The sequence below is a fragment of the Zingiber officinale genome, chromosome 6A (assembly GCF_018446385.1).
Source record: "Zingiber officinale cultivar Zhangliang chromosome 6A, Zo_v1.1, whole genome shotgun sequence".
Taxonomy (NCBI): domain Eukaryota; kingdom Viridiplantae; phylum Streptophyta; class Magnoliopsida; order Zingiberales; family Zingiberaceae; genus Zingiber; species Zingiber officinale.
Genome location: NC_055997.1, coordinates 27,189,176 through 27,261,264, shown reverse-complemented (window position 1 = coordinate 27,261,264; position 72,089 = coordinate 27,189,176). Strand labels below are relative to the sequence as shown.

General features: G+C 38.3%; 1 protein-coding gene and 1 pseudogene across 1 annotated transcript; both read right to left on the bottom strand.

Moving 5' to 3' along the window:
• Nucleotides 1–33,589: 33,589 nt before the first annotated feature.
• On the bottom strand, nt 33,590–34,745 carry LOC121994702 (nucleobase-ascorbate transporter 12-like; the record flags this gene model as incomplete). The annotated part of the gene is made up of 3 exons (XM_042548648.1): nt 33,590–33,951; nt 34,193–34,479; nt 34,589–34,745. Coding segments are annotated over 3 exons (666 nt in total), but the record flags the coding sequence as incomplete, so codon positions are not given.
• Nucleotides 34,746–70,532: 35,787 nt separating this feature from the next.
• LOC121994701 lies at nt 70,533–71,055 on the bottom strand (annotated as a pseudogene).
• Nucleotides 71,056–72,089: the final 1,034 nt, after the last annotated feature.

The window sequence follows — 72,089 nt, the reverse complement described above, 5'->3', positions numbered from 1 at the left end:
CTTATTAGCAATATTGTACTTAAGTTGTAATCTATATTTTGAATTGCTAGTGAATTGCCCAACGAAAGTACTCACGCAGTACGGGCCTTCGAGTAGGAGTCGTCATAAGCTTCGAACGAAGTAAATCCACTGTGTTCAATTTTCTTATTCCGCTGCGTTTATACTCGTTGTTTTTTGAATCAATATTCACCCCCCCCCCTCTATCAACGTTTCACGATCCAACAAAATACCCATAAAAATCAGAAATTTACAGAAAAATACAGTAATGAATTTTTGTCAAAAAAAAAACAAAAATAAACTCGTACAAGCTTCGCACGTGGCTCTGATACCACTATTGGGTTTTTCGGGCCGCAAAAATCACTTTTACGTCGCGGAAACCCCAAAACCCCGCCACCGTATCCGTTCGAAGAAAAATAAAACAAAATACAAGTACGAGTTTCTAAAGTCTAGATCTACACTAGATAAGAGCGTTACCCTCGATGCGATGCCCTTCGCTATCCCGCTAGTCCAACGGTTTGCCGGATCTCAAGATTGTCAAAGTAGACAACCCTCTAGAAGTATCCACACGAACAAAATTAGGTGGAGGTGACCAAACAAAGGTGTGCTAGCACCTAGGGTGTTCGGCCAAGAGAGGAGAGGGAGAGCAAGAAGAGAGAGCTCTAGGAAGAAGAAGATGTGAATTAGCCTTGAATGAAAATGAAGTTCATTCACAATCAAAAGTGCCCGGCCACCTTCATGGAGTGTAACTCCTTTTTCCATTAAATGTGGAGGGCCACATTAAATTGCAAGGGAATTTGTAACCCCTATTAGGTGGCACACACATGTGCTAAACATGATGATGTGGCACATCATCATTGGCCACTTAATGTCAAGTCACAAATGATGTGACATAAAGTCAAGTCAAACTTGACTCTTCATCTTCCTCTCAAGTCAAGTCAAACCTGACTTAATCTCTCTCATGGTTGATCTAATCCAACCATTTAATTCAAGCCAATTTAATATAATGAATCTAATTCATTTAATTAAATTGATTCAATGAGTCATAATCTAAATTAGACTCATTGAACACATGAATCAACTTGAGTCTAACTCAATTAGCCTAATTAGGATTACTCTTAATCCAATTTGATTCATCACATGAATCTAATCCTCTTGGTTCATCATATGAACCTAATTTCCATCTAATTGTCCTTTGTGTGTGACCCTATAGGTTCTTGTAACGTTGGCAATGCCCTAAACCCATTTAGGAGCATAAGTAATGAGCGGTATCTAGCAACACATCATTACTACCCAAGTTACAAGAATGTTGAGATCCAACATCACCTTGTGACTACTAATTGTGACTCCTCACAAAATATGACAAGTGTCATTCTATCCAAGATATCTAGATTGATCAATGTGAGGCATAGACCGTGTCATCCTCTAATCAATCTAAATCTTGAACTCCAAGTAGACTCACTAAATCAAATGAGTTCAATATCTCATATTGACTCATTTGGGAATGGCCATGCACTTTGTGGTCTCACTCTATCAAGAATATCGATGTCACTCCCGTCATATAGGAGGGATAGATCCCATCTACATCACTCACATCCCTCTGCATAATTCGTTACACACCCAGTAATCGCCTTTTTAGTCCACCCAGTTACGGGTGACGTTTGACGAAACGAAAGTACATAACTCCTTATGTAAGGAACCATGGTGACTTCAGGTCTAAGGACTAGTAGTCATACTAACAGCCACATGAGAAAATATATGACACTCATATAATGATCCATGATACTTTCTCATGACGGGTCATTCAGTATACATTCTCCAATGCATACCCATGTGTCAACTTGATATCTCTATATCCATGACTTGTGAGATCAAGTCATCGAGTTGACCTGCATGCTAGTCTTATTGCATTAACATTGTCCCTGAATGTTAATACTCGACTAGGAATGATTAAGAGTAGTGTTCCCTATATCATCTCACTATCGGTTCAACTAACTAATTGATATAGGTGAGAACCTTCTACTCAAGGACGCTATTATACTTAGTTTATTTGACACCAATACAAGTAAGTATAATAACAAAAAACAAATGCTTTTATTTATATATAAGAATATGATACAACAAGTCCATAATACAATCATCAAATGATTGACTCTAGGGCTCTAATTAACAGTTAATAGTCATAACACATTCACAGTGCATGACCGCACACCACAGTACATTACATTCGTAGTGCGCACCTACGCACTATGATAAATTACATTTGCACCGCGCAACTACACATTGTAGTTAATATCATTCGCAACTCACGACCGTGTGCTACGGTTAATTGTATATGCAATTATATTATATATATATATATATATATATATATATATATATATATATATATATATATATATATATATATATATATATATATGTATATATATATATAATAATTATCAATATCGTATAATTATTACTTAAGAAATAATGGTGTTACAGGCATATAAAAATAAAAAAATAAATATCATATAATTTTTCTTTCCAATAAGAATAACTGTGTTATAGGTTGATAAGGTAAAAAAATTATGAGCAACAATTTTTGATTTTTGTAATAGTGCAAGTAATTTAAAGTCCATATTGATTTTTGATTGATGCATTGGTTCTTCTGACTCTCCTATATTAGAATACATAAAACAGTCACAATATTAATAGACCACTCAGTTCTCACAAGCTAACATTCATCAGACTAGTCCTATAAGAATCAAACGACATAAATTAATATTAGAAAACCAACCACTGATTCATGTGTCTTAAAAGAATCAAATGATAATTTTCTTATTTAAAACAATCGAAGTGACATGGAAGAACACTCACTAACTTTCTATCCCTTTACAATTAAAGTCTGGAAGGCTTGACGCCCGCCAACTGCAAAGAAACACAGGTATAATATTAACATGAGCAAGAAAAACACAAACATAAAAAAAAAATTAATTATCAAGAATTATAAATATATAGAGAACAAAAGTATAATGCAAAAAAAAAGGAACAAAATGCTATGGAAAGAGAATGAGGATTAGCAAATTTCTACACAACATCATCTAGATATCACTTTTCTTCCAGTAACAAACTATTAGAGACAAGATAACAACATTTGACGTAAAAGAGATAGCAGCTCCACGAAAAGTAACTCGGAAATTCAATTAGATTTTCAAAAATAGGGCAGGATAATTTCGCCACCAGCATTCCCCCTCTACTCAAGACATAATGGATGACTTGCACTTTCTGTCCAAAAAAAAAAAACTTGATCAGATCAAATATTATCGAGATGAAAAAGAAATTAATTGAAAAGATAACAACAAACCCTATGTGTTCCATTCGGTGAATTCTCAACACTTAATTGCTCTAATTGTTCCCTTACTGTTGCGATATACTGTCACATGTTATAAATGGATGACTTCGTCAATTGAAAAATAATAAGTTTGATGCAGCACAATAGCTCCAGGGGAAGCAAGAATAGTTACAGAAGAGAGAGGAGCTCTGGAAGAAACAAATTTCATAGCCAAAAGCATGAGCTGGCTGAGTACTCCAGAAACTTGAATATAGGTTAAAAAAAAAAAAAAATAGTCCGGTGCATGAAGCTCCCGTCATGTGGGATCCCGGGAAAGGATCCATTGTACGCAGTCTTATCCTATTTTTTGTAAGAGGCTGTTTTCAGGATTCGAACCCGTGACCTTTTGATCACATGGTAATAACTTTATTGTTGCGCCAAGAAACTTGAATATAGGTAAGCATATAAAATACATTTATTATCCTTATTTAAATTACTCATCATAATCATCACACCATGATCTCTATGCTTTGGTATTTAAATTACTAAATTAACTAAATTCAAACTCCATATTCTCCCAGATTGATGGACAGAGCTCAACTCTGCCATCAAACTAATGTAGGTATGAAGTGCATGGTAACTGTCAGATGGCTTGTGTAGTTGCCTTCCTGACTGAGTCCAGTATGAATTCTTTGAAAGAATTGTTTATAGTGCTCAGGAGGATTCAAGCAAGCCGCAAATACCAGGAAAAGGACTACTTGTTTCACATAGAAGGATTAAGAAGGATAAGAATACGGGCACCTACATTTTACACTTTGGTTTTCTAGTGGAAGTTATTATGTTTATTTTATCAGATTCATTTATCAAATTTAACTATTTGCATAAGGATACAAATTTCTCAATGACCTCAGCACCATTCTTATCTGTTTCAGAATTGTCAAAAGGGACTAGTAGGAGATAGGACACAAGGGCATGTAACATTCTTTTGATCATCAAGTGTAATACTGTTTCCTTTGTTGGACCATCCAACTAAAGGTCTAAATTTGTTCAACTTTTGATCATCAAGTGTAATACTGTTCCCTTTGTTGGACCATCCAACTAAAGGTCTAAATTTGTTCAACTTTTCTATTAGATTTTAAGAAGGGGAGCCTTGACACAATAAAAAAGTTGTTGCCGTGTGATCTAAAAATCACGGGTTCAAATCTCGAAAATAATTTCTTGCAAAGTAAAATAAGACTACGTACAATAGACCCTTCTCATGACCTGCATTGACGGGAGTTTTGTGCATCAGACCATCCTTTTCTACAAGATTTTAAATTGATCGGGCTGCAAATTATCCATTTGGATGCTGGGTGACTCATTGTGGGTGTTCAAATCAGTCCGTACAATAGTCTTAGAAGTTTCAGTATCCTCATGTTTCATTCAGCTGCTAAAAAAAATTTGGTTCCTGCATCTTGAGATTTCAAGAATGTGTCTAACTGCAATGATCCTTCAGAAAAGGCCTCAAGGTTACTTGGGTCTCCTGCATGGAAACTATAAACTGAATGGCTCTGTGCTCTGTTTCTATTTAGAGTTAAGTCCTTTCCATAAAATTTGGTTGCCAAAAAGGAATCTAGTTTACGTAAACTTCCTAAACAAGGTCCATAATGCAAGTATGTGCCCTGGGTAACCTATACTTGACGTTGAACACGATTCTCAAATGGTTGATTCGATTGTGAGTTTGCCTACGCTGGTCATAGTTATTAAGAATATTGAAAAAGAAAAAAATGAGATTGAGGAGACCTTTTTAATACAATAGATCAAATAATAATAAAAGTTTATAAAAGGCAAAATATATATATATATATATTCATTGCGTCCAAAATCATGTCCTGGAGCATTAGATAAAAAAAATGAAGATGAAGCCAGAAAAAAAGAATAAAAGTGTAAACAAAGAGTTAAGAGAAAGCATTACAAAACAGAAGAAGATCATTTCTAAATGGAATAGATTATCGATTTTTTCTTTTCAACACATCTACGATTTTTGTTTAATTTTACACGAACTGTAGCAAAAAATGAAATTTTGAAAAGAAAAAGAAAAACATCTTTACAAACTTTTGTATTATATGTAATAGGATTTTCTTACAAAAAACTTATTGTCATATGAACTAGATCTAGACCTAGTAAAACACTTTGCTCACTGAAAGGTCAACATGAGTAAATAAGCTGATCCAAATTCATTTTTGCAATTATTGAATAGTAATATTCAAAAATTAAAGCAGCTGACTACTATAGTGTGGTTAATAGAACTTATTCTACTTTGCTTAAGAATATGGCCAATTCATATGCTGGGACACTCTTTAGTTAGGTCAAATGAACAAGAAATAGTGATATGTTCTCACATTGACTGACCATATAAAAGTTCATAACTAGTTTTGCTATGACCTCCTGATAAAGATTTTAGAATCTAGATTCTACCAGCTATTCAAGCTCCTATTTTGCATAAGATTCTCAAAACCTTACATAATATTGAGATGTGACAACAACAAAATTTAACAAAACAGTGGATTAACACATAAGACTTAGTGATTGAACTTTAGAGACTCACTGAACTAAAACATGAAGTCTAGAATCTAGACTGTTTTAAAACCTTAAGTATAAATTGCCTCCTGAGGAAATTTGTATTAAAGCTATATATTACCTATGTGTTTCTTTCAACTAAAATAAAACTTAAAACGCTAAAGACAAACATATTTTCCAAAAATTGCTTGAAAGGGCAATCTAGCATGGCAAGAGAGACAATCAAAGAAAAGAAAGGAAAAATTGTCCCATTAGTTATTCAAAAAGCAATGACAATATCCGACTATCTTTTGGTAAGACCAATAAATCAAAAGACTCGCAAAGTGAAAGAACTTTGACAAGTTTATCTATCAGCAGATATGCTTTGTGTCATGGTTCAAAAATCATTCGATGCTAGGCTGTAAATGAACCGAACATTCGTAAACGAGCTCAATGTTCGGCTTGATTAAAGTTTGTTTATAAACGTTCAATGCACACAAGATCAATTAAATGAACAAGCTTCACCAACTCGTTAAACTAAACAAATAAATTTATACGCATATGTGTTCAGCTAGTTAATTCGTGAACAACGTTCATGGAGGATGTTCGTGAACAACGTTTGTAAACAATATTTATGCACCATTTTCATCAATAACACTTTATCAACATGCTAAATAAATAAAGAAAGTGTCAAAATGAACAAACAAGTTTGTATTATTAAACTCAATAACCAACCGACCAAACTTAAAATGTAAAAGTTTCAAACAATCAAATAAGCTTCAATTGAGAGCATGATAACATCTAAACGAATCAAGCTCAAGTCAAGCTTAAACCAAGCTAAAAAATAAATTAAACTAAGCTTGAACAATCATTTCAATAGCTTAGTTCATTTTAGTCTAGGCTCGGCTTGGTTATCTTATCAAATAAATCTGAACATCGCAAAACTTTGTTTGACTTATTTACAGCCCTAGCAAGAGCTTTGGCAACATTTGCAACCAACATTTGGTAATTCCATGAACTACAATGAGTTCTGCAAGAGAAGGAAGCAAATTTTGGCAGAGTTCAGATCCTCTGTTCCCAAATTTTCCTGTTCCCGTGTCCCCTTGCCGATCGGACGGACCAGATTACATCTCAAGGATGCCTTACACATTACGAGGATACTGCACACATCTTAAGGATGCGATGATGCCTTGAGATGTAATCTGATCCGTCCGATCGGTAGAGGACACAGAGACAGAGAAATTTGGGGACAGAGGATCCGAACTAATTTTGGCATCCATGATTGACGTCCACCAGTTCCACAAATGACTTCTATGACATCTGCAATCAACGTCTATTAATCTTGCAAGTTACAACGACTTCCACAAGCAATCGCGGCAACAGCTAGAGTTTCTACAATGCAAGTCAATTTGTTCATCCTTGTTTCTTCTTCTTCCCCAATTCCTTTTCCTCGATGCCTCCGGCACCCCATGTCGGCATGCTCAACACAACATGGCATTCCTTGGTCTATATAACATCAATAACTTGAATTCCATGGATCCTTTGTCTCAATAAGAAGAGAGGACGCTAAATGTGTAAGTAATTCACAATCATGCTTTTATATTATATAAAAATATAACAGATTTTCACTACAATACCAATTTTGTATTCCTAGACGAGTTTATTCATAACTTCACACATGGGAACAGAATTCAGTAAATAAAAAGCAGATCAATAAGTGAGGATTTCACTTTAGATGTATAATCTAAGAATTCTGCATCTTGTAGAAAAATTACCTGGGATGCTGGACTGATTTTTTGGCTTTTCCTTCTGCTTTGGACACTGTAAGTATTTGAGGTCATTGTTAAAACTTGCATAGCACTTATAGCAGCACATGAATTATCCTGCTGCAAGTACAATTGAGCTGCTTGTCAGCAGAAGAAGGCAGCTTTGTTAACCAAGTGTACCAAATAATCTTGCTATTTCGGCATACAAAATTAAGCGATCATTTGCATCAATTAGAGATTTTGCACCATCAGCAGCACCCATTAACAACTCTACAACCTCCTTAGCAAGTTCATGCATAACAACATATTAACATCAATAGAAGCAATATAAGTATTTTAACTCCCAACTGGTTAGTGGGATCTCCAGAAACAATTAAAATCAGATAAGTACAAACTACAGGAAAGAAAATAATTCTCTCTTTAAAAAAAAATGAGAATATTTTTCATAATTAGTAGAACTCATGTTCATAGGAAAAGCGAAAAAACTGCAAGTAAAACAAACATTGACAAAAAAAAAAAGTGACAAGTGAAATGGTTTTCAACTTCCCATGATATTTTAGTTGCACAAATAATTTGATAGACGAGACAACTTGACAACAAGTTGTAGAAAGCTTATGAGTTAGGCAATATCAATGCACAGAAAACCCCAGTGACAAGCTCAGATATCATTTAGGATCCAAACTCTTAATCAGCCAAGTTTCATATTCAAAAAATATCATTTAGGGTCTTTCCGGAGGCTCCAAATATTTTTTTTACTATTTTTGATAATTTGGAGATTTTTTTATTTAAGTTAGTTTCATCTTTTACAAGTTGTTTTAGGGTTGAAGATTCTATTTAAACGTTTGTTTAGTTGTTTTAGACATTATCTATGTTATTGAATCAAATTCTTTTTTCGATAAAACCTAGAGATGACAGTTTTTCTTCTTTGTTGATTTCTCGTGTCTTATTTTCCTTATCAATTCCTATCTAACTTCCGCCTCTAGATAATCGTTATTCAGCACGGCGTCAACAATCTTCTCTATCTATAGCTTTGAAATTAATGATCTCATCATCTTCCCAATTATACTGTTGCAATCTAGTTAGCTGATATGAAGATAATTCATTGATTACATAGGTCTGTTAAAATGAAATGTTCCATATCCTAATGAAGTGATTAGGTACCTGATCATTTAGCTTCGTGATTGTTAGATGTGCTCTTTCAATGTCATCCTTGTGAGATATTTCCATTTCAGGAGAGTGGAGCTGACTGCAGCAAGTAATTGAAGGGATTAGATAATCAACAAATTTCATAAACTTACAAAAACATAATGGGTCTAAATTTGTTTCCAACTACAAGCAAGAAGTCCACAAAGTAGACAGGTTAATAGTTGTATGCTCCTTGAACTATACCCTAATATCAAAAATTCTACATATCTTTAAGGACAATCAAATCTATAATTTTCTGCATCTATTGTCCAAGCCAATTAAATTTTTTCACATAGTTAATCAGTTTTCTATAATTTCACCAAGTCACAAATAGCAATAATGATAATGCATGTATGTATATATTCACATGCGAACATATTAATTTAACAAAAGTATAACCAACGACATAAACATTCGATACAAAGAGGAAAGTTAAACTATAAGCAGTGGAAAGTAAGGAAACAAGTTATATAGAAATCCAAACTCGAAAATCTGAACTTAAATGGGACTAGCAGCCAAGACCTCTGAGCATCACACATCCTCTATCTACTAACTTGGAGGATTAAAGAAAAACAACCAGTAATGAGTATAAAAAAATACTCAGTGGATAGAAGAAAATAGTACATAGATAATATATTGACAGGAGATCAAAGGATGCAGTCTCAGGTAAAATACTTACTCATCAACGTAGGTGTCAAAATATAATCATCAAATAACCAAAAGTACAATCAATAGCATAGCACTTTACTAACCTACTCAACCGAGTATAACCAACAAATCGGGAGTACATACAGTACATCCAAACCTGTACGAACAAATACATTACCGACATATAGCAAGTATATAACAAACACTGACTGTAAGAGAATGCTCTACCACAGATGATTCTGTGGGAAGTCAAGGTAAATGACTAATCACTATCCGCAGGAGAACGCTCTACCACAGATGGTCCCGTAGGTGGACAGGGTAAATAACTAGTCACTGTTTATGAGAGAACGCTCTACCACGGATGGTCCCGTGGGCAGACAGGGTGTACTAACGGTCACTAACAACTCTCTCTCACCCATGCATGGGGGACAAGGTATACTGACGGTCGTTGACGACTCTCTCAACCACGAATGGGAGACAATGGTCGACAGAATATACCAACTGTTGCTGACGACTCTCTAAACCACAAATGAGAGATAATAGTCAACAGGATAAACTAATGGTAGCTGATGACTCTCTCAACCATGAAGAGGAGACAATGGTCGACAGGATAAACTAACGATCACTGACGACTCTCTCAACCACGAATGAGAGACAATGGTCGCGAGGATATACTAACCAAGGGTCTAATAGGATACTCGAAATACTACACTGTGGCATTATCTTACTATTGTATAAGCATGAGCCTATATAACAAGAAAGGGTCTACTAGGATACTCGGTAGACTACGATATAATTGTTAGGATGTATACTAAAAGCCTAGCTTTTGGTATAAACATTTATCTAGAAATAAGAATCACATTGGTCAAATGTCTACATTTATGATAAATGTAATTGTTCAATTAATTTATATTGTAGATAACATGGTGTGTGGTGTCACACACAGAGGATCATGTTATCAGTACCTTATAAATTATAAGCAGTAGCTCACGACCAAGATAGAAAGGAACAAACCATTGGAAGGTCGTAGTGTAATTAGGTATTAGTTTATCTTAACTATATAATTACACTAGTACACTTAGAGTGTATTGAGTATGACCATTAGAGGTCGTTTCTTTTATACTGACTTTATAAAAGAATAAAGACCTTAGTTATTATGGAAGTGTGTGCTCTTAATCCTAATATAATAACAAGCACATATATTTGATATTTATTTCTTTAATTTATCAATGGGTGAGATTTAGTTCGATAAATCAATAAGCCTGATAAGTTGGGAAATGATATCACTTATAGTGTGTGTTGTTGATTATAGAAGGAAATTGTGTCCTAGTAATCTAGGTTGAGAATATCCCCAAGAGGAGCTCATAAGGATTGTCATGTTAAACCCTGCAAGTGGACTTAGTCCGACATGACGATAAGGTTAAGTGGTACTACTCTTGGACTAAGATATTAATTAAATGAGTTGTCAGTAACTCACTTAATTAGTGGATATTCGACATCTTAAACACATGGAGACTAATACACTCATAATAAGAAGGATCCCAAAAATATAATTTGGGATTGGTGTGGTAGTTCAATAATAGTTCTCTAGTGGAATGAATTATTATTGATAAAATTAAGTTGTGTGTTCGGGGCGAACACAGGATGCTTAATTTTATCGGGAGACCAAAACCAATTCCTCCTCTCGGTCCCTATCGTAGCCTCTTAATTATAGAGTACTATACCCACCTATACCCACCTTTTTACCCATCCTATAGGGGCCTACCAAGCTAGCTTGGAGACCAAGCTAGGGTCGGCCATGGGTAGGTTCATGGGTGAACTCATGTGGCCAGCCCTAGCTTGAACTCAAGCTTAGGTGGCCAGCCCTATTAAAATAAAAAGAAATTTTAATTTAAAATTTTTTTCTTATGTGGATATCATGGTTTTAAAAGAGAGTTTAAAAAATTAAAAATTTCCTTTTATAGCTTTCTACAAAAGATTAAGAGAAGAGCTAAATCTCTTTCCTTATTTGTAGATTAAAAGGTTGATTTTAATTTTGGTAAAAACTTTCCTTTTAATCATGTTCATGATTTAAAAAAAAGTTTAAAAATTAAAAATTCTCTTTTATTAGTTTCTACAAAAGATTAAGAAAAGATTTAATATCTTTCCTTATTTGTAGATTGAAAGGAGATTTTAATTTTTAGAGATAACTTTCCTTTTTGGAAATTATCCACATGTTTAAAAGAAAGATTTTAATTTATAAAATTTATTTTTATTAACCAATCATGAAGAGATAAAAATTATTCGAGAATTTTTTTATAAATTTCTGGAAACAAATTAGGAAGTTTTAATTTTTGTTTTAATTAAAACTCTTCTTGTTTTGGGGAAAGAGGTGGCCGGCCATTGTAATTGAAAAAAGACAATTGTTTTAATTAAAATAATTTTTCTTTTTCATGACAAAGGAATTAAGGAAATTTTTTATTTAAATTTCCTTATTTGCCAAGACCAAGGATTATAAAAGAGGGGGTAGAGATGCCTTCATGGTGAACGACTCTATTCTTTTTCTTCTTCTCTTTTCTTCCTAGGTGTGGCCGGCCCCTAAAGTTTCCTCTTCCCCTTCTCTCTTCTCCTTCTTATGGCCGAGACTTCATCATCTCTTGGAGGCATAGAAGTGGCTGGATCTAGCTTGGAAAAAAGGAGAGAAAGGAGGCTTGTTTCTTGCATCCCTTGGAGCTTGGTTGGTGGAAAAAGTTCTTCATCCTTTGGAAGTTTTTGCTTGGCCGAAACTTGAAGGAAGGAAGAAGAAGGTGCCTTGGTGGTTCTCATCTCGGAAGATCATTGCCCACACAATGTTCGAGGTTAGAAGAGAAATACGGTAGAAGATCAAGAGGTCATTGAAAGTTCACAAAGAAAGGTATAACTAGTAATTATTTTCCGCATCATACTAGTTTTATTTCTTTGTAAAAATACCAAATACAAGAGGCATGCGATTCTAGTTTTTCGAATTAGTTTTCGAAGTTGTGTTCTTTTGTTTCTTTTTTTTCCTTTTGATTTGATTGTTCTTAGCGGTTAACCTAGTGTTACTATGGGAAGGTTAAATATTTAATTTCCTTATAAGGCTTTGTCTAGGCGGTGGTAGTTGCTCCCATATCCAAGAAGGTCATGTGCCTCGCCATGCAGTCCTGGAAGCCGATTTTGGAAATAGATATTTAATTGTCTCGTGACCTAGGTGATTTGGATCGAACGTGTTAAGTTTCGCAGGAGATCCAAGTCTAAACCTAAAAGAACAAATAAATTAAACTTAGGATCAAACGTGTTAAGTTCCGCAGGCGATCCAAGTTTAATTTAAAAGAACACATGGTAGCTAGGAAAAGGTTCAGACCTTTGTACAAAATTTTTGTACAGTGGAACCATTAGGTTTTCCGAGTAGCAACCAACAATAATCCTACTAACATATAGGCAGAAAAATAGGCAATCAGACCCCCAAGTTACTAGTCACCTAGGATTAATATCCCAATTAATTCTACAGTATCATCACACATATAATAAACAACGGGGTTAAGATCAAGTAATCTTAAAGAGCAGATCGGAAGGGAAAAGCCTAATGGAATACGCTACCCTTCTGCTAGGGAGTGATTTCCTTCAAGTATAGGTCAGTATAATCTCACTAACATATATTTCCTTGCATATAACTATACTACCTCTAAGATCAATGACCTATAGGCACGAATCTAAGTATATAACCATACATAAATTCACGATCATAAGTAATAGGACCGACTAACAACAAGGGTTTATTAGGATACTCCATATCCTACACTACGGTATGAAATAACAAATATAGGTTTAGAAGATGCTCGATATGCTATACTAAGGTATGATCATCCTAACCATAAATGCAAACTCAAATCATCTACCAAGGGATATAGCAGAATATCCAACATCCTACACTATGATATGGTAATATCATGCATATCTATAAACAGGATCATAAATATCAAACATAACTATATAGCTATTAACAATAAGTTAACATATAAGGACAACCAATAAAGTATCACCTTAGGAGTGATATAGGATAGACTTAAGGTACGTAAGTAACTACGATCTCATCAAAACATGACAGTAAATAATCATGCACTATAATCAAAGCTATCAAGAAGATAAGCAAGATTTACCCACCTCGATGTAGCGTGTCTGAATCATCTTCAAGGCCGTGAAATCACATCGAGCCCAAATCTTACAAATATATGATATAGGGAATCTAAGAGTCTATTAATCAATATAATAATTTAATTACTCTGTCAATGAATTAATAACCTAATTAATTCATCAACTTATTTAATTGTAATAGGTTCAATTAAACTTGCTGTTTGTACTCTAATGACGATTAAACGACAAGTAATAAACCTTAGTTAATAATTTGTATAATCTATTTAACACTATCATTAATAGTTTGATTTACCTTGTTAAACACAACTAATAAAATTTAATAATGTATTAATGAATCTAGTCTAATAATTAATCACATGAATTTTTTATTAACCAAGTAAAATTTAATCACTTAATCTTGTTACCTGTTATGACCTTAACAGCGGCTGGCCAGGGAGGCGTGTGAGGCATCTTCGGCGTTGGAACTCCCAATGGTATCCGGAGGTGGCCAGTGCCATTGGTCGATCCGCTGTTCATGGCCGATGGTGAGGGCAGCATCCATGCAAGCACGCGAGGGAGATCGGGTGGCGAGGAGCCAGACCCGCGACGTCACACACGCGCTGCTGGGAGGAAGGCGATGGAAGAGAGGAGAAAGGTGTTTGTCAGGGCCGGGGTAGGCTAGCAATGGGTTGCAACAGCCGCGATACACACAACTCCGGCAGCAGCGGTGGCGGACTCATGACAGTAGCATGCGCGCAACTGCTCGTTGAGCAGGGGAGGAGGCAGGGCGACGACCGGCGATGCAGCAGCAAACATGATAATGATTTTGTGTCCGCCACAGTTGTTCGCTGGCTTGCCGAAGGAGGGAGGCTATGGAGGTCGTGGAGCCAGTGGTCGGATGCGTTGTGCCGGCAGCGCGATGCTTTCCGCGGTGGAAACCATGGCTATCGACGCGTGGGGAGGAACGCGCGAGTGAGGAGGCGCGGGAGAGAACACTTACGGTAAGGAGGAACTCGGCCGGGCGTAGGCGGCGGTAGTCCTGGGCCTTCGTCAACGTGCAATGGCGACTCCGAGCAAGCGTCGCACGGGTGAGGAGGAAGTGCGACAAGTTAATTAAAACTTAGGTTTTGATAACTAAAACTTTTGCTTATCCATCCAATCAACCCCCACTTTAATTGGGTATTGTAAACAAACTTTTTATCTTACCCGTTTACCCTATAAAAATCTAAAATTAATTTCTTTAAAATCCAATTTTTTTTAATTAATTTCATAAATTCATATTAACTTATTTCTGGATAAATAACGCTAACTATATTTATTTTCATTAATAATTTAATTATCACACATTTGAACTATATTTAAATCTTTATTCTATTTTTGGTATATTACAATCTGTACTCCACACAAATTATCGAGTCACGCGGAATTAGCTAGGTTTCAGCCTGATGTTAGGTTCTCCAGACTCGTCAATGTTGGTGCGGGAAACATCAGACGATCGAACCTAGATTTTGATAATGACAAAAGGTTCAAAGTTAAGATTATTGTTGTCTGACAAGTTTGAATGAAATTGCAGGAAAGTCCTAAGTGTTCTTAGTCAAAAGTTCTAGCTGCGGTTAGGCAGGTTGAAAACCCTAGGGGTGGTAATCCTAGATCCTAGGGGGTGGTAATCCTACGCAGAAAGTCTTAGCGGGTCAAACGCTTCGAGCAAAATCCTAGAGTCAAGGACTCTAGGTTGAAATCCTGGTGTCGCGAACCGGGTGGAAGTCTGGACGGACCGTGGAGCGAACGTCTAGCATGAAGACAGGAAGCGTCGGGCACTGAACAAAAGTCCAGTTAGTCTGGAGGACCGGTCGAGCAATAAGTAAATTCTCTTGAGAGAAGCAGGTGAGGATACGTTCACCGGTGAGAGAACAGTAGGTGTCAATTCTATAGGAGGATCGGTGGCAGGCTTGAAGGGGGGTTAGATAGCTAGGCCACCCCCCAATTCTATTTCTTCTGTACAAGAAGGTTAGTACGCAGCGGAATACACTAAACAAAACAATCAAAGCAATCAAGGAATAATGCAAACGCTAACAAGCTCGATGTAACATGGTTCGGAGATTGCTTGCTCCTACTCCACGACGTGTCCTTGAGGTGGACGAGCCCTTGATCCTTCGGTGGATTAGTCCCCGACAATCTCTGGCTAGAGTTTCTCCTTCTCGGTGGAGCAAACCTCTCACAAAGAACCTCTTCCTCTTACAAGATGGAATTTAGATTTGGGAGGAAGAGAATAATCTTGGAAGCTTTGAGCAAATACTAAGAGTTATCAATGAACATTAGTTGCCTCCTTCATGCCCAAAAGCTCCCCTTAAATAAGAGGAGAGAGTTGATCATCATATCAACTCAACCCCGACACAAGTCGACTAGTCGACTGGTGTGTCATTAGACCCAGCCAACGTCTCTCTGCAGAAACTCAATTTCTGCCAACGGCTATGTACCAGTCGACTGGTCCCCGTACCCGACAAGCACAGAAGCATTCTGTGCGTTTTGTGACATTGGATCAGTCGACTGGTCCCATGACCAATCGACTAGTCCTAGTACATTCTCACACACTCATCCTTTCCGGAGTCGCCTTTGAAACCCTCTTCCTCGGCCTTCATCCCTCAGATGCACCCGAGCCCGCGGCTCTTCTCTGTGCCATCCTTCACGTTGCCTTGAAGTCCGCTTCCCTCGGCTCCACTCCATTGCTCCTCATCCGACAGTCTCTCGGATGTCTTCCACACTATCCTTCACCGACTCAAGGATCCGAGCCCTAGGATGAGCTTTCCAATCTTGGTCGCACCAAGTTCCTCATGTGTTTCACCAAGTCTTGCAAGACTCAAACACATATCAAATACATATGAAAGCCTAACTTAAACGCTTTGACACACACATCAAAACCATGATCAAACTGATCAAACTTGGGTCGATTGCACTAACAATCTCTCTTTTTTTGATGTGTGACAAATATGTTTAAGTTAGGCACAAATAATAACTTTGAAAATTACAAGCAATATGTAACCATGAAGCATCAACCCTAGCTCCCCTCAACATATGCTTTAAACTTTAATTTTCAAGTTTTGTACATGAATAACAAGTATGGAAATAAAGGTTTCTAACTTAAACCTATCCATTTCTCCCCCTTTGACAACATTAAAAAAATTGTACCAAACAATCATTCTAAGGCATGAAGTATGACCAAATTTTGACCAAAAATTTGATCTCAGAAAGCAATATAATGCTGGAAGGCTGGTACCAGTCGACTGGTATCTGACACAGTCGACTGGTACACTCCGAAACTGAATTTCAGCCTTCTTTGGGCAACTTCAGAAATTTATAAAAAATTCTAAAAAATTCAAAAAATCATGAAATTTTGAACACTTATTTCTTATAAGGTCCTCTAACTAGGAAAAATAAGTGTCCATGAAAATTCATCATATTTTTGAAAATTTGACAAAATCTCAAAAAACCTTGAGAACATAAAAGTTTGTATCAATTTTAAATCTTGTTTTGAATTCATATATTTCAAAATAACTATACTACATTAGATAAAACATAGAATTGTTTTCAAAATATTTAAAATATCCAACTATGATCTATGAGCAAGATATCCATTAATTAAACATTTGCTTTCCCTATAGTTGACCTATGATCACTAAAAATTTGATACATTTCATAACTCATCAAAATGTCATAAGCATAAGTGAATTGTTTGTATCATCCTAGCATCTCACCTTTATGGTTAGAAAATAATGCAAGTCATTGTGAGATGCAATAAGGTAACCTTTACTTAGCCTTCTTTATCATGAATTTATGTCAAGGCTAAGTGCTCCTCCTTAAGGTCTTAAATCAATCATTTTTCAAAGATTTGAATTATGATTTCAATGGTTGACTAACCCAACATTCTCTAACCCTTGAGGATTGACTTTAGCACCCAATAGAAATTTTTCCTAATTGGGTTAACCAAATATTTCTTGGGGATCCATTTTCTATCTATAGTTTTGATTTTTGATTGCCCCTAGCAAGTAGACAATGATATGTCTTTTCATTATTGGGTTCATTATATCCTAACACATTTTTCTTAAAACTTGCCTTTGGCTCCCAATAATCATATTTTAGGGTTTTAGAGCCAATTTCAAATTTTCTAAGGGCATTGGTAAGGTATTCTACCTTTTCCCTTAAGGCCTTATTTTCTTCTAATAAACATAAATCATTTGAATTTAAAGAAGCATGCATATCATTGTTCTTAGAACACATGGATTCTAATTTTTCTTCAAGCATGCGAATATCATGTTTCAAAGATTTGTTCTTTCTTTTTGCCTTAAACAAATCATCATTTGTACTTGAAATGATTTTAACTAAAACATGAGGAGGAAGATTGTATACCTCACTTACCGAGACATCCAAAATCGATGTTTGACCTCCCCCTTTACTTGAGCTCCCTTCTTCATCTTCACTTGAGCTCCTTCCTTCTTGTTCGGATGAGGTGGAGGCTATATCATCAATTCCCATTAGTGCAAAATGGGACACATAGTGTTCTTCTTCCTCCGATGAAAATGGGTCATCCCATGTTGCTTTTAGATTATGAGCCTTCTTCCCCTTTTCTTTTGTCTTCTTCTCCTTTTCCTTCTTCTTTCCTTCCTTCTTCTTTAAGAGAGGACAATCATCTCTCATGTGTCCTTCTCTTTGACAATTGTAGCATTTGATCTTTCTTCTTCTACTCTTGCCTCTTGAACTTCTCCTAGCATGTGATTTCTTAGAGGAAAAAGTTTTAAATGCTTTTCTCATTTTCTTACCATATACGCCTCTTGATCACTATCCATTGAGACGCTTGATTCTTCGGAGTCAGAAGATGGTGGGGATGAGTCTTTCTTCTTCTTCCCTTTTCCCTTGTTTGTCACAAGGGCTACTCCTCTTGATCTTTCTCCATCTAGTCCTTCAATCCGAGTCTCATGGAGCTCTATTGTTGAGAAGAATTCATCTAGAGAAGATTTCTCTAGATCCTTTGAAATGTAGAATGAATCTACAATTGAGCTCCATGTTGAGGTTCTTGGCTTTCATTATGATGTCTCGGCTTGTAAGTGTCTCACCTACATTTGTTAGTCCATTTAAAATTTCTTTAATTCTAGAATGTAAAATTGATACCTTTTCTCATTTTTCAAGCTTAATATTGGTGAGTTGAGTTCAAAGGAGGTCTCTTCTTGCCAACTTCGCTTCCGATGTCCCTTCATGAAGCTCCACTAGCTTTTCCCATAACTTCTTGGCACTTAAGTAGGTTCCAACCCATGTTACTTCCTGTTGGGGAAGGACATTTAGTAGATGATGTATGACTTTAGAATTCGCTAAATGTTCTTCCCTTTGCTTCTTGCTCCACCTTGTTTTCTCAAGTATCTTATTGTCTTGATCCCTAGGCACTTCGAAACCATTTTCCATGATTAGCATAATGTCAAAATCGGTTTCGAAAAATACCTCCATTCTCTTCTTCCACCAAGAGAAATCCCCTTCGAATTTGGGTGGATGAATATTTGAGCCGGCCATTTTGATGAAGTGCTCTTCAAGGCGATTAGTCCGTTGAAGGGCGTCCTCGCTTTGATACCACTTGTAGGAGGATTGGTGGCCGGCTTGAAGGGGGGTTGGATAGCTAGGCCACCCCCAATTCTATTTCTTCTCTACAATAAGGTTAGTACGCAGTAGAATACACTAAACAAAATAATCAAAGCAATCAAGGAAGAATACAAACGCTAACAAGCTCGATGTAACATGGTTCGGAGATTGCTTGCTCCTACTCCACAACGTGTCCTTGAGGTGGACAAGCCCTTGATCCTTCGGTGGATCAGTCCTCGGCAATCTCCGGCTAGAGTTTCTCCTACTCGGTGGAGCAAACCTCTCACAAAGAACCTCTTCCTCTAACAAGATGGAATTTAGATTTGGGAGGAAGAGAATAATCTTGGAAGCTTTGAGAAAATACTAGGAGTTATCAATGAACATCAGTTGACTCCTTCATGCCCAAAAGCTCCTCTTAAATAAGAGGAGAGAGTTGATCATCATATCAACTCAACCCCGACACCAGTCGACTGGTCCAAGCACCAGTCGACTGGTGTGCCGTTAGACCTAGCCAACGACTCTCTGCAGAAACCCAATTTCTGCCAACGGCTATGTACCAGTCGACTGGTCTCAGGACCAGTCGACTGGTCCCCGTACCCGACGAGCACAGAAGCATTCTGTGTGTTCTGTGACATTGGATCAGTCGACTGGTCCCATGACTAATCGACTGGTCCTAGTACATTCTCACACACTCATCCTTTCCGGAGTCACCTCGGAAGCCCTCTTCCTCGGCCCTCATCCCTCAGATGCACCCGAGCCCGCGGCTCCTCTCCGTGCCATCCTTCACGTTGCCTTGAAGTCCGTTTCCCTCGGCTCCACTCCATTGCTCCTCGTCCGACGGTCCCTCGGATGTCTTCCACACCATCCTTCACCGACTCAAGGATCCGAGCCCTAGGATGAGCTTTCCAATCTTGGTCCCACCAAGTTCCTCATGTGTTTCACCAAGTCCTACAATACTCAAACACATATCAAACACATATGAAAGCCTAACTTAAACGTTTTGACACACACATCAAAATCATGATCAAACCGATCAAACTTGGGTCGATTGCACCAAAAAGTTCGACCTAGGGTTTCTTAGAAACTCGAAGTCAGAACTGTTAGGACCTTCGGATGGCTAGAGAGGGGGGGTGTGAATAGCCTCCTCTAAAAACTCAATTAATCTCCTCACAAAAGTTTGTTAGCACAGTGGAAATAAGCAAAAGGAAAACTGATGCAAGGAAAAGAAACAACCCACCACTAACACAACAAGGATGTACGAGGTTCGGGGATAACTTGCCCCTACTCCTCGGCGTGTCCGTAAGGTGGACGATCCCTTGATCTTTCGGTAGATCACACCCCGGACAGATTCTGGCTAAGTATTTCTCCTTCTCGGTGGAGTAACCTCTCCATAAAGTCTCAGAAAAGATTTGAAATGAAGCACAAGACTTACAGAGTTTAGTGACTAAAAGGAATGAACAATAAACTTACAGCCACGATGAAAGCAAAGCGCAAAGACAGAAGAAGTTCCTCAGCCAAGAGCTCAAAAATACAGCACTCTTGCTTGATCGACAGAGAGTTTTTGAAAAATTACTCTACCAAACCTCTCTTCTTCCTTCTTCTTATTCCTCTGCTTTCTCACTGTCTTCAGCTAGAGCCGAATCACTGCGACCAACTCAGGCGTCGCCAATCACTCTTCCTCCTCATCTGGTTCTCTGAACTCACACCAATACCATCCATGGTCTTCACTGGTGTCTCTGAGCTCGAACCAATAAGCACGAGTCAAGCTGTTGCCAACTGATCGCAGCCAGTGAACGTTGACGCTCCAATTGCACCATTTGCAGCGAAACACAGCAGAAAGAGCACTTGGTCTTATTCTTCTGATGGAGCTTAATTTGAATTTAAGCATTGGCACGACACCTGCAACCTGTAACTCAAAAAGCTTGCAGCAGATGGTTAGATCAGATGAATCAGAAATCGCAGAGAAACAGCAGAAGACAAACGACATCGTTGTGGATCGGTCAACAGACCGATCCATAGCCCTCTGGACCGATCAGGACACATCCTGATCGGTCTGGGATGATGCTGATCGGTCTGTGGACCGATCAACCTATAGGTGGATCGGTCCACAGACCGATCCCTCTATAGGTCTGAATCACATCGTACTTGTTACTGATCGGTCACGAGACCGATCATATAACCCACAGAGAGCTACTATGTCATTACTGATCGGTCACGAGATCGATCAGATAACTAAGGTATCACTGGATCGGTCGACAGACCGATCCAGACAGCCAAAGTATCACTGGATTGGTCAACAGACCGATCCAATGCCTCTGTTGGTTTTAGAGCTTCCCAACCCTAAACCCTAACGTCTTCCTGGTCCAGAGAACGAGCTACCGAGCCCTCTCTGACCTAGTCCGGAGAACGAGCTACCGAGCCCTCTCCGACTTCCACGTCCGGGTCACAGAATGAGCTACCGAGCCCTCTCTGATCTAGTCTGGAGAACGAGCTACCGAGCCCTCTCCGACTTCGTCCGGTCCAGAGAACGAGCTACCGAGCCCTCTCTGACCTAGTCTGGAGAACGAGCTGCCGAGCCCTCTCCGACTTCGTCCGGTCCAGAGAACGAGCTACCGAGCCCTCTCTGACCTAGTCCGGAGAACGAGCTACCGAGCCCTCTCCGACTTCGCGTGCCAAGTATCCGTACTTGGACTTTTCCTCTCCACATGATCAACCTTGATCATTAATCAATCTGAGTTTAATTAATATCTGATACAAACTTAAATCAGTGTCAACATCAAAACAACAGCCAGGTCAGACTGTATTAACAATCTCCCCCTTTTTGTTGTTTGACAACACGATTTAAGTTTAGATCAGAAATGTTCATATTTCCCTAATTTTAGGGGAATCAAGATCCTCCCCCTAAGACAGATACAACACCATGTAAGGATAGGGGAATCAAGATCCTCCCCCTAAAGCCAAACTTTCATTTATCTCTAAACTTAGTTATCGTCTCCCCCTTTGTCAAACACCGAAAAGGTGCTAATTAGGTAAGAAAATGTTAAAAGACTCCCCCTTTAACCCATACTATCTTTTTCTTAATCCACCTAGAATGCCCTCTAAGTGTATTATAAGACAGTGATAAAGAAATAAGAGACATACAAGACATGACATATGAACAGCATATTAATAGCCAATAGGAAGTGAAACATAAAAAAAAACAAGAAAATGAGCAGCATAAATATATGAAATCAGCAAGTATCCAGGTCAGACATAAGTATCCAACAAACAACATCCAAAACATAGGTAATCAAAATGACAGCATAGAACAATGTGTATCAATCAACCTCCTCATCATGAGGAGCATCAACATCATCAGCTGGAGGAGTGGGTCCCTGAGGTGGCATGCCGCTGCTCGAGGATGGATAGCCCGGGAAATACTGCGGAGGTGGGTATCTGGCCATCCATCCCATAATCGCCTGATGTGTCGCCAACTGCTGACTGCGTAGATCATCATAGCGCTGGTCAATCCGAACGCGCAGCCCGTGGAGCTCAGCAACCAGCAGCTCATCATGCTGATCAATGCGGCTCTCCAGCTCGGTGATCTGCCAGCGCAGATCAGGATCTGCCTCTCCATCGTCAGCAGCAGCAGCAGGAGGAGCAGCCGCAACCTGTCGTGGAGGTGCCCGTGGTAACTCACCTAGTGCTCTCCCATCCTTCCACCGAACCTCCCCATTCTGTCCTATGATGCCAGACTTGGAAAATGTCCGTTTCCCAAGTCTGCAGTCCTGCCTGACCATTTTGACTATTCTACCCTTGGAGACATCAATCTAAAGGGTCTCGAGACAATCTGTAATTATATGCCCATAAGGCATATAAACAGTGAAACTGTTTGGCTCACTATAGGAGATGATCGAAGAATAGATGCTAGACATGATGTCAAAGTCGAGACATCGACACAATCCATAAAGCATCAGGCAATGATATGGTCGGATCTCAGACAAGGGTTTAGATGTGATTGGCAAAAGGCAGTTTGTGACAATCTTAAAGAGAATGTAATCTGGGGCAGATAATCTCAAGGCTGCAAAAGTAGGAAAATCAACATCTAATTCATCTAGCCCACCCGGTCTAGGATGTTCGAAGAAATACTCATAAATGGAGTCAGATGAGACATCAAAAGGAGAAGGTAAGGGGTCTGGTAAGTCAGGATATATGGAAAAGACATTTCCTGAACACCTACGACAAGCTAGATAATCAAAGAAGGCTGAGAAACTGAAATCAAGAGTCTACTTAGCAACTTTTGTTTTATAACTTACATCATTAGTTTGATGAAGATTGTTATAAAACTCAGATACTAAGTCATAATTGATATCTCGTTCTAAATAGACAAGTGAATCAAGTTTATAATAGGCAATGATTTCTGACACAGATGGACAAAATTCGTCCATGAATTTTCGATCCACAGACCTACAAGGAAGCAGTTTAAAGGTTCTTTGTTTAAAGGCTTGTTCAAAATGGTGGTTTGGGAATCTCCCGGAGACAGATGGTTGAGGTCGGGAGGGAGCCTTAGTCTTAGATTTCTCAGGTGACTTAGAGGTTCCTTCACCCACTTGTTTCTTCCTAAGGTTTAACAATGTGATACAATGGGGCAAATAAGTGAGCACCGGAGCCACCAACAACCGAAAGCCAAAACAAAATGCACAGATACGGTGAGAAATGAAACTGAAATGCCAAGGTGAGTAGTTCTAGGAAAATATGGAGTTACCTTGGTGCCATTGAAGTATCTTTTGGCTAGGGCTTTGGCTAGGGCTTCGGCGTGCAAAGAGAAGAGAAGAGTTGAGGTATAGGAAAGTGTCGGCTAGGGCTTCAGCGTGAAAGGAGAAGAGAAAGGATCGGGAAGATTTAAGAGAGATCGGCTAGGGTCCAAGTGTTGAAATGATCGGACGGCTGTCCGTTCAGGAGATATCAGAAACTTCCTGATCAGTCACCAGTCCGATCAGGAAACCTCCTGATCGGTCTCTGGACCGATCAGGGAACCTCCTGATCGGTCTATAGACCGATCAGAAAATGATCAGTAGCCCTCTCTGCGTACTAGACTGACCTGATCGGCCCCCGGACTGATCAGGGAACTCCTGATCGGTCTGTAGACCGATCAGTAGGCTTCCTGGCGTACAAAACGAACCTGATCGGTCCCTGGACCGATCAGATTACAAACATGAGGGTCTGGAGAGTTTTCCTGATCGGTCGACAGACCGATCCACCTTCTCCTGATCGGGCTGTAGACCGATCAGTGTCTGATACTGAAGTTTCTCCCGTAATTTCAGTAACTGAAATTCGTAGAGGTGTTCGATAATTCGTAGAAGTTTCTCCAGTAAAACTTCCAAATTCAGTACCTAGAACAGAAGAATCTACAAGCATAACTATTTCCTAAAGATTATGGTATGAAATTGTTTATACCCCGAAAGTTTCAGACATTTAGAAAAACAGACAACTCAAGGCTTGAAAACTGAAATTTTCGACCTTGTTATGTCCAGTTTCAAGTTTGTCAAAATATAACCAAATTTCTATCATTATTTCAAGGACTTGTCCTAGTTGCAATCAAAAACATGAAAGGTATCGATCAAAGATATCAACCAACACATTAACCAAAGTTAGATAAATTCTAGGTAAAAGTCCAACCAAGTTTCCTTGGTTGGAATATATGAGTAAGATCTAGGAACCAAATACACATGAATTATGTAATGGTCTTCCCCATACTCAATTTATGTCTCTTCAACCTAATTATTCAAGGGATGCATGATACATTTTGAATAATTCGGCTGATCCTAGCATCTCACCCCATTTCTAGCAAACAAAGATAATTTGTTAAACCTTATAGTTTGTGTGAGATGTCCCCAAGTTGCCCAAGTTAATTTCCCAATTCCTCTTGTCGTTTTAATGTCCTTATCGATCATGATGAAGTCCTAATGGCCTATTGAGCCAAACATATTCCCAATTCTCTCCTTAAATGACTAAATTCATTTTTCGGAAGAGGTTTGGTAAAAATATCAGCTAGGTTTGATTTTGACTCAACATATGTGAGCGCAATGTCTCCCCTAGCTACGTGATCTCTAAAGAAGTGATGACGCACTTCAATGTGTTTGGTCCTTGAATGATGGACTGGATTTTTCGTTAGGTTTATTGTGCTGATGTTGTCACACAGCACTTGCACTCCCTTATACGAAAGCCCATAATCTTCTAGGGTGTGGATCATCCACAATAATTGTGATACACTCTCTCCCATGACAATGTATTCAGCCTCGGTTGTGGAGAGAGCAACGCAATGTTACTTCCGACTTGACCAACTAACCAATGATGAACCTAAAAATTGGCAACCCCCACTAGTGCTTTTCCAATCCAATTTGCACCCAGCATAATCGGAGTCGGTATAACCTATCAAATCAAAAGACTCAGTACGAGGGTACCAGAGACCTACTCTAATTGTGCTCTTAAGGTATCTCAGAATTCTCTTAATTGCAATTAAATGAGATTCCTTGGCACATACTTGATATCTAGCGCACATGCCCACAACAAAAAGTATGTCCGGTCGACTAGCTGTGAGATATAGAAGACTACCGATCATGCTTCTATATTGCGTTAGATCAACTGGTTTTCCATTCTCATCATTGTCAAGGCGAGTGTTCGTCGCCATTGGAGTGGATACTTCCTTAGAGTCACTCATTTTGAATTTCTTGAGCATCTCTTGAGTGTATTTCGTCTGATGGACATAGATGCCATCTCGAGTTTGTTTGATTTCAAGTCTAAGGAAGAATGTCAATTCTCCCACCAGACTCATCTCAAACTCACTTTCCATGTGAGTGATAAATTCATTCAAATAGCCCTTGTTATTTGAGCCACAAATTATGTCATCGACATACACCTGGGCTACAAATATGTTTTCACCATCTCTACGCAGAAATAGTGTTGGATCTATTTGACCTATTACAAAACCCTTTTCTAGTAAGTAAGTTGACAACCTTTCGTACCATGCTCGAGGTGTTTGTTTAAGCCCATAAAGAGCTTTCTTGAGCCTGTACACGTGGTTTGGAGCTTCGGTATTCACAAACCCCGGTGGTTGTTCAACATAGACCTCTTCTTTAATGAAACCATTTAAGAAAGCCGATTTAACATCCATTTGATAGAGTTTGAAACCTCTATGTGCAGCAAAAGCTAGCATTAAACAAATGGACTCTAATTGAGCCACGGGAGCATAAGTCTCATCATAATCGAGGCCTTCGACTTGACTATAGCCCTTGGCTACAAGTCTTGCCTTATTTCTTACGACTTCTCCCTTTTGGTTTAACTTATTTTTGAAGACCCATTTGGTTCCAATAATGGTGGTCTTCTTAGGTCTAGGAACTAAGTCCCACATGTAACACCCATGAAAATTTAAAATAGGTATATGAATATTATTTTCCTTAGAGCATAAAGAAATGAAAAGAATAAGATAAAAAGGAAAATAAAAACAAAAGAAAATATAGAATAAGAAGAGGTGAGGTCAAGGATTGAACCTTGAACCTCCCACAGTTAATGGAGATAAATTGATGAATGATAACCATTAGGATAAGGAGAAATAATTGGATAGAAAGGAATGAAAAATTTAGTTAAAGGAGAAAAGAAAACTAAGCAAAAAGAACAAGAGAAAACCAAGTTGCTTACCTTCTTTTCCCTCTTGGTTAAGAAAAGGGAGGAAGCAAAAGAGGGATTTTTCTACTCCCCTCCCTCTCTCTATTTTCATGGGAATTAATGGAGTGGGGGAAAAGAGGAGTTGGGGGAAAGAATGGGGACATGTCTCATTGGCAAAGGGATAAATAGGATTAGAGAAGAAAAACAAAGGGATTTAATTCATTTTCTTCTTCCTCCTTCTCCCTTCTCCATTCTCACCGAACCAAGAAACCCCTTTCCTCTCCTCATACCAATTTCTAAGTTAAGTTCTTCTCCAAGAAAGCTAATTTCCGAGAAGGAAACTTCAAGTTCTAGCCCTTACAAGCAAAGGAAACAAGAGGAGGTACAAGAAGAAGAAGCTTCCACCTTCCTTATCACTAGAGCACTTTTCTCTCTAAGGAAAACCACAAGCGAAAGGATGTAAGTTCCCCTCACCTGTGGTACAATAGCTCTTATTTTTCTATGTAGAATTCGGTCACATAAAAAGCTAAGAAAACATCATGAAGAAATTCTAACCAAGATAAGACCAAAGGAAGGACATAGAGAAAGAAAGGATCTAAAAATTTATATGCTTGATATTTCTCTTGTAGCATGTATTTTATGGTAAGGAGTTATCTATGTTGAAATGTTTGGTAGAACTTAGATTTATAAGTATTCGGCCATGGTAGAACTAAGGGCCTAGGAGAGCTTTAATTTTGAACTAAGTATGCCAAGATCTCCTTAAGATAAGATATGAAACTATTACGATATGCCCATGGTTATATGTTAAGTTGAACTCTATTTTATGTCCATGAAGGTTCAGCTATGTTTGGATGTTTTGTTCTTAAAAAGCCTAGGAGAATTTAAAGCAAATCTAAGATGCTCATGATCTCCTTGATGAAATGATTGTGTAGTTAATCTAATGTGCTTATGTTAATTGTTGTATGGAAATTAAATTCATGCTATATAACCTTCGGCCACTTCATGATTTAGGACTTAGGAAACTTAGAACCCAACTCAATCATGCTCATGTTATTCTTTGAAATGTTTGTTAAGAAAATTGTTAAGGTTCTCATGTTTTTAGGGCACTTGAACCCTAATATGAAGCCCTACAAGTTTCGGCCACTTCAAGATTTAGGGCTTAGGAAACTTAGAACCTAACTCAACTATACTCATGTTATTCCTTGATATATTTGCTATGAAGGTTGTTTAAGGTTCTCATGTTTTTAGGGCACTTGAACTCTAATATGAAGCCCTACATGTTTCGGCCACTTCAAGATTTAGGGCTTAGGAAACTTAGAACCTAACTCAACTATGCTCATGTTATCCCTTGATATATTTGCTATGAAGGTCGTTTAAGGTTCTCATGTTTTTAGGGCACTTGAACCCTAATATGAAGCCCTACATGTTTCAGCCACTTCAAGATTTAGGGCTTAGGAAACTTAGAACCTAACTCAACTATGCTCATATTATTCCTTGATATTTTGCTATGAAAGTTGTTTAAGGTTCTCATGCTTTTAGAACACTTGAACCTAAATTTTAAGTCCTATAATATTCGGTCAATACATGATGAAGGACTTAGGAAACTTAGAACCTAACTCAACCATGCTCATACTATTCCTTGAAATGTTTGCTATGAAAGCTGTTTAGGGTTCACAAGCTTGAATGATAGTCTTTAACCCAATGTATGCTTGATAAGGTTCGGCCATGATAAGTTGTAAGTTTAAGTAACCTAGAACTCTACCTAAACTTGCTCATGATAGTTCTTATGGTATAAGAAGTGATGCTTACTTAGGGTTCACATGTTGGGATGAAGTTTTACCAAAAACCCAACCTATATGGTTCGGCCACTAAGAGACATTAGGGTTAGAGATCGAATTATGTTTTCCATGTATCTTATATGCCATGATTTTGAGGTTTCTATGCTTCTATGTTTAATTATGCACACTTATGATCTATACATGATGGAAACCCTTATGCTATGGTGTGTATTATTTATGATGAAGCTATGTGTAAATTTATGCATGAAATATATGATGTGCTGTGTGCCAGTTTATGCATAAAATATATGATGTGCTGTGTGCCCAATTTATGCATAAAATATATGATGTGTTGTGTGCCAAATCTTTACATACCATTATGATGAGTTGTGTGCCCAAAAGTCTATATGGTATGATATGATAAGTGACACGATGTACAAGAAAAGATAAGAACCATGATATGTATAAACATGCTATTTTACTTTATGTATGGCTTGTACCAAGGGTGGGCTCCATAAGCGCCCCGGGGTCGATGGACTAAGAAACGAGCCTCGTTAGGGATGGGCTCCTAAGTGTCCCTAGGTCGATGGACTAAGAAACGGGCCTAGTATGTATGCCTTGTAGGGTTCAAGACTTGCTACCTTGGACCTACATAGGACGCGCGCATTTATGTATGTGGTACAAGCCGGGGCCCTAATCATGTTAAGATTATGTTTAAGTATGTATATTATAAGTTTTCAAAGGACATATTGCATATGTTTTTATGATACATGTTTATGAATTCACCTTGCATATACCTTATGATTATGCCATGATATTTATGATGATGTTATGATATGTCAGGGTGCAGTTGATGATTATGTTATGTTATGCCATGATACCTTATGCTTACATTATGATATGCCATGATATGCTGCATGATATAATGAATTTCCTCCATGTGTTATGTCTTGTGATTTTAATATGTTATACGGTTTTGTGAGTAGAAAAGGAACTTACTGAGCCATGAGTGCTCACAACTTACTTTCTTGTACCACAGATAAAGGCAAGGAATGGATGAACTAGGGGAGCAGTAGGAGGGGCTAGAAGGATGTGTGTGGTAGTGCCTTGGCTAAAGGAGAAAGACCTGCTTTTTGTTTAATAAGAACTATGCCTAGTTATGTTACTACTTTATGACTCCATGACATTTAATTTTGTGTTTGGGCATTATAACTTACAAATCATGTTAAGTATGCTATGTGGTTTTATATGTCCAGGTGATTAGTCATGTTGATTTTAAAGAAAAGAAAAGTTTTTAATTTTTATAAATAAGACTTCCGCTGTAATAAGTAGGTATGTATGAGTAAGTAACCCCTGCCGCCTTAGTAGGAGGGGCGGGGCGTTACACCACACTTGGCTCCTTTCAAATTGACCTAACTCATCTTGCATAGCTATGACCCAATCAGGATCGTGCAATGCCTCATCAACTAATTTTGGTTCGATTTCTGAGATCAAGGCGACCTCATTAGACTCATTTCTAAAGAATGATCTAGTCCTAACCCCTTGTTGAATGTCTCCCACAATCTGGTCTTGGGGATGACTAGAGGCTATCCTAGATTGCCTTGGTGTTGGCGGTGCCTCATGAGTGGTCTCACTAGACACAGGCAAGGGCTCAGTATCAGGCAAAGGATCAGACTGAGCCCTCTCTTGCCTTTGCTCATCATCATCGGAGTCAATTTCAACTCTTTCTATGTTTTGATCATTTAAACTTAAATTTCTAAGTTCAAATTGAATTTCTCCTACATCCCTTGATTGATCATTTGATTTAGGAATTTCTTCAAATGCTACATCCGAGGACTCTTCAATCAATTTAGTCCTATTGTTGTAGACTCGATAGGCTTTGCTGATGAGAGAGTACCCGACTAGTATCCCTTCGTCAGCCTTAGCCGTGAATTTTCCAAGATGATCCTTGGTGTTCAAGATGAACACCTTACAACCAAACACCCTAAGATGTTTAATTGTAGGGGGTTTTCCAAACCAAAGTTCATGGGGGGTCTTTCCTAAAAACCTATGTATCAAGACTCGGTTTTGCACATAGCAAGCTGTATTTACAACTTCAGCCCATAAGTAACTCGGTAGTGAGTACTCATTGAGCATGCTTCGTGCAGCTTCTTGCAAGACTCGATTCTTTCTCTCCACAACCCCATTTTGCTGTGGGGTCCTTGGAGTAGAGAACTCATGCCTATATCCTTTTTCTTGACAAAATTCTAAAAATCTATGATTTTGAAATTCTCCACCATGATCACTTCTAATTGTTTTAATTGTTGTTGATTTTTCATTTTCAGTTCTTCTACAAAAGGAAACAAAAATATCTATGGTTTGATCCTTATTTTTCAAAAAGAAAGTCCATGTATATCTAGTAAAGTCATCAATGATCACTAAGCAATATCTACTTCCATTCAATGAAATGACATTACTACAATCAAATAGGTCCATATGCAATAAATCTAAAGCAGTAGAGGTACTTACAGCGCTTTTACCTTTATGAGACGCTTTTGTTTACTTACCCTTTTGACATGCACCACATAATTTTGTCTTTTGGTACTTGATGCTTGGTAGGCCTCACACTAATCCTTTGTTGGCTAGCTTTCGAATATTCTTCATGTTCATATGGGCCAACCTCCTATGCCACAGCCATGATTCTTCTTCTTTTGACATGAAACACTTAGCAGAGACATTAGTAGCACTTTTAAAAAATACTTGAAAATGTTATCTACCCTTGTGCCTACTAGTACCGTGTCAAGTGTGTCAATGTGTTTGACCAGACATTGACTTGAATGAAACTCAATTGTGTAACCCGTATCACACAATTGGCTGACACTTAGGAGATTAAAGGTCATCTCCTTGACTAGAAGGACATTTTTGATTTGGAGACATTCGGATATATGAATATCTCCAACTCCTATAACCTTAAGGCTACCATTATTACCAAAGGACACATTACCTCTATTTTTGTTTTGAAGGATAGTAAAGAGTGACTTGTCCCCGGTCATGTGCTTAGAGCATCCACTATCAACAAACCAAGTTGATAGATGCTCCCCCTTGACAAATGCCTACAAGACACGAAAGATAGATGTTTTAGGTACCCAAATCTTGGGACCTAATGCATCTACAATGAAAGACCTAGGAACCCATGCCTTGGTCACACCCTTCCTAGTCTCATGAACCCTAGAAGCATGTGATCTATGAAATTGGGTTCTAGACACTAGGGAAATGAAACTAGACTCCTTAGGTTGATATCCTAACCCAACCTTGTTGTAGACCGCCCTTTGGGCATTTAGAATCATATCTAAGGTCTTAGAGCTAGTTGAGAATTTCTCAAGCATTTTCTTGAGTTTCTCAACTTCACTCTTTAAGGCTTTGTTTTCATCCTCAAGAAGCTCTTGATGTAGGTCATCAACCTCATCTTCCCTAAGAGTCTTCAAGTGTTCTACTTCATCTTTTAATGATTTGATTTCAGTTTTTGATTTCTTAAGCAAAGTAGATAAATGTGCAATAGTTTTATAGCATTTTTCTAAGTGAGGAGAAGTTACCTCTTCATCATCCGAAGATGATGAAGCCGCGGCTGATGTATCACTTCCGGAATCCGATTCCTCCCTTGCCATGAGCGCTAATTGACGAGTGCTTTTCTCCTTCTTCTCTTCCTTCGATGAGCTTGAGGAGGATTCATCCCAAGTAGCTTTGAGAGCTTTCTTCTTCTTGGCCCTTTCCTCCTTCTTCTTGAGTTTTGGACACTCGCTCCGATAGTGTCCTTTCTTGCTACACTCATAACACGTAACATTAGTCTTATCAACATTTTGATCAATAGACTTACCTTTCCCTTTGTATCTCCGGCTCCTTCTCATGATTCTCCTTACGAAGTTAGCCATCTTGCTTGATGATGATCCACCTTCATCATCGGACTCGGAGGAGGATGAGGATGTAGGAATCTCTTTCTCCTTCTTCTTTTCTTTCTTCCTTCTTCCATCCTTGCTCTTTTCTCCTGCAACTAAGGCAATACCTTTATCTTTTTGACCCTTGTTAGCAAGTTCATGAAGTTCCATTTCACAAAAGAATTCATCTAATTTAACAATTGAAAGGTCCTTGGAGACCTTGTAGGCATCTACCATAGATGACCACAAGGCATTTCTCAGAAAGGCTTTGAGAGCATACCTTACAAGATCGCGATTCTCTACGCGTTCATCTACGGAATGAAGACCATTGATGATCTCTTTGAACCTCCCATGTAGTTCACTTACCGTTTCGTTCTCCTTCATGGTGAGATTTTGTAGTTGGTTTAGGAACAAGTCTCTCTTGGCGATCCGAGAGTCTCGGGTTCCTTCTTGGAGCTCAATGAGCTTGTTCCACAAATCTTTTGCACTCACAAATGGACCTACCACTACAAGAAAAAAGCTAAACAACAACGCTTTTTTGGCGTTGTCGTATGTACTTAAAAAGTGATGTTGTAGATGGTGTTGTAGAAAGTCATATCAAAGACAACGCTTTAAAAGCGTTGTGGTTGGTCAAAAAGACAACGCTTTTTAAGCGTTGTCTTTTCGTTCTTAAAAAGCGTTGTTATAGATGCTGTTGTAAAAATGCACATATCAAAGACAACGCTTTAAAAGCGTTGTGGTTGGTCTCAAAGACATTATTTTTTAAGCGTTGTCTTTTATTACTTAAAAACGTTGTCTTTTTAAATTTATAAAAAAATAGTGTTTTTCTTAATTAAATAGCAAAATTATAAAAATACTCAAAATTTACATATAATTGAATATCCACAACCACAATCATTTTTATAATAAGACTATTTAACAAATAAATAAAACTTTATATTATACAAACAAAATGTATACATATTGATCCACAAATTAAATTTGTATCATACAAGTTATCCTTAACTTCATGACAATAATTTTTCAAACACACAAGTTTTACAAAACCTCATCATTGACTAACCGCTGTTTTAAAATTCACTCGTGAAATCGCTAAACCTAGAACAAGATCCAATAGTAGACTAGTAGTGGCAGAAGGAAGAATGAAGTTAAAACTGTCAATTTGGTAATGGATCTTTTCCGTCCGCAATGTGCTATAAGCCAACCCATTTCACCCATGTGAACATACGTCCGATTCTGAAAGGCAAGCCGTAGTCTTTGGTAATGGCTGGTTCCCTTTTTGCTGCCTCTGGTTCAGACCAAACATATACTCCACGTTCTTGACGGCTCCCAGGAACAGTGTTGTCAAGAATAAATGCAACAATAAATGCAATCACCATGTGAAATGAAAACAAAGTATTCAGAACATAGTTCACCTGAAATTGTCACACATATCAGTAATCAGATCTATTCTAACTTCAAACTCCAGAAAGATCCTATGAACTAGATTATCTATCACTGATTTGTCAAAGGGAATATATTCAAGAGTATAATTATGTGGGCATCATACCCCACGTAACTTCTAAGTGCTAACTTGATATTTCAAGTCTAAACACTAATATAAGGTCACATGGGTAATAATCAGCACAAACATTGTAGGAGAAGAAGAAGACATACCCCTCGAGAACTTGTATGAATAGGTCCATGAGATGCAACAGCATATGGTTGGAAGTAACTTGGAACGGATGAATTTGAAGATGGAATAAGTCCATATTGCTGGAAGTAGGCAGGTACTGATAATGAGAGAAACAATGAGAGGCCAATTATGATATTATTCCTGGAGCTTCCAGTCTCGCTGTATCGCAGGTTTGACAAGCCCAGAGCAGCAATCATGGCCCACATACAGCAAAGAAGACCAGCCACCATGACATCTGGGATAGAAGCTATAAATCCTCCTATTTTCCCTGATCAAAAATTGGGATGGCAACAATTGCTAGATAACAGGAAGAAAAAAAAAGTAACAAGAATTCTTTCTTTTGATGTATAGCGAGGAGAAATAGCATTGGTGCTTACCAACAAAAGATAACAGAATGAGAATGACAGCACCGAGCTCAATAGCTCTCCGACTACCCATTTTAGTTGTAGCAATAGTGTGAATATTCTCAGTGAGAGTGGTTGAAGCGACTCCTGTGCCCCAAAGTGCAGCCAAGACACTAGAGATGAACCAATATTAAATGACATACATTCATCATCCGAAGAGTCATTCATGAATCCTCCAATATTCATGCTCCAGATGACCATACATTAGATTATAAGTCCAATTAATTTGATTGCAAGGTTGTAAACAGTCCTTGAGGGCTATTGATAGTGATTCCAGTACGTACTGGAAAATAATGGAACAAACCTATGAAACAGCTATCAAGGGATTCACTTCAACTTCCCTAAACCAAAGAAGAAACAGATGGATTACAAAAGAAAACAATTTGCACCATCAAACTGAAACTTATAATAAGCCTTAATAAATTAATGAAAAAAGAATTGTTTAGAAGTTCACTGAGAAACATATGAAAATACAACAAATGCAACTGCAAAAAAAAAAATAAAAAACTAGTATCCAATTAACTTTTTTTTATACTTTCAGATCAAAAGGTCAAATTTATATACTTTGGTTCATGTTCAAGCAAGAGGATAACAATCTTATCGACAGTTAGTATTTCCTTTTAATATAGAACACTAAAAAGAAGGAATATCAATGATGAAACAAACCTGAAAATGTGAGCTAATCTGGCGTGAGCAATCTGCTTGAACAAGGTAATCATGCAGCGTTGGAACTCTGTCGTGAGCATCAAAGACCAAATATTACCAAATATTAAGATCACTGACAAACCAAATAATACCTTATTTTTAACAGCTATCTAGAGGATCTGGCTTTTTGACTTGAAGCTGGTTCAAAGAAGACAAATCAAATATACAAATACTAAGATGAAAGCATAATGAAGTAGTTAACTTTTTCTACTTTACCTGATTATAAGATCTACAGCTTCTTGCTCAATATTTTGCTGCACGAGTAATTATTAGAAAAACAAACCCAATAGTGGAACAAAAGCTAGATAAAGAAACTAGATAATTTACATTGACAGAACTTTACAGAATAACATATAATACAGTGCTTTGTACTTGCATATTAATCCAGAAAACATCCTTTCACCTAAGTGATAATTTTTCCAAAACATCATCATTCACAAAACATCATCATTCACTAAAAATTTTCACAAGTTTTTAAACTTCAGTGACAACTTTTCTTTGGGGTCAACTGCTCAAGGTCGATCTGGTAACTATGCACTGCATCAAAAATTGGCATTAACTATGATTCCACAAAAAAACCACCATTCCATGAACTTAAATCTAAATAGAATTATGGCAACTATCATTCCATACCTATTCATAAATATGATCTTGTATGCACTCCGCCAACTCGGACCGAACCTCATCAATTTGTTCACGAGAGTACCCTATTTTTGTGAACTGTGAGCATACACAATTTATGTTAATGGAAAAAATAATCAACACTAATCACTTTGCAATTTTAAATAGTTTATGTCAAATAATTTGAGATAAGCTAAATAATGTTACTATTGATTGCAGCGAATCTCTCTCAATAGTCTCAACTTCTTCAATAATTTCTCTCATAAATCGCATCACAAAAAAACCACATTGTTTCGCATCCGGTTGTTGAGGAGCCTATATATAGTAATTAGAGTCAAATTGTTAATGAAAATTATACACATTACAATATATGTTAAACAAAAGTACACATACCTTAACTACTTCCCACTTAACATTTTTCCTACCTTTCCTTCCCTTGGTTGAATTAAACAATTTTAAGGCCCTTCATACGTTAAGAATATTTGTTAAATAAGATTTTTATTATAATAAATATTTACTAAAAGAAATCTGAACTCACATTTCCATTACGTATTTTGAATCATCATCGCGAATGCGGCAACTTAGGGAATCCAGCAAGTAAATAGCATCCTTGTAAGGTTCAATAACACTAAGATTCCAATGGAAACTAGGCAAATACATAGGATTAGATCATAAAATTGAATAAATTATCGAAAGGAAGCAATTGAAAGTGATGTTTTACTTCTTGCTTACCCGACATTACATGGCACTAACACTAGTTGATCTGTTGATGCACTTGTCAGCTTATCTGCTAAAAGAGTTGCCCTTTGATTCAGGGTTTCAAGCTTAACCGATTTGTCTTGTGCCGTTTTTGCGAGATATGGGAGTTTGTGAGGATTCATAAATCTGAATTTCTTTGTCTTGGTATCTTTCACCATCTTTTTATACAGACACCTATCATTGCAAAGAAAAAAATATTTAGATACTAAATAATAAAATTTAGATACAAAACACTCATAATAAGTTGGAAAAATAATGATCACTCATAACACTAAGTTATGGTTGATGATAGTAACATCCATACATGAGAACTTACTATGAACAGTCTTGCATATTAAACATACTAGAAATGTATACATGCAAATTCTTTTATTTCTTGAGGACAAGCACATTTAAGATACTTAAAAATATACAAGAAAAAAGATATGAGCAAAGTACTTCCTGTCTAGAAGAACAAATGGCAGAAGGCAAACATTAAGGGTCGGTTGAAAATGAATGAGCTATATTTATGTAAAGTGTACCACATCAATTGATATTAGTAAACCTCTCAATAGAAATGATGAACTATTAACTTAATGAGAATAACATGGTATGAGAAAATTACTAGAAGTTGAATTTTTCAAGAGTAAACTTGTTCACACAACAATATTAGTAAACTTCTTGCAGTTCAAATCAGGGATTTTCTGTCTTGCTAGATATTAGAATTTCCCAACAAACATAAAGCAATGCAGTAATTTCCCAGCATAAGTAAAGCAATGCAGTTGCAACTGAGAAAATAATATTTAGATACTAAATAATAAAATTTAGATACAAAACAATCATGTGGATTAAAAAATAATGATCACTCATAATAAGTTGGTGAAATTGTAACAATAAACCATAATAAGTTGCTAAAATTGGGAAGCAAACATGTGATGAAAAAGTTGCTGAAATTGCTTAAATAAACTTACTTTATGTAGGCAACGATCAAATTTCCTGAAATTGACTCCAAATGATACAAAGAATTGATGTCCTCAAGGTCAAGAAAAAGTTCACAATCTTCATCAAACACTTCATTATCTAAGCACATTGATATACATTTTCCTCCATCTAGAGCATGCTTACTGTAACAATATAACATATGTAATGCTCTTGGGACACTTGTTGACAAAGTAGGTTTTGATTTTTTTCGTTCAAACTTCTTCCTTCTAGGCTTCTAATAATTTCAAATATAAACAAGTTAGATAGCTAGGTTGAATAATAATAAAGTGGCAATATAATTAGAAATATAATAATAAAGTGACAATATAATTAGAAATATAATATCTCATATACCTCATCTTGCTTCACAATCTGCTGTTCAGGCCAAGCCACAACAGTTCCTATGGCATCACCAATTACTTCACATTCACTTGGAATTGGATATGGCAAAGGAGTGGATTTGTCCACTGCTTGATCAATGGAGACTCGAATGCAATTCTTGGGAAATGGAATACCATGAAGCATTTTTTCCATGCCATTGAAACAAACAATTGTACCATATGCAACAATATTTGAGCAAGATTCCAATGTCAATGCAACTGATTGACCCTAAAATATTAAAAAAAACATGTTGATTATATTTAGTTTATAATGCTATAATAATAATGAATATCACTATAAGACAAGGTAAGCCACCAAGGAACTTCCTAATTCAATAAAACATCAGGAATTAATTATAACGATCCTTTTGCTATATAAAATGTTTGGAAGAGTAAGCTCCTGAATGCATTGCCAAAACCTGAACAATGGTCAATTCATTCGATAGAGGTGTACCCAGTTACCCTCACTATGTACCTCTTTTCAGAAGTTTAACGCCCCTACTCCCAATCCATCCCAAACCAATTCCATGATTGCCTTCATCATAGGAATTCAATTTGTAACCAACATAAAAAAGGACAACTTTAACTAAATCAAACAATAACTTTCTCCGGATTCACAGACCTATAGTGCAGGAACTTCCCCTTGTGGAGGGGGAAAAAACAAGGAGCTTAGGACAAGAGAGGTTACACGATTTTCGCCACTAGGGTAAAGCAAAGCGCAGGAAGACCACATAAGACATCAAATAAATGAATAAGAACAGTACAGGGCGAAAAGAAGGATGACGACTTACAGAAACCAGTGTGGATCATGAATACCTCCATGGACGCTCCGATCAGTGCCGATACCGCGCCAATCTTCAAGTACCAATCCAGAAACTTCATTGCCTAAAAGATTCGAAGACAAAAACAGAAATGACAAAATCGAAGCCTCAGCGTGGATCCGCAAGTCAACCAGCCGCAACGGCGACGCGAAACAAAGCAAGAAACGAGGGACCAAGAATCAAAGAGAACACTACAGGCCGCCGCTGAGAACAGGAAGTCCGTGAAGCGCCGTTGTGGCTCCGGCGGCGGATGCTCCGTCAACGCGTCAGCGTGCAGAGGGAAAAGGGGGCAGCTCTGGCGGCGGATGCGGTGGCTTCGCCCAGAGGTAGCGGCTAGATCTGCCGTCAGAGATGGCGTCGGCCGGCGTCAGAGATGGTGGCGGATTAGGAAGGGTAAGCTGACTTTGATTGAGGAGATGGGGAAATGCGAGATTAGGGATCTCGACTTGGAGGAGTTGGGCCGGCGTGAGGAGTTTTGCGTGAGGAGTTTGGGTCGAGATTAGGGTTCAGAGGAGATCACGCGGCAAGGAGAGGAGAAGGCGCTCGTGGAGAGGAGAAGGCGCTCGTGGAGAGGAGTGGAGAGGAGAAGGCGCTCGTGGAGAGGAGAAGGAGAGGAGAAGGCACTCGTGGAGAGGAGTGGAGAGGAGAACTCGTGGAGAGGAGTGGTGAGGAGAAGGCGCGCGCGCATTGAGGGTTTAGAGTTTAGCAAAGCGAGGGCTGCGAATTTATTTTAAGTGAGTTTAGGGGAAACATACACAACACTTTAAAAAACATTTTTTAAAAAAATGTTGTCTTTGACCATAAACAACAACACTAAAGACAACACTTCATTAAAAACCGTTGTCTTTAGTAAAAAGTAAATACCATAGACAACGCTTTTCACTAAAAGCGTTGTAAAACAAAGAACGACAACGTTTTTATTAAAAAGCGTTGTCTATTGGGTGTTGTTGAATGCAAAAATTCTTGTAGTGTACCTTGACAAGTTGATCTTTGGCTATCCCACATTGTAGAGTGACCACCGCCTTGGCATCGGCTTGTCCTTTGCGAGTTTGCTCGGCGGACCACCTTGACGACTCTAGTTCCTTACCTTCTTCGTCCTTCAGAGGTGTGAACCCTTCCTTGACCGAGAACCACATGGAGATGTCGGTCTTGAGATAATACTCCATACGGCTCTTCCAATATTGGAAGTCCGCTCCGTCGAAGTAGGGTGGACGATTGGTGCTAAAACCTTCCTTCATAGCCATCTTCTTGCTCTTTAGGGTGTTAATCCGGATGAAGAGTGTCTTGCTTTGATACCACTTGTTAGGACCTTCGGATGGCTAGAGAGGGGGGTGTGAATAGCCTCCTCTAAAAACTCAATTAATCTCCTCACAAAAGTTTGTTAGCACAGCGGAAATAAGCAAAAGGAAAACTGATGCAAGGAAAAGAAACAACCCACCACTAACACAACAAGGATGTATGAGGTTCGGGGATAACTTGCCCCTACTCCTCGGCGTGTCCGTAAGGTGGACGATCCCTTGATCTTTCGGTAGATCACACCCCGGACAGATTTCGGCTAAGTATTTCTCCTTCTCGGTGGAGTAATCTTTCCACAAAGTCTCAGAAAAGATTTGAAATGAAGCACAAGACTTACAGAGTTTAGTGGCTAAAAGGAATGAACAATAAACTTACAGCCACGATGAAAGCAAAGCGCAAAGACAGAAGAAGTTCCTCAGCCAAGAGCTCAAAAACACAGCACTCTTGCTTGATCGACAGAGAGTTTTTGAAAAATTACTCTACCAAACCTCTCTTCTTCCTTCTTCTTATTCCTCTGCTTTCTCATTGTCTTCAGCCAGAGTCGAATCACTGTCACTTGTATCGAATCACTGCGACCAACTCAGGCGTCGCCAATCACTCTTCCTCCTCATCTGGTTCTCTGAACTCACACCAATATCATCCATGGTCTTCACTGGTGTCTCTGAGCTCGAACCAATAAGCACGAGTCAAGCTGTTGCCAACTGATCGTAGCCAGTGAGCGTTGACGCTCCAATTGCACCATTTGCAGCGAAACACAGCAGAAAGAGCACTTGGTCTTATTCTTCTGATGGAGCTTAATTTGAATTTAAGCATTGGCACGACACCTGCAACCTGTAACTCAAAAAGCTTACAGCAGATGGTTAGATCAGATGAATCAGAAATCGTAGAGAAACAGTAGAAGACAGACGACATCGTTGTGGATCGGTCAACAGACTGATCCATAGCCCTCTAGACCGATCAGGACACATCCTGATCGGTCTGGGATGATGCTGATCGGTCTGTGGACCGATCAGCCTATAGGTTGATCGGTCCACAGACCGATCCCCCTATAGGTCTGAATCACATCGCGCTTGTTACTGATCGGTCACCAGGCCGATCAGATAACCCACAGAGAGCTACTGTGTGGTTACTGATCGGCCACGAGACCGATCAGATAACTAAGGTATCACTGGATCGGTCGACAGACCGATCTAGACAACCAAAGTATCACTGGATCGGTCAACAGACCGATCCAATGCCTCTGTTGGTTTTAGAGCTTCCCAGCCCTAAACCCTAACGTCTTCCTGGTCCAGAGAACGAGCTACCGAGCCCTCTCTGACCTAGTCCGGAGAACGAGCTACCGAGCCCTCTCCGACTTCCACGTCCGGGTCAGAGAACGAGCTACCGAGCCCTCTCTGACCTAGTCTAGAGAACGAGCTGCCGAGCCCTCTCCGACTTCGTCCGGTCCAGAGAACGAGCTACCGAGCCCTCTCTGACCTAGTCTGGAGAACGAGCTGTCGAACCCTCTCCGACTTCGTCCGGTCCAGAGAACGAGCTACCGAGCCCTCTCTGACCTAGTCTGGAGAACGAGCTACCGAGCCCTCTCCGACTTCACGTGCCAAGTATCCGTACTTGGACTTTTCCTCTCCACATGACCAACCTTGATCATTAATCAATCTGAGTTTAATTAATATCTGATACAAACTTAAATCAGTGTCAACATCAAAACAACAGCCAGGTCAGACTGTATTAACAAGAACTGGGTAGTCCAATAACTGTCAAATACTTATATTTATCCTATATTATTGTGCTAACTTGATTTTGCAGGGTATACTTCATTTGTAGACTAATATGCCTTGCAGGAATGAAGTTGCACAAGGGAATGCTCGGATAAACAGTGTCCAAGGCATCTCCGGGATGTTAGAGGCACCTCGGGTGCCTTGGTCGAAAGCCTCGTGCAGCAAGGCGTGAAAGCGCCTTCCAAGGAGATGGAAGGTGCCTTGAACACTGGATGGAGTGCGCCCTCCATGGAGCTTGGAGGCACCTTCGGGTGGATAAGCAGCGGACACCGCGGAGGTTATCGATGCTGCGATTTCGGGATAAGTATCCCTGCTAAAGGCGCCTCCTATGAATGCTGGAGGCACCCTCAATGGGCTATTTAAAGCAATCTCGAGCAGAGGCTGTAACACTGTAATGCCCGAAAATTCTCAAACCAATTTTAGAAATATTCTATGATTTTTTCTGGAATTTAGGATATTTTACAGAAGTTTTAGGGTAGCGGAAGTAGCAAAAACAAATAGAAACATAAATAGCTTAAGCGGGAATTGAACCCGAGACCTAGCGAACTCTATGCCTTATAGGGTGACTCTAACCACTAAGTGAACCCAGCAGGGCCGTGCTAAAAGAAAAGGGAATCAATTATATTTATGTTAGAGTTGGGTCGAATAAACCACTTAATATAAATTGGAAATTATTAAGTGGAGAATTGTTTAACGACAATTCTTTTCCCCTCAAACCCTTACACGCCGCCTCTTCCTTCTCTCCTCCTCTCGGCGCACCAAGCCCCAAGGGCTAGGGTTTCATTCCAAGGGCTTCAAGAGCACCTTCCGGCAACGACTCCAGCACGAGAACATTCCTCTCCACGAGAAGGGCACGTAGACGCGAGGAGATTGTCGAAGAGGTCTCTTCTCCGGGAAACCTAGCGTTTAGATCTGTAAGAAACTTCGAGCAGGAGGTAAGAAACCCCTCACTTGCAGTATAAGTAGCTTTTTGTACATTTTATGCATTAGTCTAGTCATAGGCAGAATTTTCAGTATATAGGGTGTGAATTAGTGCACACCAAGTGTTTGCTTTAATGCTTAGCTCAGTAAAATGCCCTATAGGCATTTCAATAGCTTAGATAAATGCAGTGGAAGCATTTCATAGCACAGTTAGTCTTGCTACAGCTTTTAGAGGACTACGGTCCAATGGGTGGACTCCAACAGTCGCCTCTAGGTTCAGATAACCTGGTTCTAGGTTCAGATAACCTAGTAAGAGCAAGATAAGGTATATTAGTTACAAATTAGTATTTTACTTTTCAGTGGCACTATACTGGACTTCAGTTGTCCTTGGGCTGGGCTCCCATAGTCGTCCCTAGGTTTAGATAACCTAGTAACTCTACTAAATTCGGGACTTGCAACCCCGGGTCTAGTTAGGGATGCGCGCATAGCACGTACAGTTGTCGGGCCTATCAGCAGTATGATTATGTATTTTATCCTATTTATGATAAATAGCTTTCAAAACTTCACAATATAGTTTAAGTGAATACAGAGCAGCTTAGCATCAGTTAGCAGTAGCATAGCTTAGTTCTTATTTCCGTTTAGCTCTTATGGATCCACATGATGATTTATGCTTAGCTATGATTGCCATGTATCGTATGTGATTATGTCATGTTTTAGAATCCATGTTTATCAATGTTCAGCATATATTTCAAATAGCATGCTTTAAAGCATAAATTGCATCGTATGCATGTTTTGTGAGGTAGATGATTTCTTACTAAGCTCCCAAGCTTACAGATACTTCTTTTCCTTATACTGCAGATAAAGGTAAAGGAAAGATGGACTAGCGGAGGCTGGAGGTCAATGCTACGAAGATGTGTGTGGGCAGGAACTTGGAATGAAGACCCTTGGGAACTAGCAAATTTAAAGAATTAGAACCTTTGTTCTTTTTAATGTTTATGCACCTTTGGAATGTTTAAGAATTCTAATTTGTGAAACCATGCTTATGCCATGCCTAGGACACTAGTTAGCTTATTGATGAGTAGTAAATCATGCATAAGGTTAGTGAAGACCTATTACAATGTTCTCTTGGCATTTTAGGTTTATTATAGTGAGTTGTGTATGATCGAGCTCTGAAATCAGGGTTCTGCAGCGAAATCAGAAACTCCAATCGATCGATCGATCGATTGGAGGGACCTCAATCGATCGGTTGATCGATTGAGAGCTGATTTCTGCGAACAGTAAGCTCTGGGATCGATCACTGGATCGATCGAGGAATTAGCCTCGCGAACAGAGAGCTTCTGAATCGATCACTTGATCGATTGGTATAGCTGGATCGATCATCCGATCGATCCATAACTTCTCCCGTGCATAGTGGCACGCTGAATCGATCACTGGATCGATTAGTTATAGCTGGATCGATCAGTCGATCGATCCATAAATTCTTCCATGCACAGTAGCACGATGAATCGATCAGGGAATCGATCAGATGACTCCAATCGATCAGCCGATCGATTGGAGGGTATGATTTCAGCTGGAAGGGTCTCATTTCAGTCTTTTGAGCAAATAGAAAGTTTGGGTTCCTTCCCTAGTGCATGTATGCCAGAGGAAAGGTCTTTGAACCTAATCTTACAGGCTGTAATAGTCATTAGCAGAGTAAGATTTTAAATAGCGCAGATTTCTGCACCTTGTAGTTAGCACAGCATAATGTGACGGTCCGGCCTCGCAGCCTAGTTAGTAGGAGGTGGGTCGTTATAGAGTGGTATCAGAGCAAAAGTTCCATACTTCCTACACACACATCAACATTGAACCTGCAGCTTCCAAGTAAGAACATCTCTCACTTCACTTATGTTCTTGTTTCATATTTAGAGATAACTAAAGCATGTTTGTTTATGATAGTATTTAACATGATAACAGTAATTATGCAATTATGATTGTATTAGTTATGTATGTCCTCTATGTCTCTAGAAATGGAACAAGGATGCCCAGCTAGAAGGGCACCAGCCACTAAGCCCCAGCACGAGGCAGGCAGTTCAGTGCCTCCTCCAGACCTTACAGCAGTAGTGGCTCAGTTACAACAGCAATTGGTTGAACAGCAACAGGAAATAGCCACTTTAAGGGCTAATCAGCAGAACACTCCCACTGTCACTCCAGAGCCTAACTTGGCAACTCCAGTAGTGATAGAGGTTCCACCAGTCCAACCTGCAGCACCAGTGGCCCCAGCAGCAGGGACACAGAGAGAAGCCTATCTGATCCAGTGGCAGAAAGTCAAGCCGGAGAATTTCTCAGGCACCAGTGAACCATGGGATGCTCAAGCCCGGTTCAAAATACTGGAGAGTACGATGGAGCTTCTGGACTGGCCAGAGCATGAGAAGGTGAAGTGCGCCTCTTTCTGTCTGACAGGAGACGCACGTATGTGGTGGGAGAAAGTTAAAGCGAAGCGCCCAATGAATCAGATGACATGGGCTGACTTCGAAAAGGAATTCTTCGAGGAGTTCTTTCACATGCGGGTCACAAACCGCCACTACGACGAGTTGACTGAGTTTCGCCAGGGCAACCTTTCAGTTGAGGAGGCTGTGAGGAAATTCAACAGACGGGCTCGTCTATGCCCAGAACTAGTTAGCACTGAGAGGGAACGAGTCCGGTTGATGCTCAAGATGTTAAGGACGAAAATAGCAATGAATGAGGCCAACGGTGTCTGTAGGCCGCAAACCACAGAAGAACTAGTGAGCAGTGCTTTAACCACCGAGCATTACCAGAACAGTATCAAGCAGCAGAAGCAAGTCCTCTCAGAGTCGAAAGGCCAAGGAGGCTCAGGTACTCAGAAACACCAGGGCCATAGCTCCCACGGCTCTAACTGGAAAGGGAACTCCAGCAACAAACGCAAACCAGGGAGTTACCCAAAAAGAGGACTAGCTAGTAAACAACCCAGCTATCCCAAGTGTTCCACTTGTGGAAAATTTCACCCAGGAGTTTGTCGCAAGGGAACTCGAGGATGTTTCAAATGTGGCCAGGAAGGGCATATGGCTAAACAATGCCCAAACAAGACCAGCTTGCCTCTAGCACAGCCGATGCAGTACGAAGTCAAGCCAGCACAGTTGCATCAGATGCAGGCTGCCTTAAACGGTCCACACATCAGCCAGGGCAGACTAGAAGCCCCCTCAGCCATGACAAATGCAAGGATCTACTCACTGACCAGAGAAGACGTAGCGAATGCCTTAACAGTTGTTACAGGTCAGATTAGTATTTTACAGCAAAGTGCAACTGTCTTATTCGATACTGGGGCAACCCACTCTTATATATCCAGGGCATTCGTCGAAAAGATAGCAATACCCCCAGAGGTATTCAGGGGTCAGTTTTTGATGACGCTACCTTCGGGAGAAATTATGGCATCTACGCACTGGCTTAGAGCAGTGCCAGTCATTATAGCAGACAGAGAGCTGTTTGGCGATCTAATAGTGCTAGATATGGCTTATTACAATGTCATCATGGGAATGGACTTTCTGATCAAGTACGGTGTTTCCATAGAGTGCCGTAAACAGAAAGTTATATTCCAACTCGAAGCAGGAGTGCAGTTTGAGTACAGCGGTGAACCAAAGAGGAAGGCCAAGAAATTTCTCTCAGCTCTGAAAGCACAGAAATTACTGGATTCATGATGTACGGGATTCTTAGCACACGTAGCCAGTACCAGCCAGGACAAGGACCGAAAGCTAGAGGAGGTCCGAGTTGTATGTGACTACCCAGCAGTCTTTCCTGATGAGCTACCAGGCCTAGCACCAGACAGGGAGATAGAATTTGAGATAGAGCTCATACCTGGTACGAATCCCATCTCCAAAGCACCCTATCGCATGGCTTCGGCCGAACTGAAAGAACTTCATGAGCAATTGCAAGAGCTGCTCGACAAGGGCTTCATACGCTCTAATCACTCACCATGGGGAGCGCCTGTATTGTTCGTGAAGAAGAAGGACGGGAGCATGCGCCTATGTATAGATTACAGAGCACTAAACCAAGTCACGATTAAGAACAGGTATCCTCTTCCCAGAATAGATGACCTGTTTGATCAGTTAAAGGGAGCAGCAGTGTTCTCTAAAATAGACCTCAGATCGGGATATCACCAGGTGAAAGTTAAAGAATGTGATATACCCAAGACGACTTTCAGGACCAGATACAGACATTATGAGTTCGTAGTCATGCCCTTTGGCGTGACGAATGCTCCAGCTACTTTCATGGACCTCATGAACAGAGTATTCAGGGAATACTTAGATAAGTTTGTTATCATGTTCATCGACGACATTCTTATCTATTCCAGAACTCAGGAAGAACATGCAGCACACCTGAAAATAGTATTGTAGACCCTTCAGCAGAACCAGCTGTACGCCAAGTTCATGAAATGTGAATTCTGGCTTGATCAGGTAGCCTTTCTGGGTCACATCATCTCCAAAGATAGTATCATGGTAGACCCCAGTAAGATAGAAGCTATGAGTAACTGGAAAAGACCCAAGAACGCCAGTGAAATCAGAAGCTTTTTGGGACTAGCAGGTTATTACAGAAAGTTCGTAGAGGATTTCTCCAGAATAGCCTCCCCACTGACAGCTCTTACCAGAAAGAACAGAAAATTTCAGTGGACAGAGGACTGTGAGAACAGCTTCAGCGAGCTAAAGAGAAGATTGACCAGTGCTCCCATTCTGACTCTACTAGAAAACACAGACAGCTTTGATATTTACAACGATGCCTCTAAATTGGGACTAGGAGCAGTACTGATGCAAAATGGCAAGGTGATCGCCTACGCCTCCAGACAACTCAAAGACTATGAGAGGAACTATCCTACTCATGATCTTGAGCTTGCAGCAGTTGTGTTCACCCTCAAAATTTGGAGACATTACTTGTATGGAGCTCAGTGTAGAGTGTATACAGATCATCAGAGTTTGAAGTACTTCTTCACTCAGAAGGATCTAAATATGCGACAGCGCAGATGGCTCGAACTGGTCAAGGACTATGATACAGATATCCTCTACCATCCAGGAAAAGCCAATAAGGTGGTAGATGCACTTAGCAGGAAGTCCAGTGCTACCTTACTATCCCTAGTAGCCATGTCACCGCCCCTACAAAAGGAGATCACAGATTTCAGTCTTGAACTTATAGTGGGACAGCTCTCTACCATGACGTTAGAATCCACATTGCTTGATGATATCCAGACAGCTCAGGGACAGGATCCTGAAATTCAGAAAATCAAGCATGGGTTAGCAGAATCAGAAAGTGGAGAGTTCAGAGTGTCCGAAAGTGGAGTACTACATTTTGGTGACAGACTTTGTGTTCCAGATCAGGAGGAACTACGGAGGAAGATCCTAGACAAGGCTCACAGGACTCCTTATGCGATGCATCCTGGCTTCACCAAGATGTACCAAGACCTAAAGAAACATTTTTGGTGGTCGGGGATGAAAAGAGACATCGCTAGATATGTCAGTACCTGTCTGACCTGCCAGAGGGTCAAGGCAGAACATCAGAGACCAGGAGGAGTTCTGCAGCCCATTCAGATTTCAGAATGGAAGTGGGAGGATATTTCTATGGATTTCATAGTGGGACTACCCAGAACCACGAATGGTTTTGATTCCATCTGGGTAATAGTCGATAGGTTGACTAAATCAGCCCACTTCTTAGCTATCAGGATATCCTACTCCATGGAGCAGCTAGCTCAGTTGTATCTCAAGGAGATTCTCAGACTACATGGAGTCCCACGAACCATTATTTCAGACAGAGACAGTCGATTCACATCACACTTCTGGGAGTGTGTGCAGTCAGCATTGGGCACCAAGTTAAAATTTAGCACAACTTTCCATCCCCAGACAGATGGTCAGACGGAGCGGGTGAATCAGATACTCGAAGATATGCTCCGAGCATGTGCCCTAGACTTTAAAGGAAGTTGGTGTAAATATCTGAGTTTGGCAGAATTTGCATACAACAACAGCTATCAGGCCACTATCGGTATGTCACCTTACGAAGCTCTCTATGGGCGGAGGTGTAGATCTCCAATCTGCTGGTATGAGAGTGGTGAACAAAAAGAACTAGAACTTCAGACAGATCTAGTAGCAGATACCACAGCAGCTATACAGCAGATCCGCCAGAGGATAGAGACAGCTTAGAGCCACCAGAAAAGCTATGCTGATACACGGCGCAGACCCTTAGAGTTTTCAGTTGGGGATTCAGTGTTCCTCAGAGTGGCTCCCATGAAGGGAGTAATGCGCTTTGGGAAGAAGGGCAAATTAAGTCCCAGATATGTGGGACCATACCTTATCACTAGAAGAGTTGGCAAGGTAGCATATGAGCTAGAGCTACCCCATGAAATGTCAGCTGTCCACAATGTATTTCATGTCTCTATGCTGAAGAAGCATACCCCAGATGCCATCCAGGTGATTGAGCCCCAGTCAGTACAAGTCCGCGAAGACCTCAGCTATGACAGTTGGCCTATTCAGATAATAGACCGAGCAGTTAAGAAATTGCGGAACAAGGAAGTACCATTAGTAAAAGTTATTTGACAAAATCACACAGCAGAAGAGGCAACTTGGGAGACAGAAGCCAGTATGAGACAGAAGTACCCAGAGTTATTCTAAGTTCGAGGATGAACTTTTTATAAGGTATGGGGGATTGTAACGCCTAAAAATTCTCAAACCAATTTTAGAAATATTCTACATTTTTTTATGGAATTTAGGATATTTTACAGAATTTTTAGGGTAGCGGAAGTAGCAAAAACAAATAGAAACATAAATAGCTTAAGCGAGAATTGAACCCGAGACCTAGCGAACTCTATGCCTTATAGGGTGACTCTAGTAACCAAGTGAACCCAGCAGGGCCGTGCTGAAAGAAAAGGGAATCAATTATATTTATGTTAGAGTTGGGCCGAATAAACCACTTAATATAAATAGGAAATTATTAAGTGGAGAATTGTTTAACGACAATTCTTTTCCCCTCAAACCCTTACACGCCGCCTCTTCCTTCTCTCATCCTCTCGGTGCACCAAGCCCCAAGGGCTAGGGTTTCATTCCAAGGGCTTCAAGAGCACCTTCCGGCGATGACTCCAGCATGAGAACGTTCCTCTCCGCGAGAAGGGCACGTAGAAGCGAGGAGATTGTCAAAGAGGTCTCTTCTCCGGGAAACCTAGCGTTTAGATCTGTAAGAAACTTCGAGCAGGAGGCAAGAAACCCCTCACCTGCAGTATAAGTAGCTTTTTGTACGTTTTATGCATTAGTCTAGTCATAGGCAGAATTTTCAGTATATAGGGTGTGAATTAGCGCACACCAAGTGTTTGCTTTAATGCTTAGCTCAGTAAAATGCCCTATAGGCATTTCAATAGCTTAGATAAATGCAGTGGAAGCATTTCATAGCACAGTTAGTCTTGCTACAGCTTTTAGAGGACTACGGTCCAATGGGTGGGCTCCCACAGTCGCCTCTAGGTTCAGATAACCTAGTTCTAGGTTCAGATAACCTAGTAAGAGCAAGATAAGGTATATTAGTTACAAATTAGTATTTTACTTTTCAGTGGCACTGTACTGGACTTCAGTTGTCCTTGGGCTAGACTCTCATAGTCGTCCTTAGGTTTAGATAACCTAGTAACTCTACTAAATTCGGGACTTGCAACCCCGGGTCTAGTTAGGGATGCGCGCATAGCACGTACAGTTGCCGGGCCCATCAGCGGTATGATTATGTATTTTCAACTATTTATAATAAATAGCTTTCAAAACTTCACAATATAGTTTAAGTGAATACAGAGCAGCTTAGCATCAGTTAGCAGTAGCATAGCTTAGTTTAGTTCTTATTTCCGTTTAGCTCTTATGGATCCACATGATGATTTATGCTTAGCTATGATTGCCATGTATCGTATGTGATTATGCCATATTTTAGAATCCATGTTTAGCAATGTTCAGCATATATTTCAAATAGCATGTTTTAAAAGCATAAATTGCATCGTATGCATGTTTTGTGAGGTAGATGGTTTCTTACTAAGCTCCCAAGCTTACAGATACTTCTTTTCCTTATGCTGCAGATAAAGGTAAAGGAAAGATGGACTAGCGGAGGCTGGAGGTCAATGCTACGAAGATGTGTGTGGGCAGGAACTTGGAATGAAGACCCTTGGGAACTAGCAAATTTAAAGAATTAGAACTTTTGTTCTTTTTAATGTTTATGCACCTTTGGAATGTTTAAGAATTCTAATTTGTGAAACCATGCTTATGCCATGCCTAGGACACTAGTTAGCTTATTGATGAGTAGTAAATCATGCATAAGGTTAGTGAAGACCTATTACAATGTTCTCTAGGCATTTTAGGTTTATTATAGTGAGTTGTGTATGATCGAGCTCTGAAATCAGGGTTCTGCAGCGAAATCAGAAACTCCAATCGATCGATCGATCGATTGGAGGGACCTCAATCGATCGGTTGATCGATTGAGAGCTGATTTCCGCGAACAGTATGCTCTGGGATCGATCACTGGATCGATCGAGGAATTATCCTCGTGAATAGAGAGCTTCTGAATCAATCACTGGATCGATTGGTATGGCTGGATCGATCATCCGATTGATCCATAACTTCTCCCGTGCACAGTAGCACGCTGAATCGATCACTGGATAGATTAGTCATAGCTGGATCGATCATCCGATCGATCCATAAATTCTTCCGTGCACAGTAGCACGATGAATCGATCAGGGAATCGATCAGATGATTCCAATCGATCTGCCGATCGATTGGAGGGTCTGATTTCAGCTGGAAGAGTCTCATTTCAGTCTTTTGAGCAAATAGAAAGTTTGGGTTCCTTCCCTAGTGTATGTATGTCAGAGGAATGGTCTTTGAACCTAATCTTACAGGCTGTAATAGTCATTAGCAGAGTAAGATTTTAAATAGCGCAGATTTCCGCACCTTGTAGTTAGCACAGCATAATGTGACGGTCCGGCCTCACAGCCTAGTTTGTAGGAGGTGGGTCGTTACAAACACACTTGATTTCAGTAATCTTTCTACTACGCACTGCTCAAAGGACGATCCGACAAAACTGTAACTTGACTCCGATAATTGGAAGCTTTAAATTCTCTTTTCTTACTTGTCGGTATACTTTTATTTATTGCATTTAAAGTGTACTTTGATTTGTAAATTTCTGAAGCTATAGTGATTGCCCATCGAAAGTACTCTTACGTGCGGGCTTTGAAGTAGGAGTCACCACAAGCTCCAAACCAAGTAAAATCTTGGTGTTTGTGTTTGATTTTTATTATTCCGCTACGTATCTTTGATCGATTATTTCAAAACGAAAGTGAAAGCCACAAGCACTATTCACCCCCACCCCTTTCTAGTGCTTTTTGATCCTACAGTTAACTCCTGAATACTTAGTAAAGTAATTAGAGTACAAACACTTTAACTTAAATCCACTTGTTATTCATCAAAATCTGAGTTAGATCATTAGTGAAAATTGTACCAATAAAAAGGACTTTAGTAAGAAGGATTTGTAGAAGATGGTAAAGTCTACCTCCAATAGCAACAAAGCCAATGCCAAGTGATATAGGTGTAATAAAAAAAGGACACTATAAGCATGAGTGTCAAAATCTCAAGGAAGACAAGCCAAAAAAGTTCAAGAAGAAGAAGACTCTCAAAGCGACTTGGGATGAGTAATCTTCAGAATTAGACATTGATGAACCAAAGAAAAATAATTTCCTTGCACTGATGGCAATCAGACCAGAATTAGAAAACTAATCAGAACAAGAAAATGAGTTTGAGTACAAGTCGAGCCACGAGTCCATACTCATTTCTGAAGGTTCAATGAGGTACAAACTATCTTAAGCAAAAAGTTCTTTAAAATTATTACATGCTTACATAGAAAATTATCTACTTCTAAAAACCAAGTAAATGTATTTAGTAAAGAAAATAAAGAACTCAAAAAATAACTTGATATAAACCTTAAAACTAAACAAGTTGAAAATGTAAACTCAACTCAAGTTGTAAAATTTGAGGAAGGGAATTCAACACTGAAAGATGAAGTTATTGTTGGATCGATGAGTTTTGCTAGAGGGGAGGGGGGTGAATAGAGATTTAAAAATATCGTAGAGTAAGCACGCAGCGAAAAAAGAAAGGCAAAAAGAGAGCAACGCTAACACAAGTAATCTTTTACTTGGTTCGGAGTCTATGTCGACTCCTACTCCAAGGCCAGCATTTGTTGAGTGCTTTCGTTGGACAATCACTAATAATTTGAAAAAAATATTACAAATGCAACACAAGAATTATGTAGTAAAAGAAAGCCGACAATAAAAAATAGAAAAAGAATAGCACTTGTCGGAGAGCTTTCGCAGCGTTGCAGGAGCACAGAAGAGCATATCGTGAGTTGTATCTTTGCTTCATCCTTCACCCTCCTTATATAGGAGGTTTAGGGTGCCCGGATCCCTTCAGGGCGCCCTGAATGTGACGTAGTCGAGCTAGTCAGTGATCTCCACTTGTCGACGCGCGTTGGGGATAATGTTTGGATTCCGAGCGCCCGGACTCCATTTTCCAGCAACTTCATTTCCCTGCAAGAAATGTTAGTCCGAAGCATAAATGTAAAATATCCTGCAAAATAGAGTGTTAGCACAGTTTATGATAAAAAAGAATAGTAATTAGATTTCGTCTCCTCGAGACCGGAATCTAGTCATGATCTCGACTTAGGTATCCGAAATGGATCTAACTTGGATCGACGTCTAATGTTCCCTTCCCGGGAACACGTCCTCACAGTCACTCCCCTCCAGTGACTTACCTTCACTTACCTTCCAGACATCCGATCATCCTTTCGACCCGTCTGGAATTCGTGCCAGCTATCCGATCAGCCCGTCGACCCAGCTGGACTTTGTGCCAAATATCCGGTCAACCCATCGACCCATTTGGACTTCGTGCCAGCTATCCGGTCGACTCGTTGATCTAGCTGGGCTTCGTATCAGACATCAGGTCAGCCTGTCGATCTGTCTGGGCTTCTCCTTCACACTTGGTTAAAGTGTTAGATAATAATGAAACTAACTTAACCTATTTTGTCATTCATCAAAACTTGAGTTAGACCGTTAGTGCTAACCGCACCAATAATCTCCCCCTTTTTGATGCAATGACAACCTGGTTAAGTTAGTGAAAAAATATGCAAGTAAAAATAAGCATTTATAAGGTTGTTAAGTTAGCTTTTAAATTTTATTGTTTGTTTAACTAACTTAAACCACCTAACCCTCCCCCTTTGACATTCATCAAAAATCAATATAGAACAAATTATAATTAAAAATGCAAGGAAGTCTTAGAAATATAAGTCAAAATAACTTGGGGAAGTTTAAGCTAGAAACATAGAAAGATAACTTTTATGAAAAAAATATTTAACATTAGAAGGATGACTTAAAGATAGTTATCTTTAAAATTAGTAATTTTAACTTAATTTTTCAAAATAAGTTTTGCAAATTGAAAACATAATTTTCAAATATAGCATTTGAAAAAAAATTATTAGAGCTAAGTCCAATTTTCAAGTCAAGTTTTCAAAACTAAATAAGATTTTATTTCTCCAGACTTAGTTTGTAAAATCCAACGAAGAGTGGTCTGTTTTCATACCTAAGTTTGTAACCTCCAAAAATATGTTTTTTTTAAAAATAAAAACAAGTAGAATATAATTTTCAAAATGAAGTAGGAAAAGTCTAAGTTACAAACCCGAATAAAGTTTATTTTTAAGAATCAATTTTTTTTAAGCCTAAGTTTGGAAGGTCTAAATTTCAAAACTAAGTTTAAAAAGTATGATTTCCAAAATTAAGTTTGAAAAGTTTAGAATTTGAAAAATAAAACCAATTTTCAAACCTAAGTTTAAAACAATCTAATTAAGAAGATCTAACTTTCAAAACTAAGTTTGAAAAATCTAAACAAAATTTTTAAAACACTTAGTTAGAGTTACAAAGAGATATTTTTCAAAAATTAATTTCAAAATAAGTATAAAAATAATTAATCCTCCCTCTGAACCTGACATTACAAAAACTGTCTAACTAGTTAACTACTTATTGACTATTAGAGAATAGCAGCTTTCACTTAGTTAGTCAGATTAAGTCTAACTGTAATAAGTTAGTGTTTGACTAAACTGAATGACTTAACCTGTTAATGTCTGTTTGGTATTTAATGCCCAGACTTATGTCAATGCACTGAAATAAACATCTTAAGTCCAGGCAATTTGCCTATACATCTCACCCCTTTCTATGTTCAACAATCACAAACAAGGAAATCCTAGGGTGTTGGTGAGATGCTCAAGTACTAGTCCTAAGGGAACATGCTTTCTAAGGAATTAATCTAGTCTAAGGCTAAAACTATTTTTGAAATTCTAAAAATTGGATGTTTTGAAAATATAAAAACATTTTATCCTAGAATTTAGAAATGATCGATTTTTGAAAATAGTTTTAAGAATTTCAAGGATCCTAGTCCATTAAACACATTCCTAATTTTCTACGTATATTGCTAAACTCACTTTCAGGGAGGGGTTTGGTAAATATGTCAGCTAGATTAGATTTAGACTCAATGTACTTGAGTTTAATATCTCTTTTAGTGACATGATCCTTGATAAAGTAGTGCCTAATTTCAATGTGTTTGGTTCTTGAATGATGCACAGGATTTTTTGTTAAATTAATTAAGCTAATATTGTCAATTAACACTTTTACATTTGTAAGGTTTAAGTTAAAATCTTTTAAGGTGTGCATCATCCATAATAGTTGTGTAACGTATTCTCCTATAGCTATATACTCTTACTCAGTTGTAGATAGAGCAACACAGTATTGCTTTCTACTAAACCAGCTGACAAGTGATGGACCTAGTAGTTGACATCCACCACTTGTGCTCTTGCGGTCTAATTTACACCTAGCATAATCTGAGTCAGAATACCCTATTAATTCAAAATTGTTAGTTCTAGGATATCAGATTCCTACATTTGTTGTTCCTTTAAGGTATCTAAAGATTCTTTTGACTTGAGTCAAATGAGATTCTTTAGCACAGGTTTGGTATCTAGCACACATACTCACTGCAAATAAGATATTGGGTCGACTTGCAGTTAAGTACAGTAGACTATCTATGACACTTTTATAGTATTTTAAGTCAATTGATTTTTCATTTGGGTCGTCATCTAGAATAGTGTTAACTGTCATAGGTATTTTTATTTCTTTAGTTTTTTCCATCTCAAATTTTTTAAGTAATTCTTTGGTATATTTTTGCTGATAAATATAATTTTCCTCATTTGTTTATTTGTTTTGCAGTCCTAAAAAGTAAGTTAATTTTCCTACTAAACTCATTTCAAATTCTTGTTCCATTAAATTTGTGAATTCTTTTAAAAATTCTGAATTAGTTGAGCCAAAAATTATATCATCTATATAGATTTGGGCTATAAATATGTTCTCTTTTATTAATTTAACGAATAGGGTTGGGTCAATTTGACTCTGGTTAAACCCTTTGGATATTAGGTAAGAGGTTAACCTTTCATACCAAGCCCTGGGTGCTTGCTTAAGTCCATATAAGACTTTCTTTAATTTAAAGACATAGTCAGGGTGTTCTAGACATTCAAACCCAGGTGATTGGCCTACATAGACTTCTTCTTTTATCAGTCCATTTAGAAAGGCAGATTTGACGTCCATTTAATATAGTCTGAACCCTTTATGGGTTGCATAACTGAGTAACATTCTAATGGACTCTAATCTAGCTACTGGGGCATAAGTTTCATCATAGTCAAGTCATTCAACTTGACTAAACCCCTTAGCGATTAGCTTAGCTTTATTTCTAGTAATTTTCCCAGTTTCGCTTAATTTGTTTATATTATTTTCTTATTTTTGGGTCCTGGTACTAAGTCCCAAACTTCATTACGCTCAAATTGAGCTAGTTCCTCTTGCATAGCTATGACCCAGTTTGGATCAAGTAATGATTTAGCTACAGTTTTGGGTTCAATTTTTTGAAATCAGAGAAATTTGACTTAGATTTCTAAAAGATGACCTAGTCTGAACCCTTAAGTCTGGATCACCAATTATTTGATCAATTGGATGATTTGGGTTGACTCTTATAGTTCTAGGTGGTTGATTTTCTAAAGGTTCTTCTTCTTCTTCGTGATCATTTGTTCCTTCTTGATTACTATTTTCTTGAGTAAATTCAATTAGTTGAAGTTGAGTTTGTTCCAAGTTTTGTTTGGATTCCTCAAATTTCACATTAGTAGTTTCTTCAATTCTTAATGTAACCTTATTATATATTCTGTACCCCCTACTATTTAGAGAGTATCCTACAAAGATTCCATCTTCTACTTTAGAGGTGAATTTTCCTAAGTGTTCTTTTGTGTTTAAGATAAAGTCTAGGCACCCAAATACTTTAAAATATTTTATATTGGGTTTCTTATTATAATATATTTCAAAAAAAGTTTTGTTATGTGTTTTATTTAGTGTTGTTCTATTTTGCACATAGCAGACTGTACTGACAGCTTCTGCCCAAAAGTTCTTGGGTAAATTATATTCATTCAACATAGTTCTAGAGGCTTCAAGTAAAGTTCTATTTTTTTCTTTCTACTATTCCATTTTGTTGGGGAGTTTTAGGACACGAAAATTCGCGATGATATCCGTTTTCAAGATAAAATTTATTAAAATAATGATTTTTAAATTTCCCCCCATTGTCACTTCTAATTCTTTCAATTTAGGGTCCTTTTCATTTTCAACTTGTTTGTAAAAGTTTGTAAAAATTTCAAAAGTTTCATCCTTATTTTTTAAGAATTTTACCCAAGTGAACCTAGAATAGTCGTCTATTATTACAAGACAATATAAACTGCCATTTATTGATTTGACCCCATGAGAGTCAAATAAGTCTAAGTGTAGAAGTTCTAGTATTGAGTTGGTTTGAGTTTGATTAGTTGGTTTGTGAGTAGATTTTATTTGTTTACCTTGTTGGCAAGCATTACATATTGTTGAGTCTAAGTTAGGTAATTTTGGTAAACCTCTAACTAATCCATTTAATTTACTTATATTTATAAAATTAGTGTGTAACATTCTTCTATGTCATAACCACGTTTCTTCTTCTCATGTTAAATAACACTTAACTCAGGAGGTGGTTAAGTTAATCGCATAGATGTTATCTTTTCTAAACCCTTTTAGACTTATCGTAGGATTATATAGGTGCTTGATTAGACATTCTGAGGATAAAAACTTAACCTCATATCTGGTGTCACACAATTGACTGATACTAAGGAGATTATACTTGAAATTTTCAACAAGTAAAATATTTGTAATAATGAAGTCACTTTTAAGCTCAATGTTACCTATACCAATAACCTTGAGTTTGCCATTGTTACCAAAGGTAACTATTCCTAAACTTTTGTAGGTAAGTTGAGTGAATTTGGTGTGATCTCTAGTCATATGTTTGGAGCAACCACTGTCCAAGATCCACTTGATTTCCTACAATAAGTAGGGGTTGAGGGATAGTCTATATTTTAAGTTCAACCTTACTTAAGTTCAATTATTTTTATAAAATTATAAGGAAAATAATGCTTAAACAATTTTATTATTATTATTCTTATGATTCTTGAAGGATTTTTTTTAAATAATTTTTAAAATTTTTAAAAGAATTTTTTAAAATAATTTTTATAGTTTTTAAAATGATTTTTAAAAGAATCTTTTAAAATAATTTTTAAAGTTTTTAAAATGATTTTAAAAATAATTTTTAAAGTTTTTAAAATGATTTTTAAAATAATTATTTAAAATAATTTTTAAAGTTTTTAAAACGATTTTTAAAAGAATTTTTTTAAAAAATAATTTGTAAAGTTTTTAAAACAATTTTTAAAAATATGATTATTAAAATAATTTTTTAAAATAATTTTTTAAAATAATTTTTAAAGTTTTTAAAAGAATTTTTAAAATAATTTTTAAAGTTTTTAAAACAATTTTTAAAATGATTTTATTTAATTTTAATTAATTTTAATTTAATTTAATTTAATTTAGTTATTTGGTTTGATTTGATTCGATTCGAATCAATTTGGTTCGATTCGATTCGATTTGGTTCGATTCAATTTGAAGTCTTTAGTCATCTCACTCGATCTATGTTTTTATTTAGGGAAAGCTATAATTTTTGTGAGATGAATTAAATTTAAATTTTAGGGTTAGGTTTAACTTTGTGTTAGATCCAGGTTTAGCTTTGGGCTGAGCAAATAGACATTCTTTGGATAAACTTCTGGGCTATGGTGAGTCACCTGGACATTAATAAAGTAACCATTCCTTCGAGCTTTTCCAAATAGTCCTATCCACTAAACTTAACACAAAACCTTGGTCTAACTAGTTAGAATCCGTAAGGAGTAGCTTCGGTTAGTTCCACTTAACCAAATGCACTAGGTCGAAGTCATATCTTCCTAGACATGCATAGACTAAGTTTCCCTAACGTACTATCATCCAAAACTTCACCAGTACCGTAGGTCAAGTTAAACTGTTGTCCTTTTTTGACTAGTCCTAATTACCCTGTCGGGTAGGTTAGTTTGGTTACCCTATCGAGTAGATTATTTTTAGAGGTGCCAGCTATTCTGGAGCCTCCCCCTGAATTATTGACCTTTTATTTTTTGATTTTTAGTTCTTTATTTATGTCTATTATTTTTATAATTATAATTGACTTGATGATATTCAAAGTTTTGGTGGGTTTTAAAAAAATTAGATTTTGAATTTGTTGGTCTAGGTTTGTATTTTGATTTTTGATTTGATTTATTTAACTTTGCATAATATTTTTTTTCTTTGGGTATGTAATATTGGTTGAGTCCTACTTGCGTGGTTAAGCACGCTTTCGGAACCCAAGCTTTACTTGATTGTTTGTGTTGGGTTATTAATGATTTAAATGTTTTATTTGAACTTGACTTGTAGCCAAGTCCGGTTTTGCTGTAAATTACTTTTTGATTATTTAAAATTAGATCTAAATTCTTGGATCTTGTTGTAAATTTCTCTAAAAGATCTTTTAATTTATTAATCTATATTTTTAGTGATAAATTTTCCTCCTCAAGTGTTAGGTCTTGAGTTGGATTTGAATTTGTGATTTATTCCTTGAGATTTTGATTCTCTTCAAGGAGCAATTTGTTTTCATTTTCTATTGTAATTAATTTCCTATTTAAACATGCAATAATTTTAAAGTACTTTCTATTCAAACTAGCGTATACCTCTTCGGGACCTTCGAAAACGAGTACGGACTCGTGGCTCGATTCAGGTTCGGACCCGTCTTCTGATTCTTCCTCCGATTCTTCTTCGAGGGCCATCAGTGCGAGATGACTCTGGTGCTTCTAATCTTCGACCTCTGATTCTTCTGATGAGGAGTCGTCCCAGGTTGCTTTGAGAGCTTTCTTCTTGCATGTCTTCGTCTTGTTGCTCTTCAACCTCGGGCACTTGTTCTTGTAGTGACCCTTCTTGTTGCACCCGAAGCAGGTCACATTCCTTGGTTCGGTTAGGGAATTGATCTTTTTTAGGTCCTTTTTGCTGAAGATCTTCTTCCTCCTGTTAAACATTTTCCTTACCAGGTTCACTAGGTACTCTTCATCTTCAGAATCCTGGTCAGAGTCATCTTCATGTTCAGACTTGGTCTTCGTTCTTTCCTTGGAGGAACCTGCAAATAAAGCAATACCTTTCTCAGTCCCAGTGTTAGTTTGCTCATGTAATTCTAATTCACAAAATAATTCGTCTAATTTTAGCTTAGATAAATTTTTTGAAATTTTGTAGGAATCCACGATAGATGCCCACAAAGTATTACGCGGAAAAGCGTTTAACGCATACCTGATTAGATCGCAATTCTCCATTTGATGACCTATCGTGTGGAGTCCGTTGAGGATGTCTTTGATCCTTGCGTGAAGCTGACTCACCGTTTCTCCTTCCTGTATTTTAATATTAAATAACTTATTTAAAAGGAGATCACGTTTCGTTACCTTGGCGACGCTCGTTCCTTCGTGTAGCTCGATTAACTTGTCCCATAGTTCTTTCGCATTCTGGTGTGGTCCAACTCGGTTCAACTCTTCCTTCATCAGTGCGCATTGTAGTGTGTTGAGCGCTTTGAAGTCTGTTGACGATTTTTTCTTCATGTCCGGAGTCCACTGTTGCGGGTCTAGTGGTATTCCGGAGTTGTCGATCGGTACTTTGTAGCCTCTGGTGACGCTGAACCATTGGTCGAAATCGGTCTTCAGGTAGACCTCCATCCACTTCTTCCAGTACGAAAAATCATCCCTGTTGAATAGGGGAAGGCGTACTGTGCTGAAGCCTTCAATTTGAGACATTTTAATCTGCACACAAGTAAATAAATAGACAAAAAGGTCTCAAGACAAGGTCTTGGATTAGTAGTGCGGAATAAAATAAAAGAAAACTAAAAACTGAATTGGTGTTGCACCAATTCAGATTAATTGCAACGAAAAAGATTCCAAAAAGGTAACAATACCAGTTTGGAATATGACAAAAAATAGAAAATCAAAAAAAGAAAGAAACGAGTTTCACCCCCTGTCTGATTGGTGGTTGCACCAAATCAGAGCGGTACCTGCTCTGATACCACTTGTTGGATCGATGAGTTTCGCTAGACGGGGGTGAATAGCGATTTAAAAATATCGTAGAGTAAGCACACAACGGAAAAAGAAAGGTAAAAAGAGAGCAACGCTAACACAAGTAATCTTTTACTTGGTTCGGAACCTATGTCGACTCCTACTCCAAGACCCGCACTCGTTGAGTGCTTTCGTTGGGCAATCACTAATAATTTGAAAAAAAAAAATATATTACAAATACAGTATAGGAATTATTTAGTAAAAGAAAGCCGACAATAGAAAATAGAAAAAGAATAGCACTTGTCGGAGAGCTTTCACAACGTCGCAGGATCACAGAAGAGCAAATCGTGAGTTTTATCTTTGCTTCAGCCTTCACCCTCCTTATATAGGAGGTTCGGGGCGCCCGGATCCCTTCAGGGCGCCCTGAATGTGATGTAACTGAGCCAGTCAGTGATCTCTATGTGTCGACACGTGTTGGGGATAAAGTTTGCATTCCGGGCGTCCGGATCCCTTCCGGACGCTCGGACTCCATTTTCCAGCAACTTCATTTTCCTGCAAGAAAATGTTAGCCCGAAGCATAAATGTAAAATATCCTACAAAACAAAGTGTTAGCACAGTTTATGATAAAAAAAGAATAGTAATTAGATTCCGTCACCTCGAGACTGGAATCTAGTGATCTCGACTTAGGTATCCGAAATGGATCTAAGTCGAATCAACGCCTAATGTTCCCTTCCCGGGAACGCGTCCTCATAGTCACTCCCCTCCAGTGACTTACCTTCACTTACCTGCCAGATGTCTAATTATCCCTTCGACCCGTCTTGTAACGCCCCGGCCCGAGCGGGCCCCTCCCGGACCGAACCAGGAACGACACCAGAATTGCCTATCAGTTTGATGACTAGCTCCACAGACCACTGGAGGTCCTTTCAGCGTGCTTTGTCCTCACTCGCACGCACCCTGGAAAACTTCCCAGGAGGTTACCCATCCTCAGATTTCTCCAAGCCAAGCACGCTTAACTTTGGAGTTCTTAAGTTTGGGCTTCCGAAAAGGAAGGTGCACCTTGGTGATATGGATAGTATCATCTAACCTTTTAAGTCATACATACTTAACCAGAATCTCAGAACCAGGGTATTACAATCACCCCCACTTAAAGGCACAACGTCCTCGTTGTGTAACCACAAATCACACCACAAACAAATCCCAGAATCTCCCTCGCTAGGTGGTGCCCTGGGTGCTCCTACCACAGGCGCACTCACGGTCGCAAGGTAACGCCCCGGCTCGGGCGGGCCCCACCCGAACCGAACCGGGAACGCTACCTGAATTGCCCATCGGGTTGATAACTAGCTCCACAGACCACCGGAGGTCCTTTCAGCGTGCTTTGTCCTCACTCGCACGCACCCTGGAAAACTTCCCAGGAGGTCACCCATCCTCAGATTTCTCCAAGCCAAGCACGCTTAACTTTGGAGTTCTTTGAGTTTGGGCTTCCGAAAAGGAAGGTGCACCTTGGTGATATGGATAGTACCATCTAACCCTTTAAGCCATACTTAATCAGAATCTCAGAACCGGGGTATTACAATCACCCCCACTTAAAGACACAACGTCCTCGTTGTGTAACCACAAATCACACCACAAACAAATCTCAGAATCTCCCTTGCTAGGTGGTGCCCTGGGTGCTCCTACCACAGGCGCACTCACGGTCGCAAGGTTGCTCTGATACCATCTGTAACGCCTCGGCCCGAGCGGACCCCTCCCGGACCGAACCAGGAACGACACCAGAATTGCCTATCAGTTTGATGACTAGCTCCACAGACCACCGGAGGTCCTTTCAGCGTGCTTTGTCCTCACTCGCACGCACCCTGGAAAACTTCCCAGGAGGTCACCCATCCTCAGATTTCTCCAAGCCAAGCACGCTTAACTTTGGAGTTCTTAAGTTTGGGCTTCCGAAAAGGAAGGTGCACCTTGGTGATATGGATAGTATCATCTAACCTTTTAAGTCATACATACTTAACCAGAATCTCAGAACCGGGGTATTACACGTCTGGACTTTGTGCCTGTTAGGATGTATACTAAAAGCCTAGATTTTGGTATAAACATTTATCTAGAAATAAGAATCACATTGGTCAAATGTCTACATTTATGATAAATATAGTTGTTCAATTAATTTATATTATAGATAACATGGTGTGTGGTGTCACACACAAAGGATCATGTTATCAGTATCTTATAAATTATAAACAGTATCTCACGACCAAGATGGAAAGGAACAGACCATTGGAAGGTCGTAGTGTAATTAGGTATTAGTTTATCTTAACTATATAATTACACTAGTTCACTTAGAGTGTATTGAGTAGGACCATTAGAGGAAGTTTCTTTTTATACTGACTTTATAAAGGAACAAAGATCTCAGTTATTATGGAAGTGTGTGCTCTTAATTCTAATATAATAACAAGCACATATATTTGATATTTATTTCTTTAATTTATCAATCGGTGAGATTTAGTTCGATAAATCAATAAGCCCGATAAGTTGGGAAATGATATCACTTATAGTGTGTGTTGTTGATTATAGAAAGAAACTGTGTCCTAGAAATCTAGGTTGAGAATGTCCCCAAGAGGAGCTCATAAGGATTGTCATGTTAAACCCTACAGGTGGACTTAGTCCGACATGATGATAAGGTTGAGTGGTACTACTCTTGAACTAAGATATTAATTAAGTGAGTTGTTAGTAACTCATTTAATTAGTGGACATTCATTATCTTAAACACAGGGAGACTAACTCACTCATAATAAGAAGGAGCCCAAAATGTAATTTGGGATTGGTGCGGTAGTTCAATAATAGTTCTTTAGTGGAATGAATTATTATTGATGAAATTAAGTTGTGTGTTCCGGGCGAACACAGGATGCTTAATTTCATCGGGAGACCAAAACCAATTCCTCCTCTCGGTCCCTATCGTAGCCTCTTAATTATAGAGTACAATACCCACCTATACTCACCTTCGTACCCATCTAAAAGGGGCCGGCCAAGCCTTGCTTGGAGCCCAAGCAAGGGTCGACCAAGCCATGTTTAGATGGGCTTGATTGTTGTCGGCCCTAGCATGGGTTCAAGCTAGGGGTGGTCGGCCATTAAAAATAGAAAAGGAATTTTAATTTTAATTTTTTTCTTATGTGGAATACATGATTTAAAAGGGAGTTTAAAAATTAAAATATTTCCTTTTATAAGATTCTACAAAAGATTAAGAGAAGAGTTAAATCGCTTTCTTTATTTGTAGATTAAAAGGTTGATTTTAATTTTTGGTAAAAACTTTCCTTATTTGTAAATCATCCACATGTTGAAAAGATAAATTTTAAATTATAGAAATTTCCTTTTATAAACATCAAGCATGAAGGGATTATTAAAGAGAAATTTATTTTTATAATTTTCAGAAACAAATAAGGAAGTTTTAATTTGTTGATTAAAACTTGCCTTATTTGGAGGAACTTGATAGGGCCGGCCATAGCATGGTTTTAAAGGAGATTAAATTAATTTTTCCTTAATAGCTATTGTCAAAGAAAGTTAAGAAAATTTTATTGTAATTAAATTTCCTTATTTGCCAAGGCCAAGGATTATAAAAGAGGGGGTTGGGGTGCCTTCATTAGACACAACCTCTATTCTATTTCTCCCTCTTTTCTTCCTTGGTGTGGTCGACCTCTTCCCTTTCTCTTCTCTCCATCTTTGTGGCCGAACCTTTCATGATCTTGGAGTCTTAATTGGTGGATGGTTCTAGCTTGGAGAAGAAGGAGAGAAAGCTTGCATCCTTTAGAGCTTGGTTGGTGGAAAAATTCTTCATCTTTTGGAAGCTTTTGTGCTTGGCCGAAACTTGAAGGAAGGAAGAAGAAGGTGCCTTGGCGGTTCTCGTCTCGGAAGATTGTTGCCCACACAACGTCCGAGATTAGAAGAGAAATACGGTAGAAGATCAAGAGGTCATTGTCTACAAAGAAAGGTATAACTAGTAATTGTTTTCCGCATCATGCTAGTTTTGTTTCTTTGTAAAAATACCAAATACAAGAGGCATGTGATTCTAGTTTTTTTTTTCGAAATAGTTTTCGATGTTGTGTTCTTTTATTTTTCTTTTCCTTGTGATTCGATTGTTCTTAGCGGTTAACTTAGGGTTACTATGGGAAGGTTAAATATTTAATTTCCTTAAAAGGCTTTGTCTAGCTGGTGGTGGTTGCTCCCATATCCAAGAAGGCCAAGTGTCTCACCATGCAGTACTGGAAGCCAATTTTAGAAATAAATATTTAATTGACTTCTTGACCTAGGTGATTTAGATCGAACGTGTTAAGTTCCGCAGGAGATCCAAGTCTAAACCTAAAAGAACAAATAAGTTAAACATAGGATCAAACGTGTTAAGTTCCGCAGGCGATCCAAGTTTAATTTAAAAGAACACATGGTAGCTAGGGAAAAGGTTCAGACCTTTGTACAAAAATTTTGTACAGTGGAACCGTTAGGCTTTCCGAGTAGCAACCAACATTTGGTATCAGTGCTAGGGTTTTGCCTCTGTGTATTTGGTATTAGTTTAATTATGCACATGTCATACATAATTTAGGCATGATAATAGTAGGATGTGCTAACTTTGTAGATGCCGGATCCAACTATTATGGCTGATAGATATTGTGTGTATGATTGGACCCTTGGACATGTCAAGGGCATTTTATTCTGTGTGCATGATTGTATTATAAAATACAGCAGGAGCTGTATTTAGTTTTATTAGGATTTTATTTTTTGATCTAGATACATGTACATTCCTTTTATGGAATATAGGATCGATGGATGTAAATTTTATTTTATGTTCAATCTAGTTTACACGTATATTCCTTCGAGGAATATAGGATCGAAAAATGTAAAATTCTATTTATGCCGCGAATCGAATCTTGCAAGGCGTGGAACCTTTTGAGGATCAGAGGCGCAGCGGAACAAGAAGCAAGATGGATGCGACAACTAGACCCGGTGGCGGTGGCCAAAGATGGAAGCAGATAGGGTTGGCGACACACGGAGGACAACAATAGATAAAAGCCATAATGGTTGAAAATTAGTTTTTCTGTTTATTGCTTTTTTATGTTGTGCTGTGTGTGTTTGTTAGTATGCATGTTAAGTAGGCTAGCATAGTCAAAATTTCTCACTTTAAATAACTAAGTGGGAGAGGGATTTTAAATAAATTCCTCGGTCTCCATTATTGGTTTGTAAGTGATGCAAACAAACTTGCGCGTTGACTCTGAGTGCCTTCCTCCATATCGGATGAGTTTGTTTGCAGATCACTAGATCAAACTTCCATTTTGGATGACTATAGGAAATTAATTAAGAGCGTGTTATCTTCCCCATCGGAAGGGGCACAATCTTATTAATGGACTAAGTGTCAAGTAATGGTATACACTTAGGCACATCTAATAGTATCCTTCCCATCGGAGTCACTACTATTATTTGTGTAACCGAATAAAACCAACTATTAATTTGTCATAAAGATAGGATGACATGATAATAAAATTAAAACCCCCTCTTACAAATGTTGAGATTTTGTATATGTCCACACTATCGTGGCATACAAAATTCATGGTATTTGAGGTAATTTTATTTGTCATAAAGACTTATTGACAAGATAATTAATGGGTAAAACCCTCCTCTTACAAATGCTTGAATTTGTATACGTTCACACTATCGTGGCATGCAAAATTCACGGTGTTTGAGGTGTTGGTGAATTTAAATGATATTATTTTGAGGAATCAATATTATTTCAAATTCAAAGTTTTTGACCAAATATTTGATAGACCAACTATTAATTTTATTTGTCATAATATTAGGATGTTGTGATAATAAAATTAATGGGTCAAATCTCCTCTTTGATTTTGTATACGTTCACACTATCGTGACATACAAAATTCATGGGGATTTTAAGGTGTTGGTCTTGACCAAATATTTTTTTGATTCTTAGGATTTAAAATGTTTGTCAATCCCCTAGTTATTATACTATTGAATAAACTTAGTAGTCCCAATTGTATTGATTGGAAATAGGACTTGGACATTAAGGTATACTGTCCTCTTAGAAAAAAGAACAATATAGGTGTATTTCATTCATTAGTTAATACATGATTAGTGGTGTTATCTACCGGTACCTGGTGTGTAGATACGGGAGCCACTGATCATGTTTGCAATTCATTGCAGAGGTTCCAGGAAACCCGATAACTATATGAAGGGGAAGTCACCGTCTACATGGGCACTACTGTAAAAGTGGTAACTGTTGCAGTGGGAGATGCTTATCCCATGATAGGAATAAAATATGGATTTTAGAAATTATCTTTACGTACTAAGTTTAGAAAGGACCTGATTGCAGTTTCTAAACTATTAAAGAATAGATATTGTGTCTATTTTGATAATAAAGTTGTTATCAAGATAATAGGAAAGATATATGTTCTGGTACGTTGGTTGACAATTTATAAATCCAATAACTCCTACAATTCAATGGAATTAATAAGAGAAAGCAACCTTCGAAAATGAACCAATCACATCCTTGGCAGTCTAAGGCTAGGTTGTATTAACTTGAGTAGGATTCAAAGGATAATAATCAATGAACTCTTGGGGTTCATTGGTAGTGGAAATCTTTCCAACCTGAGAGTCTTACTTAGAAGGAAAAATAACCGAGAAGCTTTTAAGCCTAAGGGATATGGAGCCAAAGATATAATGGAATTGGTTCATTCTGATTTGTGTGGTCCTATGACTATCCAGACAAGAGGTAGTTTCGAATATTTCGTCTATTTTATAGACAACTATTTGAGACACAGATAGATTTACTTGATACACCGCAAGTCTGAGTGCTTTGATTAGTTCAAAGAGTACGAGGCTGATGTGGAGAAATGCCAAAGTAAAAATATCGAGACACTACGGTGAGATCATAGTAGCAAATACCTCTTGAGATAATTTAGGAGTCACTTATCAAAAGTAGGGATTCAATCCCAACTAACTGCACTTGGTACATCCCAACAAAATGGTGTAGTAGAAAGAAGGTATAAGGCTCTTATGGAATAATTAGATCGATGATGAGTTATTTAGAAAATTACCAAATTCTTTTTAAGGATATACACTGGAAACGGAAGTGAACATAGTACCTTCTAAGTCAGAACTCTTTACTCCCACAGAATTGCAGAATGGGTGTAAGCCTAGTCTGAAGCATATTCGGATTTGGGTGGTCTAGCACATGAGAGACACTGAAAAATTGGACATGAGTTCACTTGTTTGTGAGTTATCCTAGAAAAACGAAAAGAGGTTTGTAGTCCTTAAAATCGGAAGGTCATTGTTGGCACTAATGCTCGATTTGAGAAAAGGACTATACTATAAACCACAAGCCCATGAGTAAAAATTATTCTTAAGGAAATTAAAGGACACGTCTAACCTAGTACCAACTGTACAAGATGAAATATCACAAGAAACTACAACACGTATCACAAATGATACACAAAGTGTCTCGTCGTAGTGGGAGGGTTGTTAGGCAACCTAAAAGATTCATGCTTTGGGAGAGTCTTTGGACTTGATCCCTGGTGGACATGAACCTGGTCCCTGGACATATGACGAAGCACTCCAAAATAAAGATGTAGCATCTTGGCAAAGAGAAATGAATGAAGAATTAGAATATATGTATTCTAATAAAGTCTGGGAGCTTGAAAAATCACCAAATGGTGTAAAAGCCATTAGGTCTATAATAGAAAAGGAAGGACAGACAGGAAGGTGTATACTTTCAAAGCAAACCTTGTTGAAAAAGAGAAACCTTTTACCGGTAGCTATGCTTAAAGTCTATCCGTAATCCTTTATCTATTGTTGCTCATATGGATTATGAGATTTGGCAAGTGGATGCCAAGATAGTTTTCCTTAATGGAAGTCTTGAAGAAAACATCCATATAAAGCAACCAGAAGGGTTCATTGCAAAGGACAAAGAAACATCTTATGTATAAACTCAATCAGTCTATGGACTGAAGCAAAGCTTCAAGGTCTTGAAACATCCGGTTTAATAAAGTAATCCAGACCTATGAATTTATTAGAAAACCGGATGAGTCTTGTGTATATAAAAAGTGTGATGGAAATGTGGTGGTATTTCTTGTACTATACGTAGATAACATTTTTGGTAGTTGGAAAATAATATCAAAGTGCTGTCGGAAGTAGGGGTATGGTTGTCCAAACAATTCGATATTAAGAACTTAGGAGAATGTGCACACATTCTTGGGATCAAAGTCATAAAGGATCGCAAGAAAAGAATGTTGTGCTTATCCCGAGCTTCATACAATCCTTGCTCGTTTTAGAATGCAGAACTCCAAGAAAGGTTTCTTACCTTTTAGACTTGGAGTAGCTTTATATAAAGAGATGTCTCCGAAGACATCAAAGGAGATAGAGGACATAAAGGCACACTACAACAAAAACCCTCATAGACATCGGTTTTCCACCGATGTCTATTACATTTTTGACCGATGTCTATGAAGGCGATGTAAAAGGTCTGCCATTTTAGACATCGGGTTAAAACCGGTGTAGTATCACTTAATGACATCGGGTGTAAAACCGATGTAATATTATATGTTAATAACACCAGTTTTGGCAGCGGTATACGACCAATGTAATATTAGTTAATGACATTGGTTTTGCAGCGGTGGAAAACCGATGTAATATCAGTATTGTTTAACGACACAAATTCGATTTCTAAAATAGTGAAAAACCAATATTATTTCCAAGCAAATCATAAAATTAAGTTAATATTATTAATTCACTAAGAAAATCACAAATAAAAATGCACCGATATATCTAAACACACCAAGTCAATATCTATATAACCAACACATAAATATTCTTCTTACAACATAAAAAGATAATAGATATTGTGCACATCAAGTCAGTATCCACAAATTACACATAACTATTCTTCCTGAGGGTGACAACTGATTGGTGATTCTTTGTAAAGGAGGCTTCCATATTAAAGGAGCCACATGAGGCTTTGGGAACTTTGCAACATCCTTCTTGGTTGTCCTCTCACCATTTAATTGATTCTCCAGTTCTCTTACCTGAATAAAATAAAACAAAATAATCTGTTATAAGGCATCTTAAAGGGTACCATGCCATTTGGTTAAACTCGCACCTTTGGTTCATCAGGAGGATCATATTGGCCAATCCAGTCCTATGGCCAATCAACAAGATGTGGCATTAAGATTAGACAATGCATGAATATAAAAGCAAAGTTTAACTTACCACAGCAGGAATATCAAGTCCACGAGCAGCAACATCAGTGCAGAGCAGTATATACCCTTTTCAGCTTTGCAGAACTCAAAGAATGTACTAGTTCGTTTCTGCTGCTTTTGCTTTCCATGGATATCGAGACAATCGACATGAATGTATCTAAGAAGCTCAGAATGGTACTTGACCGAATTGCATGAGGAGAAGAAGACCATTATCTTCTTCGAAAGGTTCCTCTTAAGAAAAGCATACAAGACCAGAAACCTTTTATTGCTAGGCACGACACAATAGCCCTGCTGCAACCTTTCGACGGTCACCTGAGAAAGATGAATTCGTGTCAATCTTGCTATTGACGAAACAACCTAGTAAAAAAAATGATAAAATAAATCTGGAGATTACCTTCGACCTTCCATCATCAACACTTACATATACAGGCTTTTCCTTAAATGACAAGTTCACAAAATCCTCAACCTGCAATTTTTTTTTGTAAGTTAAAGAAAATGAAAACCAAAATGATTATGAATAGTAGTTAGAAAGAAATAGAAACCTACTTAGTTTGGGTAGCTGTAAATAGAACAGTTTGCCTTGTCTGCATATTAGGGAGTGAATGTGATAATTATAAAACATGATGCCGACTTTGCAACACTCCTGTAATAACTATAAACCGAAGGGAACTAAATAGCATACCTTTGGCAGCCGCTTAAATATTTGCTTCATGTCTTCCTCAAAGTTAGCCTCCAATATTCGGTCGGCTTCATCGATTATAAGAAACTACATTTGGTGCACCAACACCCAAAATTAGTATCTCAATGTCAAACAAAGGAACATATGAAAATAATTATTGATCTCGTGGTTAGGATTAAACATGCTAGCAAATAATCATTAGCATGGATATGCGATAAGATGAAACACGCAACTAGTTGGAGAACATAAGTAGAGCTCATTAAAGCAAAAAAGAAAAGAAATAATATATCATTTAGTAAAAGGAACTCAATGAGTACTGAGGGCATTCAATGGAAAGATATACAATTTCAGCATGCAACCACTTCAAACTACATCCAGTCACCTCCACTTTGCCATTCTAGTATCTTTCTCAATATGGCTAGCATGCTATGCTGTGCTTAGTTACATTCAATTTCCAAAAACAAATTTCAATAGAACAATGATAAATGAGATTTTCAAAAAACTCTGCTGCCTAAAAATGCAATACCAGAGTTCTGTGTGCTTAAAGAAAGAACAATTCCTCAATCCAATAGTCAACGGTTAAAGTATTGTTAAAATCAGTTCCTCACTACTTTTTCTGCTATCATTCCATATAATTGCATAATTTATCAAAACATAAATGACCAGGAACCAAAACACTGAAAACAAGAATAAGCCAATAATTTAGATACATGGGATCAAATGCTTTACAAAAATAAACCATTTACCATAATTTTACTTATTTGCT